The following is a 72,089-nucleotide window of genomic DNA, read 5'->3' as shown; positions in this document are numbered from 1 at the left end:
TGATTTGCTAGATTGAATTTTGCAAGATTATCCTTCAACTCAGTATCCACCAACTAGGAGCTGAAACAAACAACTCTAAACCTTGGCCTTTTAGAAACCTTCTACTGTAGTTTTGAGACTGAGCCACAGAGGAGTGAAGAACAAGTTCCGGGTACGAAGCTCCCCACTCCACTGTTCTAAGTCAAACATGATCAACTACTATATGATCAAGCAGCATGAGAAATATTCATGTTGCTTTCGTAGGGGGAAGGCATGAGAGAGTATGGCGTATCATATGTGAAAATTTGTCCAGAACCCCAGAAAATAGTAGTCCAGTTGAGCACTGCTAAGCATGTATTGTCATTTTTCTAAACTTCCTTGCTGGGGAAAACATACAAGATGGTAATAGAATCTGACCCAGGATCTATCCCAGTTCAGAGCGTGTCTAGAGAAGCCCAGGCTAACAACTCTGAGATATGTATGCATCTCTATTTTGTTACAAACTTGTAGTATGACCTGGGAAATCTTTCTCCAAGTTCCTGATTTTCAGCATAGGGTATTTTTGGTTTTTTACTTGGGTTTTTTTTTTCTCATGTTGTCATGAGCATAAGACAATCGTATACCAAACTCATAGTATACTAATAGCCAGAAAGTACTCAAGAAATGCTAGTTTCTTTCATCAGGAACTATTTGACTTTTACAAATTTTGTGAATGATTTATTTTGATATACAGACTGTCATTATCTATCTCAGGGTTCATCTTGGGCTGTCTGGGCTGGTGTCAAACAATCCTCAGACTTCAGTTTTCTGAGTGTTTGAATTATAGGTATGTGTTACCATATCCAGATAGTTAGGGGCAATCTTCCTAAATATTTATATATGTATGAATATATAATAATATAATAAATATAATATTTTGGGTATAATTTCATGGAGTTTATTGAATCTCTTTATGACTATGCAGACATGGGAGCCATGAGCTTTCATTAAATATGACATAATCTATTTTCTATGAACAATATTATTGATCCACTTTCAAGTGGGTTGGACTTTGCAGTATATATTGTTTCTATCCTCATATAGAAAGGTTAATGGACTTTTAAATGTACTCTTGTGAACAATTGAGTTTAAGACTTCATAAAACCTAGAAGTGCATTGATATCTGTCAGATGCATCTGAAATTCCAATTTTGGCTTGTGATATACAAACCCTTTTCCATGATGCTCAATAGACTCGTCATGTTTTCCATGCTTCCTTGACGCTCTGTGCTGATATCTCTGCTTCTCTCATACTTTGGGATGCTCTACACATACAACTCACCTCCTCTGTGAAGATGCGAAGGTAAGCCCTTGAACCCACTGTACTGCTGGGCACTCACTTCCTGTGATGTCCCTGTGCACAGGAATATGTTGGGATGCATTTTTCTTCAGGTAACCTGACCATGGTTGGTTGATCTCTGTGAATTTCCTAGGGTTAGAGGAGAGGCTTTCTCCTCTATATTTCTTTGCCACTATAACTAATTCATTTTTAGTCCTGAGCTATATACAAACCTCTCATTTTTGACCCCATCCAGTCCTCCAGATTTTGTATAAGTCATTTTTGAACTCTCGCTTTCTTAGGAGAAATTTGCTGTAAGTAACTTTCTCTGTGTCATTTCTTTTTAACTTCACTTTTGTTGAAAGAATTTCATTCCATTTTCTCTAGCATGGGACAGTAGCCATCACATAACAGTTTTAACCACTAAGTATGAGAGAAAGGAAAGATAGAAGGGAAGGAAGGGTGGGGGAAAGAAGTAAAGAGCAAGGGATAAAGAAATCCATGACTTACTGGGTCCAGCTGTGACTGCAGGAGCCATCTCAAAGGCTGTTAAAAATTTTAAGTAGTTTTCTTCTAGTTTTAGTAATGTCAATAACTGACCCTTTGGTTTTTCTTTCATTTCCAGTATCTCAGCAATTTCTCTCCAAAGTCAATTTCCAACTCCCAGAAATAAGATTCACACTGTGGTTCTTCCTTTCATGGAGAAGTTCACAACTTACTTCATAATCCCCTTGCAGGTAATTAATTAACCCAGGGGGGTTTCCTCATTAAGCCAGAAGCATGTTGGCTTCATTTCCCTGTCTGAAGTTCTCTCCCCTCTATTAGCATCAACTTTCCTTAGCCAGGGCAAAAATTAATTTGTGTTCCTCCCTTTTTTTGGACATCATCTGTTCCTCTACTACAACATTTTTGGAATAACAATTTCCTCATTTCCTTTCAACTGGAGTCTCTTGTGACTTCTTACTTTTTAGAAAGAATTTAGTAGGATTTGGAAATGGACCTTCCCTGGTACACATGCAACATTCTCCAACTTTTAGGTGACTTCTGGGATTATGGGAGATCAAGGTTTAAGATGACTCAGAGAGAGAAGGTTCTGATGAATGGAATTTAGAAAACTGAAGGGGAGGTCAGAAGAAGCAGCTTCTTCTTTTTCAGGACGAGAAAGCTTAATTTCAGGTTCCCACAGTTACACAGCCCTGTAGTGGCAACAGAGAGAGAAGCAACGGTGTATCCCTTGCAAAATTAAATGAGCATATTCATTCAGCCAAGACTTCCATGGCTGACTCAACCGCTAAACTTGTAACCCAATCTCAGATGCAAGACATTCATGTCAGGACAGTGGGGCTGTGGTATGAGTTTCACGGATGGCACCTTCAATTCTCCGTCTCAGTCCTTGACCCAAGACGTGTCACAGGACGAGAAGCCAAAGCTGTTCTTTGAGTTGATTGGAACTGATAGTTGAGGAGGAGCTCAGTTTACATAGAGGTGAGGGTATCACTCTGGCAGACTGTTTTAAAGGAATAAATAGAAAAGATTTCTCTGCAATGTGTATATAATTGAAGACGACCTTCAAAAACCCTTGAGAGATTTCGGTGCAAGGGTATCTACTTTAGTTTCTGTTTATTTCAAGTTTTATGTTAGATAATGATTAAGTGAAATGAAGAGATCTAGTATTGAACGCCAAGAATATCATATGTAGAAGATCAAAGGAGGAAATAAATGGTTCATTTATAGTCCATGGTAAAAATCTTACAAATTTCTAGTAGCTGAGGATTAAAGTAAATTTCCTTAGTGGGTTATTAGCACTAAACTTTTCTGTTAGTGAGAAAAGCATTTATGAGATAAATTTGTAGTCTTCAGGATGAAATGCTAAGCTTCTGCAGACTGGAGCACCCAGGGCCACCCTGTCTTGGGCTCAGCTACGTCACTAAAATTGTCGTCTCTTACCTGCCATCCTCCACCCCTTCCACGCCAGCATCCCCACCCATCTTCCAGAGGTCTCTGAAAGACCCCTCTGCTTCCTTATCAACATTATTTCCAGTGGAATAAGGAGTTAGAATTGCATTTTCTACGACAGTAATAATCAAATACTAAACTTTTTCACAACTCCCCTGAGCCCTGCCTTCCACATTTACACTACTCTGTATTTGAACCATTCCAAATTTGAAAAAGAAAGCAAGGCTAAGTGTTTTAAGGACAGTTTCATTTTTCTCTTTATCTTGGGAATTCTTTTGTGATGCTATTTCTCTCTATAGTCTAAACCTTTTAGAATTAGAAAAAGACATTTTTGATCCATGGCTGTCTTTGTAATGGAAGATATAGAGGCGAACCCTAAGCTGCCTGGGTGAAACTTGCAGCTTTTCAAACAGCACTCTGCCTTAAGATACTGAGATACAGGATTGCATTAAAACTCAGATTCCACATAAGTTCTCTAGACCTTTTCTTGGTTGTGAAATGAGTGCGTCACTAAGGAGCCCCACTGAGCAACCTGGAATAAAAGTGACACTTGTCATCAACTTTTTAAAAGTGAATGTGTAAAGGTTCATAATATTATTGTTGTTCAAGCAGGGAATTTTGTCAACGTGCAATCAATGTTCAGCACAACCCAGAAGGGTGAATTTGGAGCCTGAGCAATTTATCTTTATGTCTCCAGCATTGAGCAAACAACCACCAAGAAAGAGAGAAGCCAATAGTGGAAGTCAGCTACAGAAACCCTTTGTCAGAGGAAAACTCTATCAGGATTTGGGGATGAATATTTTATTTCAGAATATTGCACAATAGAGATGGGCAAAGTGGGTCTTAGTTGTAGTCTCAAAGTGTGTGGAAAGAAAACAGGGAGGAGCAACACAAATTGAAGTCAACCTGGTCTACATGGTGAGTTCTAGGCCAGACATGACCACACAGTGAGATTCTGTGTCAAAATTTAAAATAAATAAATAAATAAAAGTACCAAAATACACTTGAAATATGGAGTTCCTTATTTCATAGAGAGATCTTTTCATGAGTTTCTGGAAGAGCTCAGTGTTGGTGCAGCCTAGACTTCTGGGTGGTGCCAACCAAAAAGGTCACCAAATGTCAGGACACATTCAACAACATGAGTCACAGTCCACAGTACTTTGGTGAATGGATACGCTAATAACACATGCGGGGGTGACGGGGTGGGTAGGGGATGCTTGCAAGAGCACATTCAATCACACTGAGTAATCAAAGGGTCTTCTGAAAAGCCACGGCTCCTTTCTCTACAGGGTTCCACTTTTGCTTTAGCCAGGTGAAGTAGACAAGTTCACTAGTGGGCAGATTTAAATCACATGAAATCACTCTGTTAACACAGAGTTTAAGGGTTACCCCAAGGCCTCTTCCCCCTTCCATCTTCAAGCAGTTTCCTCTATGCCAGTGAATAAATGCAGGACAAATGGCTGAGAGTATTGTTATTTAAACGCACGCAAATTACCAGCATCTGTAGCATTCAAGTGTCCTAATCCCATCGTGAATATGGGACATGGTATAGAGCCTCTACTTGTGATGTGCCCACTTTAAGCAATGACATCCTATACACCAAGAGAAACTCTCATCAATTCATCCCAGTGAAAGGAAGCCAGCCGGTGAAAAGTTTGAGTTACAAGACCCTTGAAGATCTAGGTTTGGTTGTTTCACAGTCTCCCTAACAAGGACTGAGGTATTGGAGGGAGATCAGGGAGATGGAGAACTGTCACATGTCTTAGAGAACCACATGGATATCTTTATAGATACAAATTATTTCCACTTAGCATTTTTTTCAGCATTGAAAAGCAACTAGGGCGTCTGAAGAGGTGGTTCAGTGGTTAAGAACACCGGTTGTTCCTCCAGAGGACCCAGGTTCCATTCCCAGTGACGGGCCCCCCAAACTTGAAAGACCCCCATGTCCACATACTATGTTAAACTCTGCTGAAACTTAACTGAGCCATAGAAAGAAAGCCCCCAGGCTCAGCTAATGACTCTGCAATATTTAGCTGGACCATAGAAGGAAAGTCCCCCGGGCCCAGCTGATGCTAAAACAGGATATCTATGGGTTGCAGACTGGTTGACTAGGCTGAAGAGAGGGAGTACCCCACCCCCAAGGCATTCTATCAAGACTGTCAACTTGCTGCAGGGTTCTCTATCTAGCTTTGTGGCTTTTCAGAGAAATTCAGGAATAGACAAGGGGCCATTCCCGGGGTGAGCTAAGCCCGCCAATTTGAGAACCAATGAAATGCTTGTTGCTATGCAGCCTCTTATGTAACTCTTAAATCCCTATAAATACATAATGTACCTTCAGCCTGGCATACTCAGTCAGCTACGCTGCTGAAGCATCCACAGGTGCCTGTGTATTCAATAAATTGCCTCTTGCTCTTGTATCCAGTGAACTGGTTCTTGGACAGAGTACTCCAAGTGAGACCCCCTAACATTTGGGGTCTTTCACCAGCACCCATATGGCAGCTCACAATTGTCTGTAACCCCAGTTCCAGGGGATTTGGCACCCTCACATAGACATATTTGCAGGCAAGACACCAATTCACATAAAGTAAAAATAAATTGTTAAAAAAAAAAAAGGAAAGAAAAGTAACTAGGACTGAAGTGGGCCTTGAAAAGCCTTTGATATGGTAAGCCTTCAAGAGTTTATTCCAGAGACTTCGTAGGAGAGATGATGAGCTAATACAGTGTGATTTTCTCCAAAACTCCTCACTGTAACAAGTAGTAAGTATACATATGGGGTTGATGCATATTCCAACAGGACCAAATATCATGGAGTAGTAAATTAGTAATTAGCTATTGGAGTTCTATCGTTTCTGCCATTTTGTTTGTATTTGACTAGAACTGTAAGTGGGATATGTAAATATCAGAGCTTGGATAGAAAGTTATCCTGACAGTAGGGGGCCAAGGAATAACAGTTTACAACCCTGCTTCAGGGCAGTATTTACCCAAGGCATGTGTAACAGCTCTAGTTCAGCAGGGATGGGTTGAAAAATGTCACATTCAGAAAATTTCACTCCTCCAAAGCTACAGAGAAACCAGGTTTTGGAAGCAAACAAAACAAAACAAAGAAACCAACAAACGAAAACCTCATTTGCGATTTTTTGGGAAGGAAGAGGAGGACGGCTGTCTTAGGTGAGAAACAGAAGCAAATGAAACAGGCCATATATAGGATTTCAGTGGGGCAGGAGAAAGGTGGAGTTTTCCAGGGTCGCTTGGGATTGGTGGAATTTTGTGATCTGATTCTGGGGCAAGACCAGGGATTGGTGAGTTTTTGAGCTCAAAGACCTCAGAATTTGGTGGGATTCTGAAGCCTGACTCTGGGGCACGCTCAGGGATTGGTGGGATTTCAAGCCCTGGTCCTGGGGGTCAAGTCAGGGCCGGGGTGTTTCCCCTTGGCCTTGTTCTTGGGTCTAGTCTGGGTCAGGGCATTTTTTTCCCTTGGCACCTTTCACCCTACAGGGTTTAAATATTTTGGAATTTCTATACACCTAGGCATTAATTTCTAATTTCACACTCATAATATTTAAAGATCATTATATCATACGTAATGTAAATGAAGAAAGAATTTAAGAGATCAAGAAAATAAGGAAATAAATAAATTTATCTAAAAGTAACAAGAAAGCCCCTGAATGTGTCTCAAAGAAGACGGTGCAGTTTTGTGCACACTATTTGTATGAGTGTGTGTGTGTGTGTGTGTGTGTGTGTCTGAGAGAGAGAGAGAGAGAGAGAGAGAGAGAGAGAGAGAACAGATACCTGTGAGTGTGTAATCCATGCTCAATAAAGGTAGTCACTATGAACATCAAGAAGCTTGATTTTTCTCTTCTCTTAACATTAATCTGGTTTTTCTATTTTGCTCCAAGCTCATCATTTGTATTCATTCATTCAAGAATTCACCCTGAAACACTCAGCTTGGTTTATCAGGACATCAGCCAGTTGCTGCAGAATACCCTCAACTATACAGACAGAGCCTCAGGTAGAGTACTTCCATATTTTCAGAGAAAACTGGATAACACTCAGCCAGAGGACTGGCTTGGGGATAGCAAGAGATTAACAATAATCAGTAATATAATAATTACAAAATATGCTGATGGGGTGAGGTCGATCGGTAATTTAAAATCAACCAGACTAGCTTAATATAAAAGATACAGGTTTAATAAACAGAAGGAAAACTTACACCAGAGTCCCAACAGTTCATCCGGGAATGCAGGGGCCAAGAGAGGGTGGGGAAGCACACCGCCAGGTTTATAGCTAAATTTTTGCCTTAGGGCAACACACCCCATGGACAGAATGTGATTGGCTGAACTCCCCTATCATTTCCCCCTTTTGTCTAAAATAAGACAGAACAAAACCAAATACAACTATATCCAATAGAAACAAATAATAAATATAAAATTATAAACAACAAACAATATTAAGCAAGAAACATATAATAAAAGTTTTACTAAACATTTTATTTTAAGGAGTCTAAATAATGTAGAGGGTAACTACTGAAAGACTCCCGTGGGCGTCTTCCTTCGGGAGAGACCCCGTACCCAAAGATCAGTCGAAAACACGCAGCCGGATGCAAACAGCAGGAGGTTTATTGGATACGCAGGTACCTGGGGCGACAAGTCTCTCGGAGGACTTGCGCGCCTGCAGGTTGGGGGTGAGGGGTTCTTATAGGAGAGCAAAAAGCGAGGTTTACAGAAGCAAGATGCAGGGTGGTAAATTCTTATCCTAAATAACAATGAGGGGACTATTCAGCGGTTTACTGTTTCTCTTATCCTGCCCCCCTTTCCTGGCTGGCGACTAGATGTCTGATTGCACAGCCCCTGACTCGTGAGAGCCCCGCTTTATACGTGACTCAGGCCTCGCAATCCTCTCTTTCTTTGTTTCTATGGCCAGTCCATAAATCCCTGTCTTGCAGCCAGATAAGGCTGTCCTTGCTCTAATCTCGGGTGTCTTTGCTTAGCATTCCGGAGGCCCTGAGCTTGTTATTTGTTCAGCATTCCGGAGGCCCTGAATTAAGCTAAATGGTATAATTGTGGTTAAAACGAGTTGGGGTCCTTCACTACAACTATCTAATCTTTAACTCCATCAAAGATCTGAGAAAGGAAATAATTTCGCTCAAGCAGCCCGGAAGTACAAGCAAGAAACTTCCTAAATGTGCAACAAATGGAAGAGACAACTGATTACCTGGGCAATCACCCAAAGTCTTGTTTGTAATGTTGAGTCAACCAATTTTGGCTAAGGCCTAATCTAACTGACATGTCATTTTCAAAGGCAAGGAACCTTTTAGAACTCTCTTACCCGGTCTTGACAAGATAAGATAATCCTGTTTTTATCCATTTACGAATATTTTGTAATTTTGTCAGTGGTTGAGGCATGGGCTTTTTCTTGCCCAAAGGCCAGTTCTGCCAGGAAGAAGACAAGCTCTAAGTGGAGTGTCTTTGATGCTTAACATTTTCTTGGGAGTAGAGTGGTGTTGTCAGGAGTGATTGTGCCTCATTAGTACGGAACTCTAGATTAGATTAAAGGCCATTTTCTACAACTCTTCGAAGAGGTTGAAGATTATACTATCGATATTAAATATGATCTCTATGTACCTAAATAACCTGATTAGCCTAAATACAAGTATGACAAACATATATGACTATTGATTTATATCTATCTAACTTGAAGACTAAGAGAATAAACAACTGTGCAATGAATGAGGACAATGACTTCCAAATGTAAACAATGTATATCATTACATATATAAATATCTTAATCAGAAGTAGAAATGTAAATATATGTATATATATCAATACAAATAGAGGTAGAAGCATACTCTCATACAATAAATAGAGGTAGAAGCATACTCACATATATTTAATATATCAATGTATAAAAATCAACATCAATACAATTTTAACTCACAAATACCAATATATTGGGTGAGGTCGATCAGTAATTAAAAATAAACCAGACTAGCTTAATATAGAAGATACAGCTTTAATAAACAGAAAAAACAAAACTTACCCCAGAGTCCCAACGATCCATCCAAGAACGCAGGGGCCAAGAGAGGGCGGGGAAGCGCACCTGCCAGATTTATAGGTAAATTTTTGCCTTAGGACAACACGCCCCACGGACAAAATATGATTGGCTAAACAGACATGGCCTTTCAAAATATCTCACATTATCTGAATTTCCTGTCTTGCTGGGATGTTGTAAAAATACCACAGTGCTTACATGATGAGATGGCATGCAGTGGGTAACAATGATGCCATCAGTCCTTGGTGATGCCAACTGATTGTGGACAATGAAAATCTTAAACAACATATTGAATGAGACTATGCTCCAAGATGAACTGCTGCTACCTTCAGGAGTTTGGCTGGGCTGGCTTTCCAGTGGTCATCACAGCTGGGTTTGCTGACTTCCGTCATTTCCTTTTGGAATAAATGAAGGAGTGATGAAGGTTATGGGGTTCTCACCTGCATATCCAGCTGTCCCTCCCAACCAGTTGTGAGCAATTCTGTCCTAATAACAGGTAAATCTTTGGGAAGGCCTAAGACAGAGGTGGAAGTCATCATTTATGTTTGGTGCAGAGCTTTGAGTGTGACTGCTTTCAGGCGGGCCAAGCTCCTACCTGTGATCCCTCTCCCATTGCTCCGTAAGTAAGCCTAATACAAAGAAGTGATTCCCTGAAGTGAACTTAGGTGGAATCCCACCTTAGCTTGTTGTTGGGACCTTAGAGGAGAAGTGGGTCTTATTTACATTTCATGGAAGTCAACACAACATAAAAGTAGACTTCTGAAATTAGTACCTCAACATCAACTATTGCTACAGAAATCGGCAATGTTTAGTACCAAGGTTGCGGTATCTTTTTTCTTTTTTCCTTTTTCTTCTCTTAACAAAGACAAAAGTAGCCAGGAAAGAATGAAGAGAGAGACCAAAGGTTTAAAAAAAGGGAAAGGAAGGGGAAGGAAATAGGAGGAAGGGAAGGAGTGAGCAGAAGGAAGAGGAGGAGAGGTTAGGGGAAGGAAGGGGAGAGGAAGGGAGAGGAGAGGAGAAAGAGATACTAGGGTCTTGTATCCTATTGCCTTTCTTTATTGGTATCTAATTCATTTTGTAAAATTGATCAAATAAAATAATGCAATTTTGGCTCAGATTTATCTTCAAATTATCCCTCCACATCTTATGCCTTAGACTTTGGAAGACAGTCATTAGCAGTCTGGGCCAGTTTGTCATTGGCCTTTTGTTCTAAACCCTGTTGAAATGAAGAGTGGGGGATGGGAGACAAGAGCTCTTCGTGGATTCATCTGAGATGATAGCTTTGACTAACGCTCAAGGGTCCATTTCTGTATACCAGAACTCCATCTTTGCTTGTGCCTTGGCTATTAATAGATGGAGATTAAAATGTGTAAGTAATAGCAAATTAAAGTGGGTCAAGGACCAGTGCTGGGCTTTATAAACCCTTCCTTTTAAAGCAGATCTGGAACTGAAGTCCATTCTCTTTCCGTCATTTCATCTAAAATCTTCCGACTCATAGAAGAGGCTGAATATTTAATGGTATTTTATTTGGCCACTGGAACTTGTGATATAGTCTGTTCAGCTAGGAAATGACAAGTGATGGTGAAATGTATTCACTCTTGTGAATCCCATTTCTTGTTTGACACATTTATGACGTCCTTGATGAAGACAATCTTTCCACCTTTGTAACTGAAAGTTACATTTCTTCATAAAATGGTATCACTGGATCTCTACAGAGTATTATATTGTACTGGATAGTTTTTTTTAGCTGCTAGAAACGCAGTAAGGACTTGAAAAGACAATTTCCCTCGATTCTTATGTGTAGCTCTAATAATAAATTTAGTGCTTCTCATATGTACATTCAAAGTAGAGGTATGGAAATATATAGTGCACAGAGCCAAATCTAAAACACAAAACAGCCCTATCTTCAAAGAACAGGGCAAAATGTCATAGGCTTCCTGGAAAGCCAGGTAGGAAAAATCAGCAACAGGAAAGAAAGATGAGTCAGCAAAGTAAGGATACTAGTGAAGATGTTAGTTCAAAAACCTGCAGGTGTGGGTGAGCCTAGGTGACTCTTGATTGGGTGCTATGAGACTGCTGGTCTTCATGTATGGGTCTCCAGCTTTTAGTCATGTGTTTCCTGAGTTAGTAACTGATATGCGGAACTGGCTTCTGTGATGGAATTACACATGTGGCTCACCGATGCTACATTAGTAACGGGACTTCCCAGGATGGGTTTTAAAGAGAATTCCAACTGGAATAAATAAGTCGGTAAAAATATTCCAGTAGCAACATTTCACATTTAGGAGGTAATAAGGACTAAAAGCAAGGCTGACAGTATATACAAAGATTAAAGATGGCGTCTTCATATCTAAATGTCCTCGGCAAAAGAAAGATAAGACACCTGAGTCCTATGGTAATTAAGAAACAGCTTCTCTGCTTGACTTCATCTTTTGTATGGAGCCTTATAAGAATAAAATTCTCAACAAAAAAAGTCAATAGTTTGGATGAAATCACCAAAGCAAAATGATAAGTCACCTCTCCATATGATTTAACACTTCCCAAGGCAGAGCGTGACATTGGTCTCAGTGAACATTAAATTAAATGGTTCCTGGTCATTTCAGGAGGCAAAGCTGGAAACTGTAAAAGTCAACACTTGGATTAAGAAGGTGTGTGTGTGTGTGCATGTGTGTGCACACTCATGTGTGTGTACATGTTCATGTACATGTGTATGTGGAGACCAAAGATCAGCTTTTAGTGTTTCTCTTTAGGCGTTATCTACCTTGTTTTGACACAGTCTTTCACTGGGACCTAGTTGTCTTCAGCTAGGCTAGGCTGACTGGCCAGTGAGCCCTAGAGATCCTCCTCTCTCTGCTTCCCTACTAATGGTATCATATGGATGTGCTACCATGTCCAACTTTGTGTGATAGGATCAAACTCAAGTTCTCATGCTTGTCTGGAAGGCGCTTTATGGACTGAGCTGTTTCCAAGTTCTACAAGGATACACAGTTTTAGCTACAGATGTTATTGTTCTCTTGAGACTTCCTGCTGGTTGTGCGAATTAGGTTCTTAAAAACCTAGCTTTATCAAGTACAAGCATTTGTCTGCCTGTTTAGATAGGCAAACAAATTAGCTGGTTGTTAACTGAAGGAATTGTATACATGCTATCTTTACCTTCATATGTGAATTTTATATGTAATTTAGAGAAGAGAGATTTGTACTATTGCTGCAGCATTCAGGTGGTATTCCATTCTTCTCTTTTGCTTCCTGAAGGTCTGTTTTCCAGAACCTAGAAAGCAGAAAACCACAGCTAATCAAAATGTGGAGTTGTGGCGCCCAGTCCCAACAGATATATTTATAATACAAGCCCTTCAGCTAAGCCTCAGGGACCGTTGTGGAAGAGGGGTGACAAGATGTGCCAGAAGATCAGGAAGTCTGCTGACATTGTGTGACATTGTGTCTCCCAGGAATATCAGAATCTATCTACCCACAGTTTTATCGGCATGGTTGCCTAGATAACGAGCTGAACAAGACCAACAAGAAAATGCATGCTAACATGGAGCAGGGAAAGCCCTGGACACCTCAACTATTAATGAAGAACTATAGGTAACAAAGGAATACTGAGGTTCGAGACATGTCTTCCCCAGGAAAGAGTATACCAACTGGCTATCCAGTACCAGATGGTCAGCCCTGCAAACATACATATGAATAACATTATAGAGACTGAGAGGGCTGTACTTGTGTATTTAAGAATAGATATGTATGTAAAAAAGGAAGAGATATGTATATACATGTAGCAATAATCAATGTAAAAAGAAGACATGAACTTGAAAAAGACCAAGGAAGGACATATGGAGGGTATAGGGGAAGGAAAAGAAAAGCAGAAGTGATATCATTATATAATAACCTCAAAAATTAAGTAATTTTTAGAAAGCATCTAGAAAACATACAAGGTGTTTGGCATTGGGAGAAGTGACAACTCTGAACCTTCAGTGTGGCTTTGGTGTGGCCATGTACTCGTTGAAGTATATTAGATGCATTGCAGGGAGAGCACATCTATTTTACTGAAGACAATAATGAATAAATGGGACCTGGACCTGCCCTTGGACATTCATAACTTGTGAGTGAAACGAACAAGAAACCAGATAAAGGTTATAACAACAATTTCAGAGTCTAAAGGAGCAGACTTCGGCTAGGAATCAGATGCATTTTCTAGCAGTTGACAGCACTTCTGCAGGGAGCTGTAGGGGACAAATGGAAGTGGCCCTAGAGGGATGGGGTGAATTAATTCTCCACATGCCAGCCTAGTTCCTAGCTTACTATGAACGAATAAGAGAACCAACAGAAGGTTCAGGAATACATAAGAGAAAAGAAAAGAAAAAGAAAGCAAAACCCAACAGTAACCAAACTAAATCATGAAGCTAAAGCCAGCCAACAGTCGGAATCATGAAAAATAACCAAACAGTTGTTAGTTCAAGTCCCTGCCTTTAGTTCAGTGGATCATGAAGAAACAACTGGCCTGTGATGGTTGCCTTCCATTTTGCAAGGAAACGTGGTTGGGAACTGTGTTGATAGAAGGTTGAGGTGCTGCAGGGCCGCTAATCAGCCACAAGGTAAGAATGTCTTCATCTATTCCATGAGAAGAGTTTGGAAGGTTTATGTGTAGAGTCCTGGACCTTGGAAAGTAGAGTATTTTTGTGGTTTCTCCACAAGTAGAACCTAAAGGATGAATCCTGGTCTTTCTCAGGACTCTTTTTTTTTTTCTTCATGATACAAGGTTCAGGGCAAGAAAACATAGTGGAAAGAAATCTGGTGCCAATTTAGAAATTCTTTGACAATTCTATGGCTTTTGCCACTACCAAATGCTGCTTTGTGAGAAGGGAAGAATGCCAGAGACAGGGACTAGAGGCATTTCCTCAAGGCTGTCTGAGCATCAAACACTCTGGAGTGGGGGACTGTGGGTGCCTTCCAAGGGAGGACTTGGGGTACATCGGGACACCCTGAGGCAGCCATGGGAAAATGAGGGAATAGAGCACTGTGGTTACAAGGCAGAGAAGCTAGAATTCCATGTTTCTGGGTTTTCCTTCCTTCCTGGTGAGGCTTCTAGTCCTCTCATGGTGTGTTTTAACCTTTCCATTCTTGGTAACTCTTCCTTCTAGGACAGTTAATGTAACCTCTGTAAATTCTAATCTTAGGTGCTATAAACCAGGTGATACAATAATATCTAGTCTTGGAAGGAAGTCATAATTTGTAGAATCTCAATTGCCAGACCTGTAGTTAGAGTTCAATGCTTGTTATTCTACTTGAAAACACTTCTAGCTGATTTTAAAACAGCTGAATCCAGTTGACTTCCAAAAGATACACTCACCATTAATTAGCCATAAGATTAAAACTGTAGAGAACTCTGTGGGTAATACATATGAACATAGTCTGCCTGTGCACCTACTTGCTTAGATAACGTCTCTGCAAAAGTTACTGAGGGATATTGAGCATACAACACAGACAAAGCATGTTTCCTGATCACTTACTGAGAATACATTGATAGATGACCCCCCCCCAAAAAAAATCTTACTCATGGAATTTTTGAGAAAACAGGAAAGACAACTTTCAAAGAAACATGGTAAGTCAAAATACCCTCATTTACAGGTTGTACTGAACACTACAAAAATGCCCAGTGCTTTGATGCCTTGATGCACATTTGAGTACCATTTTTCATCATCCCAGATAACTATCCAGAGAACAACATTTAGTTTTATTTAACTTGGATCCAGATTTAGAGCACTTATTAACAATGTTTTAACATATAGTTCTCCAAGTCTGTCTCCTTGTTCATAAAATAGAGATGGTACAATGTCAGGGTCATGTGAAGGCATCATCTCGAATCCCTAGGTCTCAGAGGATCCCAGGGATGCTAAACAACTTTCCCCCTGCATTTTAAGTGGGCTACTGTGAGCATAACACTTGAAGACAGAGATGGATAAGTGCGTGTGTCACAGGGAACTGTGTGCCCCTAAATTCAGAGAATGGCCACATGAGCAGCCTTTGTTTTTGACCGCAAACTTTCTTTTTTTTTTCTAGATTGTTCTATGTTCATTGTATTCTTAACAAGCCATAAAGAAGCACCTAACTCAAAAACATTTACATTTAAGCAACAGTAGACCGGGAATTGTCTTGATACCAACATGCATACCCGAGGGCTGTGCCCCAGTGATGGAGGGGCACTGGGTCTGAGTGGCTGAGAGTGTATGGTAGGGTAGTAAGGACTTGGAGTCCAGGGAGAAATACATTCATGTGACAGTTTGACCCAACATGGAAGCTCAATGACCATCATATTGTGAAACTGGCAATTTGAGATCTTTTTATCATGATGTCGTTTAGGGAGCCAGCATCTTCTTAGGAAACAAGTTGTTTACCTAAACTGAAAGGTTCTAATTGACAATTCCAGGACAAAGGGGTAATTTGGTTAACAATGTCACAGTGTTGCCTAATCAGACAATTAGAGTGAGGAGGCTGATGGATATTTTCCCCAGTCCTTGCTAATATTGACCTTATTTACTCTGTGAAAACATGCACTGACACACTGTAACCTAAGGTATTTTATGAGACTTTAAGAAACAGTCATTTTCATAATGGGTCATTTTAGGGATCTAACTTCCAATATCATTTTTTGTGTTTTTTTCTTTTAACTTTTGATACCTTAAAATGCCCCATTGTTATTGTTGCAGGCAAGAACAACAGGGAAGAATCAGGTTTATTATGACCTTCTTATTTAATTAGTCAAAGTTGAGACAATCCCTCAACATGTATTTTTAAAACGTCAATAAGTGGCTGGGCGGTGGTGGCACACAGGGAAGGCAGAGGCAGTCAGATTTTTGAGTTTAAGACAACCTGGTCTACAGCAGAACAGCCAGGGCTAATCCTGTCTCAACAAAACAAAACAAAACAAAACAAACAAATAACCCAACCTAAAAACCTAAAACCAACAAAATCAGTAAGCTTGGTGGTTACTACAAAGTAGGAAGACATTTGTGGATACCTTTGAGGTGTCATCAGGATGAACATATTTTTTTTTTTGCAAGCAAATGTTTAAGATGACTGGCAGGATGAGGACCAACTGACTGATATTAAGAATTCTCTTCTTTTTTTCCCCTGTGGAAAATGGTTTAAGATGATATTAATAATTGGGCCTAATGATTTAGCTAGCTAAATAGTAAAATATAGTATGAACTGTACAGTTCATAGTCCCTGGATATGCATATCGTAGACACTGGAATCAAGAAGACTTCAAAGGAGAGTTTTAATAGCAAATGAATTCTCAGTGTTCACTAGGATGCTTGATATTTTTCTAACCCAATGCTTAACCAAGTTCTCATTTCCTTACTAAAATGGTACACCACAGCATAAACTTGTCTGTACCATCTGACTGCGCCCCAGATCTTTCTAAAACCTTGTACACAGTTTCAATTGTCAGTATGTAGATTCCTACTCTCCGTAGACTATTACTGTAGCACTTGGCATTTGGAGAGACGGTCACCAGAGCTGCAATTTGCTTTATTATTTCATGTGTCCTGTACTTTGTCCGTCGGGAAACAGAAGCCAAGAGCAGTGCGAAAGATGGGTTATGAAGGTCACTTTGCTTGAGTTTGGATACATTTTTGGATATCATACCTCAGCTTAAACTTTTACATTTATTTTTGCATTATGTATTTCCATAGGAAATACAAATGAAGAATTCATAAGAGAGAGATTTATAGCTTATTGGACAATGAAAACAATGATTCAAGCACTTGGGAGGCAGACACGAGCAGATGTCTGTGTGATGGAGGCCAGCCTTGTCTACATTGGGAGTACCAGGATAGCCAGGCTGCAGAGGGAGACACTGACTCAAAACAAACAGGCAGACAGACAAATTTTCTGGGACTGAAGTGCTCCCCAGGAAATCAACCCAAGATACAAGTCTTCTATGCCTAGAAGTTTGGTTTGGAAATCTGGAACACTTCAAGGTTCTGAGCAGACATAGGCCAAAACTGCGCGAACCTTCCGGTGAGCAGTGCCACATGGGTAAGTGGTGCGGGAGAATTGTCTGTATTCTGTCAATCATGTATTTTAATAAAACGCTATTTGGCCAGGCAGGCAGTATAGGCGGGAGAGCCAGATAGGAAGTGGAGGTGGAGCAAAGAGACTGGGAGTATTCTGGAAAGCAGGAAGCTCCCTCCACAGTTCTGCCCAGACCACCGGAGAGGAAAGATGTAAGCTGCCCTGCTGGAAAAGGTACTGAGCCACGTGCTAAAGTAGATAAGGATAATGGGGTAACATAAGTTATAAGAGCTAATAAGTAGCCTGACCTAATGGGCCAATCAGCTTTATAACTTATAGAGATCTCTGTGTGATTGATTTTCTCTAGTACTTGCCAGCTGTGGGGTACTGGGCAGGAACAGATACCCTAACAAGCCGGTCCCTCATGTTACATATGGCGCCCAGACATGGGTAACTGAATCCACAGAAAGTTTGCGAAAGCTTAGGAAAGAATAGAGTAAAGCATGTTTTCTTGGTGGCAGCAATTTCTCGGGTCTGCTCTGCTTGCTAGAGGCAAGCAAATGCTCTCATCTAAGAGAGGCTTCCTGACTCAGCTTTAGCTTCAAAACTTTGCAGCTCATTAAGAGGTCCTGCCATGAAACACTTAAACGGTGTTGATGAAAAGCTGAACGCATGCTTTTTGGCTTTCAGCCATAGCAGGAAAAAGCTGTGCTGTTTTAAAATGCGGGCTTTCTGAGCTGTCCTGCCAGGACAAACTCTGACTCCTTCAGGCAGGCAGTCTGACTGAGTGTGGTCTGTGAGCAGAATGCTGCAGCTTGCTTGCTGGCAAGGACCTTGAAACACCATAGAGTTGTGGCAGTGAACACAGCTCTGGCTGGTATCTCAGCCATGAGGCTGGAAAGCTAAGGAATGGTCTGGGTCTAAGTGTCAAAGCTACGGTTTTAGACCTACTCATTGAAGACTCATGTGGTCAGAAAAAGAGAGATATACAGTAAAGAGAGATTCAGAGAGGAAGAAAACCTCTAAATGGTTTACAGTGTGCTAAAAATATATGCAGGCTAAAAGTTAAAGTTCTTAAAGTAAAGAAAGAAAGAGAGTAGTTGGATGTGGTGGTACACACTTTTAATCCCAACACTTCAGAGGCAGAGGTAAATTGAACTCTGACACTTTAAGGGACAGAGGTAGTTGACCTCTGTGACTTCAAGGTATGGTAGAACACACCTTTAATACCAATGCCTGGGAGACAGAGACAGACAGATCTCTGTGAGTTCAAGGTGTGTTAGCATACACCTTTGATCCCAGCACTTGAGAAGCAGAGGCAAGTGGATCTCTGTGAGTTCAAGGACAGCCTGGTCTACAGAGTTATTCCAGGACAAAGATAAACAGAGAACCTGCCTCTAAAAGTAAAAGTAAAAATATAAGAAATAGAGGTTAAAGTAAAGCCACATAAAGATGGAAAATACACAGAGAATCTTGATACTGTATGCTATTATGCTCTCTTTGAATTGTTTGAATGCTGAAGAAGGAGCAACAGCTGCTAAAAGATTTTTGTTTATAAATGCTGCTGAACTAACCCAAGATAGGTATTTTGAAAATACCTTGGCTTCAAAACTGAAGTCAAAAGGTATGTTACTTTGGAGAAGAGATGTTGCTTTTGTTTCCACAGAAAATGAGAAGCTGTGGATTCATTCTGAGTTAAGAAAAATCAGGTTCAAAAAAGGACGACCACCTTAGAAATCTCCGATAGGAACAGATGGCCCAGATGACAGAATTCTACATCCAGAACAGATTCAAGACTGCTGCCTGAGATGATCGAGACTCCCAGGATACTCCAGTCAGGACTTGATTATAACTCTAAATTTTCTTTAGGTCCCCATAAGATCATCAGCGCCCCCAATCAGCAGGAAGTAGCCTGGAATGCTACGTCCACATTCCCAGCAAATGGATTATGGGTATTTTCCTATGTTAAAAAAAGAGAGGGATATGGTGCGGGAGAATTGTCTGTATTCTGTCAATCATGTATTTTAATAAAACGCTATTTGGCCAGGCAGGCAGTATAGATGGGAAAGCCAGACAGGAAGTGGAGGTGGAGCAAAGAGACTGGGAGTATTCTGGAAAGCAGGAAGCTCCCTCCGCAGTTCTGCTCAGACCACCGGAGAGAAAAGATGTAAGCTGCCCCACTGGAAAAGGTACTGAGCAATGTGCTAAAGTAGATAAGGATAATAAGGTAACATAAGTTATAAGACCTAATAAGTAGCCTGACCTAATGGGCCAATCAGCTTTATAACTTATAGAGATCTCTGTGTGATTGATTTTCTCTGGGACTTGCTGGTTGTGGGGTACTGGGCGGGAACAGATACCCCAACAAGCCGGCCCCTCATGTTACAGGTAAGTATGAGAGGAAGGGAAGGAAGTTACCAGACTGAGTGCTTCAGCAGAGATGCTTTGTCAGCGTTCTGAATGAATCCCCCCCTCCATTTCTAAATAAATATTTTGGTATACTTGTTATCATAGGAAATTTTCACTGAAAAAATAGACGACTCATTGATTGTCTACATCGCTTGTGTTTTGGATGTGGTGTTTAAACTCCCAGCATATAACATACTGGTATTGCACCAATAAGACCTGCCAGTGTAGAGTTCTTACTGTCCTCCAGACAAAATGTGCAACAAAAGTGGTCCAAGCCCCTGGTAATCCTCGAATGAAAGATTCCTGCCAATGTCACTACAGTTTCGGAAATGGCTAGTACTTTCCAGGAATTAGAGCTTATTTCCCAACAAATGGAGTGCAAAGAGTTCCTTGTATGACCCTATAAAAGCAGACCAATTACTGTATGAGGACATTTCAGGATAAAAATTATATTAGGCAAGTTGTGTGTCCTCAAGTTAATATGGGTACCAGCTTTCCAGACTTTTGTAGCTTCCGGCCAGGGCAGTCATTTTCCTCAATGAATTCAGCATCATCGTTCCTAGGCTGACACCATTTTCTTAGAACTCACTTAAGTGCTGCACACAGAGCATCTCATGAGGATTTTCCTCTTCCAGATCCTTCTGTTTAGATGGCAGACCTTTTGAAGCCATTTTAATTGGATACCCCCAAATAGCTTGAGGACTAGGCTTCTCTTCATGAGTTACTGTCTTTTCAAGTTCCCTGAATCTACTTTTTCAAGCTTCAAGCTTTCAACATTTTTAATAGTGAGTGACTACAATGTGCATTTAAAACCAGATAACACCCTCGTCTCTGCTCTCACAGTTTGAGGAAACTTCTGTGAGACAGATTCCCTCTTCCGTCATGCCTACCTGCCAGGCTAGCTGACTGAAAGAAACAAAGATGAGAGCTACAACTTGAGTCTTAGTCGCTATGAAATAGTTGTCTTCTGCCTTGTGGCAGCCATGACAGTTCCCTATACCTCAGTTACTGCCTCGGTAAAAGCCAGGGTGGCTGTATCGCAGCTCTCGGTGGACTATTATGACCAACGACTGAAATAACCAAAAGAAGCCTCTCCTCATGGTGCTTAGTGTGTAGGCCTTTGCCACATTGACTGCAATTAACCCAATGGTGTAGTATGTCTGATTTACCAAAGTGTTCTCAGAAATGCAGATCAGTAATGGACATGTATCCCTCAAGGTACCAATGAGACAGAAAACCAGTCTGTATTTGAATTAAAAATAACTTAGCAGAAAGAACTATTAACTACTCATGAAGGTGTCAAGTACATAGCCAAAAAGATGAAAGGAGAAAACTTCAAAGCTACGGCTTTCTGTGGGGAACAGCAATCTCCCTTAGGGTTGGAAGACCCAGGGCCAGAGCTGGACTTAGTAAATACATCTCGGAACTCTGCAGGAAGATCTTTAGGGCTGTGTCTCAGAATTCTGAGCTGAAAGTTGACTCATCTTCCCTGTGCTTTAGTTAGTTAGTCTTCTGGGAAGGCGTCAGTCAACGGGTGCTGGGGATGTTATGATGGGGGTGCAATGAAGTTGATTTTACATATGTTAGGAAAACTATACAATGTGCTTCAGCTGTTGCCACTGCTAAAACAAAGATTCTGTTGCTAAGGCAACTCTCCCAGGACCTGGAGGAAAGAGTTGGCTTCTTAGAACTGGGTCCGGTTCTTTTAGGGCCAGCTGCGTGTGACCTGAGGCTCAAATCAATGCTGTGATCTTTAATCCTTCATTCTTATTTCTGCCAACTTGAATTTCTACTTCTTTGGAGGGAACAGTCTTTTTAAAAATATTTACTTTTTTACTATTATTTATGTGTAAACCATGTGTGCGCAGGTGTCTGAGGAGGCCAGAAAAAAGTGTCAGATCCATTGAAACCAGCATTGCAGGAGGTTGCGCGCTTCAGAGACCAATGCTGGGAACTGAACTCAGGTCCTACCACCTTGTATTTTAACCACTCAGCTATCACTTCAGTGCTGTGGGATAATCGCTTTGTATACTGTAAAGTTTTGTCACTTGTATTGGATTAATAAAATGCTGATTAGCCAGTAGCCAGGCAGGAAGTCTAGGCAGGGCAACCAGACTAGGAGAATTCTTAGAAAAGGAAAGGCAGACACATAGTTACCAGCCATATTCAGAGGAAGCAAGATGAGAATGCCTTACTGAGATAAGACACCAAGCCACGTGGCTAAACATAGACAACAATTATGGGTTAAATTAAATTGTTAGAGCTAGTTAATAAAATGTTTGAACAAGAGGCTAAACAGTTTATAATTAATATAAGCCTCTGTGTGTTTTTCTGAGAACAAACAGCTACAGCATCAGGTGGGACAGAAATATCCATCTTCACTCCAGCCCGTAAGCAGCCTTGGCAGTGGACAGTCACTGAATCTCTTTGTCATTATTCCCAATGTGGCCAAATTGAACAAAGCTCTTTTTTTTTCTTGATTTTCTCCATTACTTGTTTGTTTAATTGTCCTAGAGAGGATAGTTGGCCAAGTCCAGCTTGTTGGGTCTCCCTAGCAACTCAGGTAATACTTCTATGTGGGAAAAATGGTCATGCACATCAAGTAATGTAGAGCATCTTGGGAAGAATGCTTCTTGACAACTTTTAGCTCCCTTTCTAGGGAACAACCTAGAAAAGGAGAATTAAACTTAACTAAAAATTATATTTTGTATTTTCACAAAGAAAACTTTAATTTCTTTTAAGAATATTGTTTTTATTTTATGTGTGTGGGTGTTTGGTAGCATGTGTGAAAGTGCACCACCTGTGTGCAGTTCCCAACAGAGGCCAGAAGGGGGAGTTAAAGCTCCCTTTGAATTGGAGCTGTAGACAGTAATGGGCCATGTAGGTCTTCTGTCAGAACAGCCAGTGCTCTTCAATGCTGAGCCTTTTTCAAGTCCTGAAATCTCTAATTTTTAAAAAATATTTTCAGCTCTCCTGAAGAAAACGAGCTAATAAATTATGTTCATTTTGCATGTCAAGTGTGGTGGTGTGGTTAATTTCAGCAAATGCCTCAATGCATCTGATGGCCTTAACATCATCTTTGTTGACTCTCTTTGCTGCCAAAAATGCCTAGGAAAGCCGGTCACACATGCTACATGTGTTCATCCGGGGTGTTCATCTGGAAATTGTTTTGAATAGAAAAACAGCGATATCTCCTTATTCCATCAATGACAATCATTTGGGATCACACACAAGGGAAGATCTGCCATGCAGCAGGGAATGGCTGCTACCATAGGAGGTGAGAGAAGAGAAGCTGGCAACCAATACAGATAGGGAAAAGTCAGCAACTCAGCAGCCTAAGATCATATCTGAGCTTCTGTTTCCCCGGGAGTATTAATGACTTGTCCTAATTCCAAGGGTAGCAAGGCTGAAGGCGAGAGCAAAACCAAGGAGAGGACAACTGACTCGACATGAGTCACACACACAAGATATGCAATGCCAAGACATGCTCGGGTGACTTTTCCACCCCCGCCGCTGTTGGTACATGTGTCTTCATCCTGCGGCTGCAGTCACATACACCAACTTTAGCATGTTTGACAGTTACTGTTCTGGCTGTTGGGGATGCTGTTTGCCCCATGTGACTTACATGATGCTGTTGCTGACTCGCTACACTTCTGGCTGGTTCAGAGCTGGTAGTTCCTCTCGAAATACATCTCAGTTCATTGGTGTAGATCGAAAGATTCGCAACTAGACTAGACCTTTTGTTTTGTTTTCTGTGCCCTACTACATTTTATTCTGTTTAGGGAAAATTACCATGATGGAAGAAAAAAAAATCTATCTGGAAACATCCCGGTCTGTCAGCAGTTTAAGTCTTTCAGACTTACTAACATACTGTCAGAGTTAGTTGAATGACTCCGAAGGCAAAGAATTTCTGACAATGGTGTGAGTGTCTTCCCAAGCTTGTGTCACAGAAAAACTTTTTTAAGGATGTACTCACTACTCTTCTGCATCTATCACGCTAACAACCCTCAATCCCAGATAGCAACTTGGTATATCATCTTAAAAATGTATTCTGGGACAGTAGTTTCTTTTTCATTTCTTCATTTTGTTTTTCCAGATGGGGTTTCTCTGTGTAGCTTTGGAGCTTGTCCCAGAACTTGCTCTGTAAGCCAGGGTGTTCTTGAACTCAGAGAAGTGTCTGCCTCTGCCTCTGCCTCCCAAGTGCTGGGACTAAAGGTATGTGCCACCACCGCCCGGGTGAGGGCAGTCTCTTAGGTCACTGGGTTAACAACACAGGAGACATAATTCATGCTTCTCATCGTAGTGAGCTATAGGTAGGGCTCAGAGTGATGGATTGACCTGATTGGTTTAGAATCCAAAGAGCTCCCGTCAGGCAGAAAAGCTCAAACATGGGATCCAGTTTCTGATGAGTACATATTGTGCGTCGGGCATTGTTTTAGCTCATTAATGATCCATTCATGGACTGTAACTGTGGAAGCGGAAGTTCAGAGAGGAAAGAACTACGTACCAAGAACTATGCTTAAAGGCATCTTTACTGCCCTCATCTCCTCATCTGCCACATAGTTGCCTCCTTTTCTACAAGCCGGTTCAGTTCTGCAAAAGCAGGTAAGTTAGTCCTCTCATGGCCTCGCAGTTTCTTATCATATACCATGTCCTAATGGCAATTAGGTAACTGGGTACATAATTACTTGTTTAATATTTTTTTCTTTGCCTGAGACTATAGTTAGCTTAAGAGCAGGTACCTTATTTATAAGTTCATCCCTGCATCCCCAGCCTCGGGTCCATATCCAACGTGCCAAATACATTCAAGAGATTCCTATTGAAGTAAAAAAACCATGAACAAGGATATTATTAATATACATACTAACATGGGGAGGGGAAGTAGGATCCTACTCTAAGAGTTGCAGGCAACAACTCAAAGGTACTCTTTTGGAACTAAGGAACACTGAGAGTGGGAGAAAATCCTTCCCTGGGAAGAGCACACCGACTGGGTATTCAACACCAAGTGGGCATCTCTGAAATCTAGACATGTAAGTAATATTGTACAGACAGAGCAAGTTGTATTTATATATTTGTGAAAAAACACAGAGTTATAAACAACTAAAGAAAAAGACACCATGTATTTGAGAGATATCAAGGGACGGTCACATGGAAATGGTTGAAGGAAAGAGGAAAATCATGAAATCTTAAAAAATTAAAAAATATTATAAAACAAAAGATTTATTATTACCTAACAACATGTGACCAGTTTACTCTCAAATCCCACAACTGCAAAGCAAAACATTCCTCATTTCACAGTTTCTCTGTATTAGGACTTGGAGAGTGGCTTAACCAGATGCTTCTGGAGAAGGCTCTCCTGTCATCCAAGCGCTTGTTGGAGATGGATGATGCCTTTTAGCATGGCTTACTCACATGGTAGAAGACCTCAGCTCCTAGACTCTCAGTGGATGTGGAGGAGGAGAAAAAGGAGAAGGGGAAGAGAGGAGAGGAGGGTAAGAGAAGAGAGGAGAGACAGACACTATATTACTTATTATGACCCAGTTTTCAGTATTCTTTCCACCATATTCTGACTATACATTCAAGCATTAGTCTGAATTTATAATGGAGATAAAAAGAAATGGATTCCACCTTCTGCCAAGATGCACATTTTAAAGGCAAGTATCTTCTAACCCTACTTTGCCTGGCAATATTTCCACTTGCAGGGACTAGGGAAATTATTCTTTTGGGAACAATGAAGCAAACATACAGAAATGCCAGCAAACTGCCTCACTAAGAGAAGCCATGTCAGACCAAGGAACAAAGACAAATAGGAAAAGAAGGAGGAGGTGAAAGGTTATTGTGAATATGTGTGTGTGTGTGTGTGTTTGTATACACACGTGTGTGTGGATAAAACAGCTTTATAAAGGAAGTCAGTGTGACAACATCATTGCAATTGTGCCCCTAGAAATGTGGCATCTTCATCAGAGACTGAAGCTCAGAGTTGTGAAAGGATCAGTAGTGTGAGGTAGGATTTTGGAACTTTAAGTTGGCTGGCCAAGGAAGTGAAAATGCCTAGAAATTTATGAAATATAAAGTGTTCTATTGCAAGGAGAGAGAGGCCACTTGTTTATGCCCAGCTGCTTAGCCCAGAAATAATCACACAGAAACTATATTAATTAAATCACTGCTTGGTCCATTAGCTCTAGCTTCTTATTGGCTAACTCTTCCATATTCATTCAATCCACTTCTATTAATCTGGGCATAACCATGAGGTCATGGCCTACCAGCAAAGTTTCAACACATCTTTCTCCAATGGCGGCTCCATGGCTTCTCTCTGACTCTGTCCTTCTTTCTCCCAGCATTCAGTTTAGTTTTCCCCACCTACCTAAGTTCTGCCCTATCAACAGGCCAAGGCAGTATCACCAATGGTTTTCACAGTATACTGAGGGGAATCTCACATCAGTGATACCAGAAAAAGCTACCAAAGGTGGCTTGGTCTTTTGTTTTGGTTGATGATATAGGGTCAGTCAAGAGGGAAATAATGAGGGTAAGGAGACAGAGGTGTAACCTTTGTGAGCAGTTCCTGTGGCTAATGGACCAGTGGTTATAAGACAGTGAGGGTATACTTCCACGGGAGATATTGGGACTGGACTTGGTCCGTGAAACCTGGGTAGTGGCAGAATTTCCAGGAACAAAGCCAGCCCTGTGGGCAATCAGAAACACGAGTCCGGAGTCAGACTGAAGCTCAGGTTTAAAGAGAAGGTGTTTCCTTCCAAACAAGTGGAGAAACAGTCACAGCCAGGCTGGAAGCTGCCATGTTACTGCAGTATCAGAAAAGAGGTTCCTGCTCCTGTTCTGTTTTATGAACTTAGCAACTACAAAATCCATGCTATGAATTGCTGTTTAAGCATCACTTTTCTTAAGAGGATTGTTCTGAAGAAAACATGCTGAAGTAGATATTTCAGTTCTGGCTATTGTCGTATTTTTATTGTTGTGACAACTTAACACAAGTTTAATGTCTTAGAGGCAGGCTGGTTTATTCTTTTGCAGTACTGGAAGTTAATAGTCCATATTTAACCCCAAACTCAGGGCTTAGGAAGTTTCAAGTCTTGCTTCTTCTTCCTTTCCTTCCTCTTCTCCCTTCTCATTCTCCTCCTCCTCTTCCTTAACTGTGGTCATTTTTTTACAAACAGAGCAACCACTAGGGTTGTAATAGAGTTTAAAGTCCTTCAAATCTACAGCTTCTTTGATCCTGCAAAAACAATCCTAAAGTGATATTGATGCTGACGTCGCTGTCATGAAAACTTACATCGCTTTTCCCTAGAGATTTCTGTTCAAAGAGTATGAATTATTGTGTTATTGCTCACTATTGAGCTGGGCTTGCTTAAACTTTTCAAACAAAGTTTGTGACTAGTTCTCCAGGGTCCTGTAGTTTTAGGCATAAGCATAGCGAAAGGGAATGCACAGTGCTGTGAATCAGGAATCAAATTTTAGAGAATTAGCCAAGCTACAGGCAATTTTGTTACTTTCGATGAACCTTTGCTGCCCTATTGGAAAACAAGAAAATTAGGAGCCATGGAGACCAATGATTAGATGGGAAAGATGACAGAAGTACCTGGCATGCTTGCCATCTAGAAGACACCCAAGAAAAGCTAATCCCAGTCATTTGGCTAGAGTTTTGCCTCACTTGTGTGGCAGGATCTGGGTTTGGCTCCCATCATCTACTTCCTCTCTTCACCCCCACTACCTTGTAGGTAAATAATAATAATAATAATAATAGAAAAAATGTTCCTCATTTGGCATTCGATTACCTTGTCAAACAGTGTTGATGTTCATAATATAAAATAATAACATATATAATGGTGATAAAAAATATCTCACAGTTATAATCTAAAGCTTGGATGGGCCACTTTCATAGCTATCATTGGACACATACATACCACAGGCAACAGGATGGTCACAGCCTCTAGCCCATTTTTACAGCACTTTATCTGGGATGCCCACATAGGTTATAAACTCAGTGATGAGGTGCCATTACCTTTTCATCTCTCTGATCTTTAGAGGTGTGTGTGTGTGTGTGTGTGTGTGTGTATGTGTGTGTGTGTGTGTGCATAATTGCTTCCCCCATACTACAGATCCATCTGCTTTAGAAAATGCACATGCATCAAATGCTTGTTAAAGATTTTACATTCTGAGTGATCAACTTCCATCATCTAAGTAGGAGGTAATCTGAGGTTTCTCTCATTGACAGAAAAGACTCACAAAACAAAGACAGAGAACCCCTTTACACAGTGAATACACTGAGTACCGTATCTGTGGACACAGATTTATGAATGTGGAAGTTGAGCCTTTAATTTATGGTGTATTATTTCAAATTAATTTAATGGGTGCCCATTTGATGCTGCTTCTTAAATTATTTTGACTAAAAACGTTAATCTAATTCCAGCCCATGACATTGGTGGGGTAATTTTACTTACTAAAGGCATCCTGGATAAATAACACTCAATGCCAAAAACTTGTCAGAAGGAATGTAAGTTCAGTGAATCATTAGTGGGGGCTAAGTATATTTGTAAGCTTTAAATTCAGAAAAACCATAGGAAGTTTTTGATACCTATTTGAGCTTATTTATAAAGATTAAAGGATTTCCTTAGATCCTAACCAGCTCTTGCTGGTGTTTCCTGTGAAAATATTCAATATAGCTTTTGGTATGTTATGTATGTTCTTATAGAGACATGGCTACCTATATGTTACTTTTATATGTGACCTAATATTCTTAATTATAGCAGACACTGGGTTAGTCTAGTGGGAGGTAGAGTGAAAGACTCTTCTCCTTCACATTTTCTTTCCAAATAATGGCATATATCTTGATTTGAATCATCCCATCCTTAAGTACTACAAAGTATAATTATCAACACTCCAGACAAAACCATCTGTGTTAGGATCCCTTATACCAATTCAGAAACCCTCTGATTTCTCTAATTACCCCCAAGATCCTTCTACAGTTCTTTGTGCTTCTGAGATCATAGACTCAATTTAATCTTGTGGGTTTTTAATTTTTTGTATGATATACTTTCTTTGTCAAAGGTTATTCAAATCCCATTCCTGATTTGTAGTGATAAATACAAAGTAATTATATAGGCAATTCTGTAGAAGAAGGTCATTAATTTGAACGTTTATTTACTTATGTATGAGACAAGCTCTGGTTGGCTTGGAACTCACAGAGTCCCCTCAGTCTTCCTCTGCCTCCTGCATGCGGGGGTAAAAAGCATGTGCCAAGCCTGGTCTAAACTTTAGTTTGAAGAAGTGAAATAATTTGTTTAGGCTCTTCAGATAATTTCTTCAAAATGGTTCTAAAGACTTCCACCTTTGAATGTCTGTGGTTTTTTGCTATTTTAATTAATTTTATCTTTAAGTATTTTGAGAATTGTATTTTACGTACTGTTCTTGACCCTTGATGTGCAGAAAAGACCGTCACAGCCCAGCTCTCTTTCCCCTTTGTTTGTAATGTGCTCAGCCTCACAGCTCAACCCCCTCTGCTTGATTCTTTATAAGAACTCCTCTTTACTTTGGAAACTCAAATATTTAACCAGGCTACAACTAAGTGCTGACTGCCCTTGAACAGTTTTGCTTGCTGCACGATAGGCACCTTTGATTTGCAAATTCAGATCTTCAGCTCAGGCAAGTAAGTACCTTTCTATTGTGTCCAATTTTTATTTTGATTTCTCATGCTTCTCTTTCCTGTCTGTGGTTCTGATCTGGGAGAGTGACTCTTTCTCTTCCCTGGAGCTGCCAATACAGTTTCTTTAGTAATCCTGATTTTCATTATTAATCACAGTGAAGTTTTAATTATAGTAATATTGGTTCCTTCATATTCCACTATCTGTCTAGTTCCCTTTATTTCCTGGCATAAGATGAAGATCTAATCCTTCTCCTCTGTCTCGGAGGCTGCCTTATTGAATTTTGTTATGAGAACAGAGCAGCTGCTATCAGAACTTTATTGCTGATTTAATATAGTAGTTTTTTCAAGTGGCTGCCCTTCCTCCAGTTCTTGATTACAGAGCTATCTACCTTTGATTTGCAGAATGCTGTAATAGATTCTGTGTGGTTTGTCTGTTTTTGATCATGAAGAGATTGATTGAAGCCTGTTATTAAGTTTGAAATGGGAGGGCAGGTTTTGTATGGTCTTAGATTCTAGCATCCTTCAAGTGGCCTAATGGTGTCACCTCAGTGTTTAGGCTGGACGGTTTAGCTGGCATAGGTTTTTAGGCTGTTTCAGTGAGGACGCTGCCTGTTTGGGGGATGGATAAGGATTCAGGGATGCAGAGAGAGCAGAGGAACCTCTTTCTCTGTGGTCTGTTTCTTCCCTTGTGCTTGGCGAAGCTGTAGAAGCAAGAGTGTCCTGACCGTTGAAACAGCTGTGTCCACATTTTGCTTCCCAGTTCCCAAGTCCCTGCCTGCTCTCACTGATATCGTGGAAGAGTACTCCTGTGTTCAGGAGGTGATAGTCACTCTGGAGTTTTCCTTTAATGGGTTGCACTGATATTTAACCTCCCTGAAGGAACTGCTCAGAAAATTGCCATCCCTTGGTGGAGAAATGGTCCCTAATGGGTAATTCTCCATTTCTTCTAGTAGGAAGGAAAAGAAATCCAATTCAACCCTTCCCTAATTTACAGGCTGTAGATGGATTCTGCCTGTTAATAAATACTTAACTAAAGTTAATTATTGTTGAATTGCCATCCTACAATTTAAAGTAGAATTACCCCACCCCCCACCACTGAGCAAAGCAATCATTGAAAGTTTGTGGAAATACAGCTTTTAAAATAAATGTTTTCCCAACCAACCTAACAATTTCAATCACGATATTACTTGAGAATCTGCTGTTCACTCTTCAGCAGCAGGTTCAGGTAGAACGCCCTCTTGGGACTCATTGTTCCAGGTCAGTGAGTCATAGTGACCTTCTCCTTCAAAGGCAAAGCTGCCTGGGAATATGTTGGGAAAGGGGGACCAGCACTCCCTTACACAGGCTGAGCAATTGTCAGTTCGTGACTTAAAATGCTCAGAGGAGTGAGTTTAGATTCTAGACACTTTCCGAGAAAATCTATTCTAGTTAGCTCATTACTTTGTACTGCTGAGATCACAACAGACTGCAGCCATGGGACTCTTCATCAAACCCCTAGATTCTGACCTTGTCCTTCAACTTATTTGGGTCCTTTTGAGAGTTATGCTTCCCAGATCAATGGAGTTCTTAACATCCCTGTTCTGTGTGTTCTGTGTTCCAGTGCTGGGGATTGAACTCAATATCTTGTGTATACTAGCTTCGACTGAGCATTCTACCACTGAGCTACAACCCCAAATCTGATTGTCTTAATTAATCTTTGAGTCACACTAGACTTGTATAAAAAAACAATGTATGCATGAGAATAGAAAAGAAAATAAAGACTCAACAGAGTATCTAAGGAACCAAGAAAGCACTGAAATTAAGGTAAACAACTATGCAGACTAATGGCAAAAAATAAAAGGTGAAATTGTCTGAAGAAGAAATCCAAGTGACCAATAAGCATCAAAGGGACACTTGGTCTCACTACTGTCCTAAGAAATGTAAATTAAAACAACCACATATGTTGCAACCATTAATTGGTAGAACACAGTTTGATCACATAAAGTACTGGCAGAGTCATCAGTAGCACAAACATGGTCTACAGCACTAATGTTGGTGTGTGACTACTATGTGTTGTGGGATAGCCTTTTTAGTACACTGCAGATGTGTTTCTGCCTAAGGCGCCTGCTGATTGGTTTAATAAAGAGTTGAATGACCAATAGACAAGCAGAAAAGAAGAAGTGGGACTTCTGGGCAGAGATAGGAATTGGGGAAGAATCTGAGGTGTGAGGGGAATTAAGCTAGCCGTCCATGGAGAAAGTTGGACACTCAGAATGGAGAAGAGGTAAAGAACGATGTGGAAGAATATAGATTAATATAAATTGGTTAATTTAAGATATACGAGCTAATTGGGAACAACCCTAAGCTGAGGTCAAGCCTTCATTATTAATAAGAACTTTCTGTGTCATTATTTGGGAGCAAGTGATATAAGAAAGTCTGAAAATAAAGACTGGCTACTGGTATGTGTTATGGAAAATTGGGAGTACACAAAGCTTGGGGTCCTTAATTGAATTTCTGGACTTCCATCCTAGTAAAAGCTTTTCAAACTTGTGCAACAGAATAACATGCCAAGGAGTTCTCTGTGCAATATTATCTTCAGTAAAAAGATCAGGCAATGGTTCAAAAGTTCACAAGTGAGAAAAAGGCACTAACTTGTGATGCATTGATGAAAATGGCATGCTGCAGGATACCAAAATTAAATGAATATTCTCACTTGGCAATGTGGACAGATCATTAATGAGATAAAAGATTAAAATTCAATGCTACTTATTGGATCTAGAAGTGGTACACACAGTAATACTGTACAAACATTATAAGTATATACAGCTTTGTAGATACATAGGCTGTCAAGAGTAGATCCGATATAGTTTCCATTTGGAGTAAGTGTTTGTGTTCTGAAATTAGAGAGAGATAAATGTTTCTAAGGGTATAATGAAAGGTATCAACTTCCTTATAGTGCTGGTGTCTATTTATTTAAATAAGGGATACTGAAGTATCCAGAAATACAGTTCATTGTGACTGACAGGCTCATCACTAACTGTTGTCCTTCCTTTGCAGATGTTAGAGTATTTTGTATTTCCTTTGTAATCATTAGGATATTATTTTCATCAAAAGTATATCAGACCTTTACGCATTGGGTCACTGGTCTCCTGTGACTAAACTCTGTGGATCCTGAGCTGAAAAGTGTGGAGAGTCTTCTGCTGTTCCTGTACCTGGGAGGCTATTTCACTAGCTCTTGGTTTGGTGAGACACACTGCTTCTGACCATGTTCTGCTTAGATGCACATGAATGCCAGAACTCTGAAAAAATGATATTGTGTGTGTGTGTGTGTGTGTGTGTGTGTGTGTGTAAGAGACAAAGAGAGACAGAAATAGAGACAGAGACAGACACAGAGAGACAGACAGACACAAGCAGGCCGGAAGAAACAGAGACAGATAGAGGCAATGGGTTTGGAGGGTAAAACTGTCACTGGTCTTCAGATTTATCATTTTTTAATATTTGAACATAAATGCTAGCATACTCCATAAGTACAAGCAACTCAAATGAAGTCTTTCTGAACTAGGCCACCACTCATGCTTCTTCTGCAGGGTTATCTGGTACGATCAGGGAAATATCATCCTCAAACAGCAGCTGCTGAGCTCCATGGTTCCAAAGAGAACTTGAGTGATAGATACGCATTGCCTGACTTCCCATCCAATAACCCTCCTTTCTCAATAGCTAATGAAGGAGCCTTAATGTTGGGAAAGGTAAAATCCAGGCAGGAAAAACTATGCTTCTTTGGACCTGGCCAGGGTTATGTGAAGGGTTTTGAAGTGTTCTGAAAGAAATTTCTCTCTTGCCTGAGGCTGGAGTGAGGGCTCAGAGTGAAGAAAATAGATGAGCAGGAAGGAGGAGAGACTATTTCTGAAGTGGGGCGGGGGTTAAAGGAAATGGCATATCAGCTTCTTTTACAAATTGGGAAAGAAACCATTTGTGAAATCAATGGATGCTTAGCAGAGCCCACCAGCCATAGCTCAAAAACATCATTTTTATTTCTTTCAGACACCATTATTGCCAAGGTGGCTAAGCCAGAGCCTAACTTTCTAGGCCAGTACACGATCCTGGGTAAAGACATCATGGTGGCTCCGATGCAAGGGGAGGAATGGCATTCATATTTCATAGGAAAACAAGCACTACTTTCAGCATCTAGACAGCCTAATATGCTCCTTATCTGGAACTTCAAACCCATCTCCAATCTGCTTGCAGAGACTAACAGGAAGAGTGGAAAGACATGAGCTATAATAACCTGCAGGGGTGGGTGCAGTCACGCCGGCTGTGGAGTAGGTAGGATGCTCAAAGTGCCAGTGCCGAGCTGGGAAGGCTGGTGGAGTTTCCCAATGAGTGGTAAAGCATAGCTCACAGAATATGTTTGTAGCCATGCGAAACAGTCCGGGGGAGCTGAAATAAGACCCCCTTTCATCCTCCAAGTTATTTAGTGTCAAGAATGTTTAAATAAGAACAAGATGGAGAGCTCCTCAGGGTGTCGGAGCCAGAACAGAGAAGCTTTTACCTGAGGCATGGTGGAACTGTTCAGGCAGCCGCATTCTTGTGGAAACGTCCCCAGCCAGAGAGGTTTGGCTCAGCAAGCGGTGGCTGCAGAGCTGGACTCCGAAGTCTCCTACCTTTTAACCAGGAATATCTCTTTATAGGTTCTTGGAAAATTTGGATCTGTGTGGTCTGGCCTGGATACAGTATTGCATCTTCCTGTCAATAGACATACTGGGCTCTCGTATTTTGCTTCTAAGCAATTCAAATAGACCCTAAAATATTTATGGAGACTTTCAGGGATCACATAAATAATAGCACACTTCCCCATCTAGTTTTCGACCTCACTGAGAAAGGTACTGATGGAAATGAGATGGCTAAAGATCAAAATCCGAGTTCTACCGATAAAGTTGCATTTAAAACAGCCTGGATTTGTAGCTGCCAATAGTTTTCTATCGGAATTAAGCCCACCAACCAAGTAGCAAAGGCAGAGGGAGGCAGCCATGACCCTCTTACAAGGAAAAACACTTAATATACAGCCTGGGCCAGTGATGTTCCTCCTGGGAGAAGGTCAAACCCATCACCCCGTTCCCCCTTCCATCTCAGCTGCTTGGGGAGGCAAAGTGAGAGGAAGATGAGAAAGGAACAGGAAGGCTGAGGTGCAAGTGCTTCTCCCACACTTTTCCTGTTTAGGGTAAGTTTCTATAGAAATATCAAGTGTTATATTATCTGTAGCTAATTTTCTCACTGCCCAGGACTTCATTTTAACCCACATCCTTGCACTGAGGTTAGTTAACCTAGATAGAAACACAGAGCTCAGAATTGTCAGGAGCGCTCAAAGCCTATTCTGGGTTATAGAGAAGAGTAGTTGAACCTCATCAATGCCAGCACAAGCCTCTTATTTACATAGGTAAATCAAGCGTCCCAGCAGGAATCACAGAAGCAGAACCAGCAGACACAGCTTTTGCTCAGTAAACCAGGCTTCCTTCAATAAACTCTGTCTATTTCAGTGTTGGGGTTTTACCAGTCAACGTTTTGGAGGGATGGTGGTGTGTCCCATGTGACAAGCGCTGGGTGAAGGATGAGGGCTATCTCATTTCATTCTTAGTCACAATGAGATTAATAGCACAGCTAGTTCCATTTAATAGATGAGAAAAATGATGTTTGAAGAAGGCTTGTTCAAGACCATTGAACTCTGACACAGACCTTAGGTGCAAAGTCAAGGCCATACAAGATCATTAGGAAAATCCTGCTGGATCCTTCAATGCTCCTTCAAGGGAATCAGGATTGCAGTTCCACATTAGGGAGTGAGACTGTACTCACAGACAGTAAATGATCTTACTCAAAGATTCCCTCTGATAGTAGCTTTGTTGAATACTTTTTAGAAAAAAAAGAAGACATCAATTAGTGATTTATTTTCATTAGCACACAGAGTTACACATATTAGGTGCTCAATAAATGGCATAATAGAGCTTATGGCTTCGACATTATTGGTAATGAACACCACACATTTGGCTGGTTCGTTAAGCACACTGGAGTTACATTCAGCAAGAGAGTTTCCTATTAAGAAGTTATTAACTGCATAGAGAGATAAAAGGACAGGCTGAATGCCAGAATGTGGGATATTTTTAATTACATGAAATCTATGAAATCAAAGACTGTATGAAGTATTTTGAGGTCCCTGTAATGAGCAATTAGTCCTCTTTAATTCTAATTCTACACAGGAAGTTTGAACCTTCAGATTTTACAGGTGGCAACTGTATAGAACATTTCTCTAAAAAAGATCACTGCAGTTTTAATAGTGAAAGGACATTTCCCGGAATGGTTGTTGTGTGGGTAGATGTCTACTGTGTAAACAAATGAGCTATATTGCTGTCTATGGAGTAGACATGAGATTCACACTGACTGTCTGACAGGTTAATCCTCACTTTCTGCCCACTTTCAGTAGATTTTAGAAGAATACCAAGATTTCCTGCAGATAATTTTGCAAAAGGAGGTGGAGACTTTGAACCGATGATTCTTGATGTATCACTCTTCTAGAGTGTCTTGGGAAAAATTCAGCAGAAACAGAAAATGATGTTGATACTCTGGACCCAGGCTGGGCCACTGGAAGGACTTTTGCTGGGACGGACAGAGTTAAATGCTTTAAAGTAAAGGCAAAAGTAAGCTTTGCCCTTTCTCCAAATCTCACAGCTCTATTTTCAAATGTTACCTTTTCCATCAGGGATTGACTGACCAGGAGCCTTCCTGCCAGTGAGAAAGGCCTCAGGGAGTCTCTGAGCCACCCAACGGGAGCCTGGCCTGAGGAAATTGCTCTTTGGTTTAAACCATCAAAAAAATTCAATTAATTTAGAATCAGGAATTTTTTTTGCATGAAATAATTTGTAGCTCTGATTAAGTGTTAGAAATGGATTTGTGTTCCTCAAGGAGACTGGGGCTATACAATGGTTGCCTCTTGGGTGAACTGACTCAAGAAAATGCCTGCTACTCACCCCCACCCCCATCTTCTTCGTCGCATCTCTTTTCTGCCTAAGCCCACAGTTTTACAAGCTCTGTATGTCTTGAGTTTCTGGAGTCTCATAGAAATCAGAAAAAAGCATCCCAGCCCTGGTAGTCTGACCTTTTCATCATTGGTTTCACATAGTACTTTCATTTCTTTGACAGGAGAGTAAACCAAATATGGTTAGTGGTCTACTGCTGTGAAGATACAGCATGACCTAAGCAACTCTTACAAAAGAAGCATTTAATTGGGGACATGCTTACAGTTTCCCAGGGTTAGTACATGATCACCAGGGCGGGAAGTATGGGAGTAGGGTGGTAGACAGGCAAGTGTGTTGCTGTAGCAGTAGCTGAGAGTTCACATCTTCTGATCTGCAAGTTGCAGGAGAGAGAGGGGGGGGATTGGGTCTGGTGTGGGCTTTAGAAACCTCAAAGCAGTGGCATGCCTTCTTCAACAAGACTACACCTCTTAATTATTTCCAAACAGTTCCACTAACTAAGGAATTGAGTATTCAAACATATGAGCCTATAGGAGACACTCTCATTTAAGATACCACATACAGCAATGTCTTTTTTTCAATTTGTAGCTTTGAGCTAGTCCCTGACACTATTGAATTCAGTGAACATCGAATGTCCAAATAAGCCACTAAAATAAGTGTAAAGTGGGCTACATTTGAAGGCAAGGATGTTTAGAGCTATTGTTGTATGAAAACACTAAAGTACAGTCTCAGTAGAGAAGAGGAGAGTAAGGAAGGAGAGTAAGGAAGGAGAGTAGGGAAGGAAAGTAAGGAAGGAGAGTAAGGAGAGAGGTGGAAAGGAAGATGTTGAGCCTGCTGTATGCCTCCAATATCACATCATTCTTATTAATTTTAAGACTTTTAGTATGTGTATGTGTGTGTGCTGGAGAGTTTTTACGTCAATTTGACACATCTGTAGTCTTCTGAGAAGAAGGAATCTCAATTGAGAAAAGTGCCTTTATAAGACTGGGTTTCAGGCAAGTCTAGAGGGCATTTTCTTAATTAGTGATTGATGGGAGAGGGCTCAGCCCATTGTAGGTGGAGTCACACCTAGGCTGTGGTGCTGGGTTCTATAGGAAAACAGGCTGAGCAAGCCAGTCAGCAGCTCCCCTCGATGACCTCTGCATCAGCTCTTGCTTCCAGGTTCCTACTCTGTTTGAGTTCCTATCCTGATTTCCTCTAGTAATGAACAGTGGAGGTGCAGGCCAAATTAAACCTTTTCTCCCCAAGTTGCTTTGATCACGTTATTTCATTGCAGCAATAGAAACCCTAACTAAAACGGTGTGCCTTTGCTGGTGGATATGTCATGAGTGGCAATGGGTTCCATGAGTACCCATGGAAGCCTGAGGTGTTGCACTCCCTGGCGTTAGAGTTACAGACAGTCATGAGAAGACTAATGTAGATGCTAGGAACTGAACTTGGATCCTCTTGAAGAGCATCAAGTGCTCTTAACTACCAAGCCATCTCTCCAACCCAATGACCATTCTTAAAATAGATGAATAATAAAGTTCTAGCCTTTGAATACTCAACAGCAAACCACCATTAAGGTTTTCTGGTTCTGCTGAGATCAGAAGCCATTCTATGAAGGGCAAAATCATCAGTCTGTATAAAGTAGATTAAGCTAATCATGATTTCTTGACCTCTTGACCATAATGTCAATTCATTCCAACTTATGCTTTGGTGAAAATGATATCTCTCTTTTGGGGTTAATTCTGGGAAAGATCTTGCTGGTGTGGTCACTGATTAAAGTATAGTCCCTTCACTTAGAAAGCTGAATCTGTTACAGTGGGTTGGAGAGGTGAGAATCTGGGTAACAAATGGGAAGGCTAGGGGAAAACCTATCACTAGTGTTCAGATAGCTGATATGCTGCTAGTGGACCAACTGTTATTTACCCAGCATTTTGCGAGCAATCCATTCCCAGTCTCTTCGATGATAAATAATGAGCCTCATATCCTATTAACTACACACTATTCCAAAAATCGTCTTTAAATTTATTTCATATTGTGTTATTACAATAATCCCTCTTTGGTAGTAAAACTATGCCTAAAAAGAAATAAATTAATGAAACAAATCTTTTGAACCAAATTCTGGTGCTACAGAATGAGTTCATGCATCATTATGGAGACCTGGGACACAGCCTCAGCTCTGCCATAAACCACTACACGACTCAACCTTTTCCAGTAATAGAGAACTAATAATGCACGTGACATGACGAATGTATTTGAAAAGGGAGGAGGCAACCCAGCAAGAAGAGGAGAAAGTTACCAGAGTAGTGTTGGGGAGGCTCCATCTGCCTGTTCATCAAAGCACACATTTTCCATCGTGACACGTAGCTGGGCAGAACCTCCAGCTTCTCTCGGCGAGTGAGGCATGGCACTGAGTCTAAACCAGGAGAATGCAGACAGAACTGAGCTCACCAGATGCTTTCTCCTCTTTCAGCCTCCTCAAGCCCCACTTCCTTCTTTATTAGAGAGATGCTGAGACCATGGTAACATGGAAAGCATCTAATGATGGCAGGACCCATTGAGATTAGGTCAATGAATAATGGTATGGAATACTTGCAAAAACTTACATCTCTGAAGATACAACCACAAAAATGTTTCTATTTGTATAAAGATACCAAAATTCCCAAGCTAATGTCATCTTCTCTATTTTATGTATCTTCTATTTCTGTATTTTATGTGTCTTTGGCGAGAGCGGGGTTCAGTCTTTATATGCCGATGGCCTTGTTGTGTATACTCAACTTTCCCACATTCCACTCTCCCATGAAAGGAAACTTAGAAAAGTACAGAGAAAGTAGATGCTAAGGAGGATCTCACTAGCTAAGGATGGACATTCCTAACACTCTGGTAGATTGCCTTTCACACTTTGTTTTTAGATAGCAAACAAACAAACGAGCAAACAAAAAGACTATACTTCAGCATTTTTATACAGTCCTTACTCCAAACCTCCCTGACTTCAAATGGAGCCAATTTAATAGGTTTTATTTGGTGACTTACTGAATGCTTGCATGTCAGAGACTAGCCCAGAGCTAGGGATAAAGATAAGTGTGACAAAATTCCTGTTCTCAAGGGATCTATATCTTCATAGAAGAGACAGGTACCTAAGCAGGTAATGAAAAAAATTCAATGAAGTGATAGAGAAAGGAGCTAAGAAAACAGAAACACATTTAAAATTAACACCAACATGTTTACTATAGATACTAGAATTTTTTCTACTTACCTCACAGATATAATCTCATTTAATATCCATATCATTCCTACTTGATGTATACCACAGTCACTCAGGGCTAAAGATGAGGAAAGCAAAGCACAAAGACCTTAAACAGCCTGTTCCCCCCTTTTCTGGGGGACACAAGTTACTCAATAAATGAGACTGTGTGTGTGTGTGTTGTATTGTGTGTTGTGGTATACATGTGTGTGCTATAGTATGTGAGTATGTGTGGTGTATGTGTGTATGCATGCGTGTAGTATGGTTTGTGTATGTGTGTGTGGTTTAAGTGTATATGTTATATGTATGCATATGAGTGTTGAAGTGTGTGGTTCAGAGTTGGAAATGTTAAAGACCTAGTGAAGGGAAGAGGAAGAGTGAGACTGAGAAAGTAGAGGGACACATGGGAAGTGACACACAGCCCAGACCTTTGGATTCTGATCCTGAGTGCTAGAACATGAATGGAGCATGTGTTCAGACTCTCGGGAAATCAGAAGTGAGACCCATGCTCTAAAATAGGCCCTCTCAGCTTTCAGGTTATGCATAGAGATGGATGGAAATGACAGAGACAAGAGAAGACAATCTACTTCTTTCACAATAATGACAGCTCAAGGTATTGTCACATCCAGAGGGGACACAAAGTCCACTGGGTGTAAAATTAAGCAAAAAACACAGTGCCTTTGGCATTTTCACGAGAGAATTTGGGGAAGTGTTGGCATTTGGATTGGGGTGAGTTTTCAACACAGAGACATGAACAAGGCCTCAAATTCTCACTTTAGACAGCTCTAAGGTGGCCTCTTGACCCTTTGATCTTCATCTAGATGGCAGCACATGTTCATCAAGATGCAGAAACCAAACTTCTGCAAGTGTTACACCACAGGCTCATGTGTTGGCCAAAGCAAGTTTGCAGTGTGGTGAAAAGTCTCTAGGAAGTGTGAGCCTCGAGGCAACATGTTTCTTCTCATCCCCAAACTGCCCCCATTTCCATCATGCCTTTCTTGCTCAGCTCCAAGCCCTCCCCGACAGGAGGGTTCTCCCACTTGCTCAATGTTCTGGTCACTTCTGAGGTCACTATGTCAGGATTTGTTTCATTTCCACCCCAGAAATCCTGCTGTAGCATCCCGAGATCATTATTCTTATCCCCTACCCCTGGCTTCAGGGCTGTGTGAGATCACATGACAAAACATTACCTTCTACCTGCAATTTCAGTTTAGGCTCTTGACCTGGGATCTCTTTGATCTGTGTAAGCCCAGTGTTGCAACAGTGATCTGTGAGAGTGGAGGAGGGACACATGAGGAGTGTGGTGACAGAAGAGATGGTCAAAGTGCCGCATCTTGAAGAGGACTGAGCCTGTCATTACTGTCATTGATAATGGAGGAAAGTGCCTTAAGCCCAAGAAGTGCAGACCATCTTTATAAGTGGGGAAAGAGAAGTAAGTCGATTCCTACCTACACCCTTTAAGAATGGGATGCAGCTCTGCCCACATCTTAGATCTAGCTGAATGGAATTGTGTCAGCCTTTGATCTCTAGAGCTGGGAGATAATAATTTGATGTGTTTCTTTTTAGACCCCTGTAGTCCACATTATAGCATAAATAGAAATGGGATACAACACCACAGACAACCTTTTGTCTTATAGGACAAGCACTTCAGAGTACCTAGCTCATCTAGGTACATTAGGTATAGTCCTCTTCCTGTCTTGCTTTGGACACATAACCACAATGACTCCTACTTTCAACTCAGATTTTCAAGACTGTGGGGTACCTGTTGTTGGGGATACCATGTTCCCATAGACCAGCAGTTCTCAACCTGAGGATCTTGACCCCTTTGGGGGGTCAAATGACCCATTCACAGGAGTTCCATATCTTGCATATCAGATATTTATGTTATGATTCATAAAAGTAACAATATTATTGCTATGAAATAGTACTGAAAAATTTCAATGTTGGGGGGTTACCACAACCTGAGGAAGTATATTAAAGGGTTGCAGCATTAGGAAGGTTGAGAATCATTGCTATAGACGATGGAATGAGGCCCATTGATTTAGGATGTCATTCCATCCAGTGCAGCAGCAACCAAAGGGTAATGTGTCACCTTTCTGCTTTTTGTCAGAGCACTGCCCACGCCCACCACCTTCTCGTGACTATCCCAGTCTTCCTCCACTACTTTTGAAGATGCCTGTTTCCATGTTTTGCCATTTGTGACAGATCTTGACTTGAAATCAAGTCTTGCATCTGCAGAACATTCAACAGTCAGTAAGTATCTACTGAATGTCAGGGTGTAGGCAAACTCTGAGAAGCCATAGTCACTCAATTAAGAGGGCTCAATAGGAACCTGGGAAGTCAGCTCGGGATCCGCACTTAAGCAGTGATGGCCCATATCCCCTGTCGCATCCCAGTTGAGGAAGACATGAGACTCCAGGTTCAGTTCAAGATTTGTTAAACAGAGCCACCTGGTAACACGTCGTATGCTGTGCCATGTCCGTCCTGGTGTAACGTGTCCCACCGTGTGGGATGCTTGAGATGCTGGTAGACGAAGCGGTTTAAAGTGGTCCACAGAGAGTGTCCGATAAAATTGATTCCAATTGTCGAGTGTGAGGTGATTTCCTTTAGAATTCTCTCACGGTTCCCTTGTGCATCAAGGTTAAAGTCTCTGTCCCATTATGCCAATGGCACTTTCTAATCTGAGATAGTCTGTTTTATCATAGGAAAGGCAGGTCTCAATTAGGCAACAGGATACTTTTGAAAGATTTGTGGATGGATAATTAACATGATACAATATTAAAAGTGCATCATTCGAAGTTTTGACATGTCTCTATATCCATAGAACCATCGCCATAGTCACCCTTTAAATTTGTTCGTGATTTCTTTCCACTCCTGGTTCCACCTCATCCCCAGGCAATGGCTGACCTTTCTGCTGTTACAGATGAAGTTGTATCTTTGAGAGGTTTATGACAATGGGATAACATAATGTCTCCCCTGTCGGGGGCAGAGACCTGGCTACAGGATAATAAGTTCTTTGTTTTAAGAACACCAATATTGATTTAGTAGCCCCTTGTAGGATGTACTATAATTTATGTATCCATTAACTTGTAGATATACATTTGGTTCCCCACACACAAGTATTTGATTGCCAAAAGTAAAGAATGTAGGCACACTCCCATTCAAATCTCTGTGAATGTCCGGGAGTGGAATGACTTAACCAGACATCGAATGCATATTCAACTTAGGAAATCATAAACAGGGGTAGGTTTCACATAAAGTTTCTAGCTGATTTTCAAAGTGAAGGTACCACTTTATGATAATTCCCAGGGCATATATGGGTGCTGCCTTCTGTAGTCAATCTGTTTAAATTAATCCACCCTGGTGCATCATGCAGAAATCTTATCTTGTTAAATTCTAAGTTTATAATGAGGACCGACTTCGTGTTAATTTTTGCATATTGTGTGATATGTGGATTAAAGTGTGGATCGTTTTGCATTTACCTACAATTGCCTCAGCATGATTCAGTGACTAAGTGTGGCTTCCTTACTGAATCAGCTCTATTCCTTTGTTAGGAATCCACTGCCCACGTGAATATGGGTCTGGTCTGCATTCTGTTCTGTTCCTGGGATCTGTGTCTGCTATGCCTGCCGCACACTCTCTCGGTTTCCACAGCCCAGCACTATGGCTTCAGAACATCTTCATCTCCAACTTTGTTGCTGCTGCTCTGGCGTTTCTAGACACCATTTCATTTTCCTATAAACTATAGAGCCAGGTTGTCAGTCCATGGTAAGACAGGATAGGGTTTGTTTAAACTGCTTTGAATCTATAAATCAATTTGGAGAAGTGATTTCCTAATAACATTGAGCCTATTGAACCAGATAGATCTCCCTCCTCTTGTCCAGCTAGTTTTTCACTGCTCCCAAGGAACTCTATTTGCATACCATTAACAAATGTGATTGTGATTATTTATCCCTATATTTTAAAGATTTTTGATTCTAATATTCATGGAAGTTTTTAGAATTTAGAGTACAACTTTGACTAATGGGTATATAAAGGAAATTTGCTTTACAAATTGGCCTTTAAACTTTGTTATCTTTTGTATTAGTTACTTGCTTGTTGCTGTATTAAAGACGATGACCAAAAGCAACGTGGGGAAGAAAGTGTTTATTTCATCTTATACTTCAGGATCACAGTCTGTCACTGGAGGCAGAAACTGAAACAAGTTTCAGAGAGAAATGCTACTTACTAGCTTGTTCCTCATGGCTTGCTACGCCTTATTTCTTATAGAAACCAGAACAACCTACCCAGAGGTGGTATTGCCTGGTTTGGACCCTCCCAATCAATCCTTAGTCAAGAAAATTCCTAATGGACTTGCCTATAGGTTAGTCTTACAGGGGCATTTTCTCAGTTGAGAGTTCTACAGGGAATCTGTACATGCGTGAGCACGTATATGTGTGTTCATCTTATTTGGGGGGACAGGGGTTCTCAGTAAACTTGAGGCTCACTGTTTTGGCAAGGCTAGCTGGTGAGTGAACTTCCATGATCCTCCTGTCTCTACCTCCCAGCATCAGAGTTATAGGTGTACATCACTGCTCCCAGCCTTTATGTGGATGCTGAAGACTGAACTCTGGTTCATACTTGTGCAGTTCTGACTTTACCCACTAAGCAGTGTTCCCAGACCCCAGCATAGCATTGCTTGCTATTAAAGACAGTTCTATTTCTTTTTATTCTAGATGTTTCCCTTCTTGTCAGTTATAACCAGCAGGGCTCTGCTGCATAAAGGTGGGAAGAGCAGACATCCTTTCTTGTCCTTGATATCAGTGGGAAGTATTATATGCTCATCGTTAAGCTGAATGTCATATTTAATTTTGGGGTATACGTTATTGCATGGGGAAGCTTTTTATACTCATTATTTGAACAATTATCAGATATATAAACATCTAGGATTTTCAATATGCTTCTGATAAATTGAACCTTTTAAATTCCAAATGATAATATCTATTTTATCTCTAATAATTTATTTTTCTCTAATATCTATTGTCTATCTTAGTATATCTGCATGGTGGTTTGAATAGGTATGGCCCCCCATAGAATTGTATGTTTGAATGCTTGACCTATAGAGAGCATCACTATTAAGAGGTGTGGCCTTATGGGAGGAGGTTTGGCCTTGTTGAAGGAAGTATGTTACTTCCTATGCTCAACTTACTCCTTACTGTTAGCCTACTATTGACTAAGGTTAATAAAACCTGTCTTTTTTACTTTTATCTTATTTGGTTCCTTGAGGAAATGTGGATTATATTTAGATCACTTAATGTTGCCTTTTGACCAATATTGAGCCAGCACCATGTCTGCCTGCATGTTGGTATGATGATAACAGACTAAACCACTGAACTATAAACTGCCTCTTCAATTAAATGTTTTACTTTATAAGGGTTGCCATGGTCATGAGATTTTTTCACAGCAACAGAAAGGCTAACTAAGATAGTAGGTGGTACCAGGGCCTGGGGTATTGCTGTGATAGGCCTGACCATGTTTTGGGGACTTTGGCTTAGGAAAGCAGTGGAATGCTTTAAGTACTGCTTAATGGGCCTTACTACGAAGAACATGGAAGACAGTGGTGCTGAGGATGATTTGAACTGTGGATGCTGGGCTCAGGAGGTTTCTGAGAAAAATTTTAGTATGTTGTCTAGAGATTGTTCTTGTGGTATTTTGGTAAAGAATGTGGCTACGTTTTGGCCCTTTTCCAAAGAGTCTGCCTGAAACTAAAGTAAAGAGATTTGGATCAATTTCATTGGCAGAGGAAATCCCAAAACAGCCTAGCATAGACTCTGTTGTATGGTGTTTAGTGTTAACTCTAATGAAGAGTCACAATGAAAAGAGCAGGATGTGAAAGGAAAACTACAAAATGTACAATTTGAGGAGAAAAGGAGCACCAGGAAGTGAAATGGAGCTAAGTCCTATGTTCAAGGAGATGAACAGATTATAGAATGGAATGTTTGATTTCATAGGATATAGTGACATGGAAAGACTTTGTGTCTGGCTTTAAGTGAAATGTATAGTAAAGCCTTTGGATTAAATGTTTCAGAAAAGACTTTGCTATGTTTGGGTTAATCAATAGAGGATGAGAAATTGTTTTCAGACTGTTTAGGTCTTAAAGAAATGTCTCCCTGGAGCATCTGCACCTGGTGCTGTGTGAGAGCTTGCAGCTACTGTGACCTTGGTCCTAAGACACGCCTGGCAAACCTGCAGCTCCTGAGATTTGTGTGGGTTGTCTGCTCTCATAGGCAGCAAGAGTTAGACTTTGGTAGTTGAAACCTTTCCCACCCCTATTAATCTTGTACATATTTCAGTAAAGTAACTGGAGTGAGTTACCTGGGTGTCAGTCTTTTCCAAGAAGTCTGAACCCCTCCTCTCCTTCAGAAAATGAAGGCTTAGCATCATGGTGAGTTTCTCTGTCTACTATGGCACCTATAACTGACAACAAACAATAACAGGGATTTCAGTTAAGAGATTTCATGAATCTCAGAAGAGACTGAACTTTTAAACATTGCTGAGATTGTGATAGATTATGGGACCTTTTGAAGTTGCTAAACTAAATGCATTTTGCATTATGTTATGATTCTACACCTATGGTGGCCAGGGAGTGTTGTTTGAATAAGTATGCCACCCGCCCCTCCCAGAATCATGTGTTTTTATGCTTGACCTATAGGGAGGGGCACTATTAGGAGATGTGTCCTTGTGGGAGTAGGTGTGGCTTTATTGAAAGAAGCATGCCATTGTGGGAGCAGGCTTTGAGGTCTCATATTCTCAACCTATTTTCAGTGTGGAACACAGTTTACTTCCTGTTGCCTGAGTATCAAGATGTAAAACCCTTAGCTCCTTCTCCAGCACCAAGTCTGCCTATGTACTGCCTTGCTTCCTGCCATGATAATAGTGGACTAAACCTCTGAAACTGTAAGCCAGCCCCAATTAAATGTTTTCCTTTATAAGAGTTGCCATGATCATGGTATCTCTTCACAGCAACGGAAACCCTAACTTCCCTTAAGTTAAGACAAACTGTTGGCCTACTATTGATTAAGGTTAACAAAACCAATCTTTTTGCTTTCAACTTATTTGTTTGAGGAAATGTAGGTTATGTTTAGACCATTTACGTTTATTAAAATGATTGGTACAGTTATGTTTAAATCCATTATCTTGTTTATTTTGCATTCATCTTATCTCTTCCTTTTCCCACTTATTTTCTCTGTTCTCTCCCAATAATTTTCTTACCATTCTATTTATTTCCTTTTTGAATTATTAGTAATATATTTTTGATGTTGCTGTTTTATTATTCGATTTGTGATTTATAACATACCCTGTTAACTTTTCATGCTCTTCTGTGAGTACCATTATTCTACATGGCAGATAATACAATAACATTGCAATATTACAATTTTGCTCTTCTTTTCTTACTCTATTACGGTTGCCTTCACTTTTACATATTTAGTGAACCTAACCTGATATTATTTTATGATTTATATTTAAATAGTCAGTTATGTGTCAGACAAAGCTACATAATAAGAAAACTTCTACTTCTTTTTCCTTTGTATCTAGCACTCAAATAGTTTTCGTTCTTTGAGGGTAAGAACATTTCTACTTAGTGCTCTTCTTTTCCCTGAAGGGTCCTCAGAATATTTCTCCTAGAGAATTCTGTTGCTGATGAATCGCTCAGGTGGAAGCATCTGTACACTCCTTTATGTCTGGGAGTCATTTTTGTGTGGTTCTGGTTTCCAGGCTACAACACTTCAGCGTTTTAAAGATGCTATGCTTCTGTCCTCCTGTTTGTGGATTCCTCCAAGAAAGTGTCCTGTTTCTCCCTAAAACTTTAAAGATTTTCTTTTTGTCAATTTGATTATGATATGCCCTGATCTAGTTTCAACTTCATTTCTTAGATTTGGGATTTTATAAAGTAAAATTTGTGATGTGCACTTTCAATTGCTTTTTAAGTTAGCATGTTCAATGATGGATTTTATGACATTTTCAGAAATATATGTTGCTGAATTTTATTCTTATTTATTAAAATTTATTTAATATTTTTATGTTATCTCTCTTTTCCATTTTCTCTCAGAGACTTCAAATGAATATATTATTAGGCTTTGTGAAGCTGTCCCAGCGTTTCATGCCTTTCTGGTTTCAAAACCCTTTCCTACACTAGCTCCTTGTTGCTTCTATTTCTGTATTCAGGGTCATAAAATGTTTCATATGCAACTTCAAAACTGTTATTCATCCATCAGCATGTTCTCCTCAATCACTGTGGTCATCTGATCTATGATTTCAGTCATATACATATCTTCTTGGCCTCTAATATTTGGAAAATAAGGACATATGGTAGATATAACTTTTAGTGTTCTACCTGCTATTTATAGAATATAGGTCAGTTCTGAATTGATTACTTACTGCTTTTGTCTGAATATAAGGTAAGTATTTTATTTTTCTTTTTATGTTTAGTAATTTTTGTATTCGAGACATTTTAAATCTTACTTTGTTGGGTTGATACTTTTGTGCTTGTGTAAACATTTCTGGACTTTGTTCAGGGTCACAGTGACCTGAAAACAGCCTGACAGCTTGGGGTTTGTTGTTGTGTGTCCCTAAGTTTTATGAGGCAGCAACCTACGCTGGGGTTGTTATTCACAACTTCCAAAGCAAGGTCTGGTTAAGACAAATTGACAAAATAACTCATGAATCTTGCAATTTTTTTATCTAGTTGCTAGAAACAGGCACTCTATCCGGCCTGTGTGCAGCCTGAATATAAGTTTCTCTAACCCTTTTGTGTGATCTAATTCTCCATTCTTAGAGATTTTTTCACATACATGTGGTGAATAGTCATTACCTTTCTGAATACTTGGTGGGGGAACATCAGCATATATTTTGGGTACTCATCCTTTTCCATACTCATCACTGGTTGTCTATTCTATGAATTATAGCCCCCTTGCTGTCTCTGGACTCAAGATCATTTCCTATGGTCTGGAAATCCTATGGGCCTGATCTAAATTCTTTGTCCTATGTCACTAATACGACAGTTAAGCTCAAATCCATTAGGTTTTTTGCTTGTTTGTTTGGGGGATGCTTTTAAGGATCACAATTTTTTTTTTTTTGATTTCTCAAGATGATCAGATTTCATGACTCTTACCAGTATAAAAGAGGAGGGAAGTCATGCAGATTAGTGCAAGAGTACTTGCCCAACATGTTTGTAGGGGCCCTGTTCTTGTTTCGGGGAGATGGAGGGAGAGACAAGACAAGAAATTTTGCATGAATAACTTTTGAAACAATGCCCAGTGTTTTCTGATGGCATTTGCTCTACTACCGTCTCACAATGTGGGTGGTTTTGTGTTTTGCCACCAGGAGAGAGCACAAAACATACCAAATGAAAAGTTGATTTTCTTGATTTTCTTTGGAAAAGTCTTGGTAAAGGTGGAAAAGAATATAGATCATCACCCCACTGCTTCTTCCATGACTCCGTGTCTATATTAAATTAATAAACCATTTCTAGTTGTTAACAGTTTGGTGACTCCAGTCTCTTCAAGGAATAGAACCAAATCTGAATTATATTTATGAGGTTGATAAGTAAGTCCTTGTAAAGTTTGATTTTGAGCTTTAACCATAGGTATATGACACCAGCTAACAATTTTGACTTCTTTCTCTCCCCTTTCAGACATTATTATAAAGCAAACTAGTCCATAGATTGTCTTGGTCATCATTGCATTGCAGAAGTGAATTAAAGGCCTGGCGCATATCAGGTGTTTCATGAGTATTTCTAGAAGAAAAAAAGGAAGGAAAGGATGAGAAAGAATAATGGAAGAATACAGTCCAGGGGTAGTTGAGCCTTTCAAACAGGATATGCGCTTCAGAGCATAGATCGGATCTATTACTGATTACTGTACTTCTTGCCTGACCCGTGGTATTTGCTTAATGCGTCTTTGTTTGTTGAGTGCATGCATCAGAGACAATGCACACAGCCCTGGCATCTTCTGTCTAGTGAGAATGGCAGTGACATATTTACATATGATTATAACTACTGCAATGAGAGACAAAGGAAAAGACCAGAACATGGGGTGAAATCAAACAAATCCTCAGTAGTAAGTTGGGATTTCTCTGGCAAGTGAAAAGGCCTGAATGGTGAGGAGCAGTTGCCTAGGAGATCAGTGGGGAAACTGAGAGGCAGCGCTTACCTCTTCCACAAGGTCCTCTGGATTTGTAATTCTTAGTTATAGAGAGTGCATAAAAGTCAAATCGACTAATCCAATATTAGGTGTTTATAAATCTTCTCCCGTTGGAGGGACCACCATCACTGTATGACTTAGTCAAACTCTCCCTACATTGCAGGGAGTCACAAGATGCAGAAGAAAAAGTCAGGTCATGATCGAACTAGTTAAAGAAAAATATTTCTGGAGCATTTTGGGAGACAAAACTAAGTCAGGTTTCCACTCAGCAACTAGGAGCTGTCCTATGACCTCCCGAACTAGAACTGTCCATGTTTATCTCACAGAACATGGGTCTTTCTTAAGAAGAAGATTCAAAGAAGTATGGAGAACCCAGCCCCACCTCAGAGGAACAGGACAAAGCTACGCCTGTCCAAGGAAGGCTAGCAAGGTGGGGAGATACAGATACTGCAAGACGGCGCCATCTTCAGCACTCTGAGTTTTAACGACAACACAAGTAGGTTCCCATCTGTGTCCACGCTCACTGCTTCCCTTCTTCCACTTTTATCCTGCCCCACGCACTCTTGCTAAACATCCCACGGCGATTTCAATTTCCTTTCTGCTTCTCAAGCAGTCCAGCTCCTGCCTGCTTGAGCTTTGGTGTGCTCTTTCAAGAACACCATAGAAAAGATTTCTTTCTAGTCTTACGTGCAGAGCCAGTGGCTGCCCAATCAGAAAGGCTTTCCGAAAACTCACGGACATTGTTATTTTTAATTATTTATTTTTGGTATTATTTATTTATTTATTATTATTAAAAATTTCCACCTCCTCCCCTCCTTACATTTTCTCTCCCCCCCCCCCAGTTCAAAGAGCAGTCAGGGTTCCCTGCCCTGTGGGAAGTCCAAGGTCCTTCCCCCTCCATCCAAGTCTAGGAAGGTGAGCATCCAAACAGACCAGGCTCCCACAAAGCCAGACCATGCAGTAGAATCAGAACCCAGTGCCATTGTCCTTGGCTTCTCAGTCAGCCCTCATTGTTAGTCACATTCAGAGAGTCCGGTTTGATCACATGCTCCATCAGTCCCAGTCCAGCTGGCCTTGGTGAGCTCCCATTAGATCAGCCCCACTGTCTCGCGGTCCTGACTTCCTTGCTCATGTTCTTCCTCCTTCTGCTCCTCATTTGGACCTTGAGAGCTCAGTCCAGTGCTCCACTGTGGGTCTCTGTCTCTATCTCCATCCATCGCCAGATGAAGGTTCTATGGTGATATGCAAGATATTCATCAGTGTGGCTATAGAGACATTGTTATTTTTACTACATTTTTTCTCAGCTCCTTATCCAGAATGCAAGCCTAACAAGGGCCAGGGTGTTGTTTATGCTATTCTCAACTGTAGCCTTAGCACTACCAATAAATAATACTTTACATATAGCAAGTATTTGGCAAATACTTTTAAATACATGAGCTAGAATCAGACACTATGTTAGGGTGCAGTCAGTGGGTTAATATGCCCATTAGTTCTAAGCGGCTCCTTAATTTTAGAACAAAATAGAGGAGCTTCATGGTTTTCTATCAAACTTAGGAAAAAAATGGTTATGGGCAATGTACATTGGCTTTTGCTGGCATGATCACTGTCACAGACAGAGAGACACAGCAAGGAAATCTTCTGTGACCCCTGGGGATCTGTCTCTTCTATTTGTTGGAAACAAAAATTCTTCTGGTTTGATCTGGAAACCAAGTGTGTTCAGCTTAAATTACTTTCTGGCCTTGATATTAGCTTATCCATTGCCATTTGCCCAGGACAGTGGGCAGCACCATCCCCCGCCAGACCGCCTGGTAATGATGTCTCATACTCACTGTTCCCAACGCAGTCAGAACTATGTCCCTACCATAACATGCAAACTCGACTTCTACCGAAGTCAGTAATTATGCAGGGTCCTCAGCCTAGGAGGTCAGCAGACATTACAGAGGAGATGAGAAATTTCACCCACTGACAGCAACTTGAACATCTATTATTGCTTAAAACAAAATAAAAGCAGCTCTCTCTCCTCTCTCCTGTGATTTATTCTCTGAGAATGCTGTCGGGACGATGATTGTGGCAGAATAACAGGCTTGTCCATCAGGCTCCTGGCCACCCGTGCTTGTACCCTTCGTCAGGAAGCAGGAAGGAACAGTGTCTAAGTGACCAGACAAGAAAGGGAGTGAGAAATAAAGGAGCTGTTACTACTCTGAGATCTGAGAATGGGTGGCAAGCCTGAGCCAGGGAGGATCGTGCAGGCGAGGAGCTGGGTTGGAACCTGAGTCTTATCCATTTCTGTCTAGAGGACCGAAGGCAGGTCCTTCAGGTCCTCCTAACTTCCGTTATCTGCTTATAACATGAAGATAATAGTTTTGGTTGTGAGCATAGAGGGGAGGGGGACTGACAGGATTGGAGGGAGGAGAAACTGCGGTCTGGTTGGAGAGTAATGTATGAGAGAAGAATTAAAAAACAAAAGCATATCATTGAAATCATTGGTTGTTTGAGCCCAATAAATACACAGCCTTTTAAAACTAAAACTTGCCTTGGTAAATCAACTACTGGTTATATTTCTAAGTGCTTTCCTTTTATTTCTCATAGATTTTTGGGAAACGGTAGAAAGTTCTGGGCGTTCAAAGACCTGTGAGATTTTTGAAGTGCAGTGCCCAAATTGTTAGGGAGACAGTTATCACTATGATGGAGAAAATTAGGTGCCAAAAAACCTGGGAGGCAATCATCCTTCTACCACCCATCAAGCACGCATCCCTGGGCCAAGCTCTGCACAGCTCTGGCATTCTCTTTGGTCGTAAAACAGGAATCCTGAGCGGTTTCTCTATGACGCCTTGCTAGATAACCCAGAAGCAATTCGTTAGTTATGTAATCGAATTGGTGGGGTTATCTGTACAAGGAACTCACCAGTTGGCCTTTGAAGTGGGAGTTCTTCAAAGTGGCTTGTCATCTGAGACACTTTGTACATGTGGCTTTCTGGTGCATCAACAGTCTTCCAATCCTGCAGGTCAGAAGCAGGGCACAGCCGGTTTCGTTTTCATTTTCAGGGGCTCTGAATGCTGCTGCCAATGCAGCTGCCTCCTTCTCCTTCTCTTCCTCCTCCTCCTCTAGGACCTCTATGCCCTCCCTGGTTGATAACTTGGTGTGTAGATCAGTCCGGCTCCTGTTCTTACTGCAGTCCTCGGTCTCTGCTTCTCAAGTGCTGTCCCTGCAGGTGCACAGCCCCATACCCAGCTTCTGGGTGCTTTCTCACATGCAGCCATGGCCGAGAGTATGGCCACAGGGTGAAACACACTGTGCTATCTTGTCCTTAGAAGAGAACCTTACAGATCCTGTCTAGCACCAAGACGAGTTCCTTGTTTATTTGGGGATTTTTTTTATTTACTTGTTCCTAACTGTGCACAGGACTAAGCCCACAGCACAGAGCCCAGAGTACACAGGGCCAGGCTCTACAGTAAGGCCACACGATGGGAAAAGGCGCTCTCAGTGTGGTAGTGAAGTTTAGTGACCCTTTTGCTCTCCATATGTATTCATGGTGTCTAACCTATAGGCCGCCATCACAATAAACTCTCACCCCAGCTTCATCTGTTCCTTTCCTTTCCTATCATGTGGGCAATGATTCTCAGGAAGAAAAAGAGAAAAGATTTCTATTCTTTATGGGAAAAAAATGAATCTTAAAAGAAGCCAGTATGGCATACCAAATAAAGGAAAAGAACAGAAAGCCAGAAAAGGTGTTCTCCAGACAGTAGTTTAGAGGCGATCCTTGGTCTTTCCTGCTCAGCATCACCAGGGATAACTTCCAGTGGATTTTGGGTCTCTTCCTACTATGAAAGGCTGTATCAGGCCCTTCACTATGTAGAGCATCAAGGTGCAAACAGATGGAGCCCACCAGTCGTGGTCACACAGTCTGTACTACACAAAGGAGAAACCAACTCTTTGCTTGCCTGGGAGCCGCAGGGTGTTGGTGGTTCCCGGATGTTGCCACTCGGCATTCTTTTCCAGCAGGGCTAACACAATCATTCCTCTGCTAAAGGCATGATTGCACGAATGGCGCAGATCGCCTTTGCTTCAGAAGGTCAGGCAGCTATTAAATTTCCACTCTTCAATCAGCCTCATGTCTCTTCCCCGAGGACTAGTGTGGGAGATTTTCTCCCCTCGGTGTGAATTGTATTGGGCCTATTATTAAATTTTCCCCCGGTGAATGAGGAAATAAAGGAGACACGAGACACTTAGGAAGTACACATTCCGCATTCTTTTCAGTGTGGCCTAGGAGACGCTGTACAACCAGATTATTTTAGGGCTTGATTTTTTTTTTTTTTTGCATGAGAAAAAATGAGTAGCTTCTATAGACTTATTCACATTTGAAAACATTCAGATGATAATAATTGAAGTAATTAGGAAGCTAGTTTCATCTATGATAATGTCTTCTGAGACACTAGGTACATAATCAGGGGCAGAAGGATGGGTAAGATGGGAAAACCCAGATATATGGAGAACACATCTCTCTGAGTTCTGCTGTTTGCTCTGATGGTTTGCAGAAACAGATTTTCTTGGGGACTCACAGCTCCCCTGTTTCTGACAACATAGCAGCACAACCTGTGTTCCTCCTTAGAATATTCTGAGATTGGGGGCAGCATGCCATTTATTTATTATTATTATTTCTCTGCTGTAGGCATTGAACAGATGGATCACTTCACTATCAAATTTGACTTAAGTTTCCTAACACCCCATCTGAAGGCCATTGCTGTTTCCCTGTTACAAAGAGACAAACTGGAGTTTGAGGAAGTAGCTAAGTTGCTTTTGACAGCTGGGGGTTGGCAGAGACCGGGCTTAGCTCAGGTGGTAGACGTTAGGGCCTGTGTGTTTCGGGCCTGTGCTGTGAGGCATTGCTCCAATCCCACTCTCTTCCTGCCACCCCACTCTAGCCCTGGAAGGCCTCACCAGAACCCCCCCACACACACACCAGAAGTAAGTATTTGTAAAAAAAAAAAATCTTAGAAATTTTAGATACTGCGCCTTCGTTAAGTGATCAGTCATGTGTTCTCATTGACAACTGTCCCCTTTTCACAGCACCCAGATCGTACTTAGAGCTCTACAATCTTTTTGATATTTATCTTAACAAATTTTGACAGTTGACAAGACACGTTCATTCATTTATCTATTCATCCTTCCATCCATCCTTCCACCACCTCTTCATTTCGTCGGCTCTTGCGCCAATAGCTATTGACTACCCAGTAGACGTCAGGCACGGCATCAGAGGCTTGGAACAAACGGTGAGCTTACTGGCTACCCTCATCCCATTGTGAAAACAGCTTAGCCCGGAGACTGAGATTACTCCCAACGCTGCCCCCAATACCGAGCTCTAAAATAATCAAGTATCACAAACAAGCGCAGCGATCTGAGTGCGTCGACTGGGTGCACCTGAATTTGTCCTGGAGAATTTCAGAGGCCTTCCCGCAGAAGATCCGTCGGTCGGGGCTGACAGAAGAAAGGTGCGCAATCCCCAGTAACAGTTATCACTCACGGAGTGTGGCTGCGTACTGGGTTTTGGACTGTTTTTCTTCTACTAACTTAAGAACACTTTAATGTAAACGTAGACACTGTTTTTTTCAGAAATGGTACTTACATGCATGTGCCAGTCTCTGCCCTTCGTGTCGCTGAAGAGGGAGGCACTACAGCAGGCACGGACTTCTGAGGCTGAAGCATAGGAAACATGGCAAGTATGGGAGGCTGGATGCGATGAATACGCAGAGGGGAATGGCTGGGGGCTGCTGAGGTTTTTGATGAGGTTTTAAGAAGCCACTGTCTGTCCTTTTGCTAGGAAAATGACATACTTAGAGCCATCTTTTCAAAATCCTGTTGGCTGTGCCTGAAGAGATGGCTCATCGGTTAAAAGCACTCCCTTTGTATAGAACTCAAGTTTGATTCCCAGCACCCTCATCAAGCGGCTCAAATGCCTGTAACTCTAGATCCAGGGGCACCTTCTTCCGACTCCTGCGGGTACTGCGTTCATGACCACATACCCACACACAGAACCCCATACTTACGCACAATTGAAAATAGTAAATCGTATCTCTTTGGCTGTTGAGATAGAGGAAGGTAGGAATGGTGTTGGGGTTACCAACTAGGGGACTATTGTTCTCTTACAGGAATTTCAAAGATATTTGTGGTCAAGTCCTGTATTCAATTCCAGTTACATAATGTAAAACACGAAGACTTACCGGATAAAATATGTCTTTAATTTATCTCCCTTCTTCACTTACAAGATCTCTACTGGAAAAGTTCAGGCCTTGTTTCTCGCAGTCATTGATTGCACAGGGGCCTGAGGTTGTTCGGATGTGTCGTGTTCACCCGCAGGCACTAGAGCTAAACATCCCAGCAAACTCAGAGGCCCCTGACACAGACAATAGACATTAGGAAGCCCAAACTCAGCAGACTCGGCATTTCTTCAGTTCTGAGTCAGGAAAGAAAAATCAGTAAATTCTGTAAGTCTAAATGAAGAGTTAAAGGGCAACTTTAATAAACGTTGTAACTACAAAGCTGAGGTCTTATTGTGCTAGTATGCCCTTAAATACACAAGAGCCACATAGGCCTTGTATGTACTCAGCCACTCGAGAGGCTTTTCAACTAAATGGAAAAGAGTTAAGGGTTAAACATCTTGTTTGCAAAGATTATACTATTTCAGTGGGTGCTGTGTTAAAAACATTCAGACAGAAAGGAAGATGATCACACACACACACACACACACACACTCACACACACTGAATCAGAAAATGGAGATGCTTGCCCCACCATTTTGGGGGGCTTGGGGTTCACCCCTCTAATTAATTATTGATCTCCAGATTGCTACATTGAATGTTTGAGGTAAAGCTTTTTCATTTTGGGGGAACACATCTTATTCTATTTGGTTCAGTGTCAATATTTGGATTTAAATAAAAAAACAAAATGATCTCATATCCAGTCAGAGTGGCTGGCTGGCTGTTCTAGGAGATAATGGAGTTGAAAGTGATGTTTCTGCATCCCCACACGCTCAAACATGAGGCATGGAAACTAAAAAGCATCAAGCCGAATGAGATTGTAACTCTGTGGGATCCCAGACAGCTGGGTCTTCCGACAAGGTCAGGGCCTCCTACTAGATCTCCAAGAATAAGCAACACCTCATTTGAAGTAATGTATTTATGGGTACAGCGCTTCTGGGAACATGTTCTCCTCAGACTGTCACACAGTCCTCTTAGAAGGGCGGGGATAATACTGTAAGTTCCACTTCAGGGTTAGAGGGAAATAGAAACTCAGCAAACTACAGGGCAGAAAGGGCCAGAACGAGGTAAGGCTCAGTAGCAATCCTTTGGCACAGATCAACTCTGAGGTGTTTGCTCAGTGAGCAGCATTCTCCTCCCTCTCCTGACTCTCTCTCTCTCTTTCTCTGTCTGTCTTTCATCCTCACTCAACTCTCTCCCTTTCTTTTTTTCCCCTTCTCGGTCTGTGCTTATGAAACACTTCTCTGAATAACCCTACTGTGGTAGTCGCCGATGAGAGAACCCAGGCAATAAGCCAGATAACCCGAGCCAAAACAAAACACAACTGTTCCTAGAAACGAGAAGACTAGAATTTCTGAGCCAAATGTTAATAGTGGTGAGCCAGAATTCAGATAATTGAGGTAAATATGGTTTGTTTTGTCTGTTTGACTTAATTAGCTGAAAAATATCCTTATTTCTATTTATATCTGGGTGCTGGAACTCCAACCCACAAGATAGTCAGTACTTCTCTGGAGAATTCATTTCAGTGATCAATTGCGTTCTTGATCACTAATTATAAAAAGTGCTTGGAAGGTTGAATGACATCATATGTTGAATTGCACCACATATGGGGAACCATCAGTGAGAATTATCAGAGTTTATTTTATGGTGGAAATTGAAGTGTTAGGTGCAAGGGTAAGAACTGGAGTGTAGGAGGGGCTAGCAGGGAACCAATAACTGTGACATATTTGCCATTGCAGTGTATTCAGCAAAAGGAGTCATGGCACTTGGCAATAGCATCAACATTCTCTGCTTGAGCCACATAGAGTTTACAGGTCCATGTTACCAGAAAAATGGGGCTAATCTTGCACCCCAGCCTTAGCACACATATGCAAGCTTTTGAGTGTCCATAGATACAGCAGGAAGCCTTCACCACTTGATAAGGAGGGGATTCCCTTTCCATCTCATTGTTGCTGACTTCATCAAGCAGGAAGTCTGAGTTTGGAGTTAAGTTTTTAACATTTGATAATAATGCCAGCCTCTACCTAAAATAAGCAGTGGATAAACTTAGGATCTTAGGGGGACACCCAATAAATCAAATTTATTCTTTTATATTTGGTTTATAGAACTGTTTACTAAATAAAATAATAATATAAGATTTCCTTTTAAATAAGCTTTAGTCAAAAGAGGAGGTTTCAAATGAATATAAACATTATACAAGTATTTTAAAAAATAAAGATAATATGGTTTGTTGTTTAAAATTTAAAAAAATCCTAGCCGTAATATTAAAATAATCAAAGCTTAGAAACCATATAATCAAAGAAGCTGTAGCTGTCCTACATGGTCACATGGCATCTTGGCCTTAAATTTAATGTTATCCAAGGCTCCCTGTCCAAAGAGAATGGAGAGATGACAGAGGTAGCTGTCTCAAACCATCATCAGAGAGTCTATATCAGCAATGCAAGTGTGTGTGTGTATTGACCACACACACAAAACCAGAGACAAGCTTCTTAGTGTGAGAGATTTGGGCCTGTAACTTTCTTTAGTGATAACGTGGTAGCTAAGTGTAGAGAAGAAATACTCTATTTTAAATGCCTCTAATGTTTTTAAGTTGCCAGTTCTAAAAGATTCTAATAACTGTGAAGCCTCAGATTTGGTTGGTTTGGTCTTAGTTTTTCACCTATAGACCATTCCATGTCTTTTGTACATGTCACTTCCTTGGTAGTAAAACAGGACAAACCAATGAAGCAGTCATTTCTTATTGCAAGAGTTCTCTAGCCACTGATCAGTTTGATTTAGCTGGTATTAAAAATGCAAAACCCTCATGGGAGAGCTATTCCTCCCCACACACTATGGGAGAGATGACCCCACTCCTCACCACTGGCCTAGGAGAGTTGGCTCCACCCCACAACTGAGGGGGCAGGCCCAGTAGCCCAGACTGACCAATTCAACTACTATGCAGAAACACATCCTGGGCCTTAGGTTGTCCCAACTGGTATCTACCCCATCAATGACCTGTTTGAAGATATTGGTCCTGAGGAATGATAGTGGTGGGATCCCCATGACTCGAGATAACAGCAGACTATCTAAGAGGAGTTTAGGCGAGGGTCAAGTGATTGTGTGTCAGAGGCCTTGAACCAGACCAATGACTCATTGCAATGAGCATTTGTATGGGGGACTGACTGCACGAAAGGGTAGACTGTGTGTCACACCTCAACAGCCAGTGCCACTAGGAAGAATGAAGAGGTGTCGGAGAGATGGGAAACACAGGAGAGCAATGTGGTTTTTGTGTTTGTTTTGTTTTAACAAATTTTAGGGGAGTTTCCTTGGGGATGCTACAGGGGTGAGGGACAAATAGGGAAGGATTGAGAGGTGAGCAGAATTGAGGTGAATGATGTAGCATTCCCAAAGAATCAACAAAGAATTAGGTGTTTTATGGTGTAGGAGGGTCTTCTTTCTATGTGTTGCTTTCATTGGTTAAATAAAGAGGCTGCCTTGGCCTTTTGATAGGACAGCAGCTTATATAGGTGGAGTAGACAGAACAGAATGCTGGGAGAAAGAAAGCAGAGTCAGGCTGACGCCATGGTTCTCCTCTCTGAGACAGACACTGGTTACACTCATGCCAGTAAGCCACAGTCAAGTGGCAATACAGATTATTAGAAATGGGTTAATCTAATATGTGAGAGTTAGCAAATAAGATATAATGGACCAGGCAGTGTTTAAATGAATAATTTCCGTTAATTATTTCAAGTAAAGCTAGCCGGGAGCCAGGTGGTGGGTAGCAGCCCACCACTCTTCTTTACTACAGAGTGGCACCCAATTATTTAACCAATGAAAGCAACACATAGAAAGAAGACCCTCCTACACCAGTTGTATATGCATATGTATAAATATATGCATAATTCATATGCATATATAATAAAAATTCAAAGCTTTGTAAATATACTTGGTTTTTGCCTCTGGATTCTCTTGATCTATGCCTTAAAAACATCAGTCCTAAGTCTTCTTATTGTTGATATTTCATTATTATCTGTGTCCCATCTACAGAGCCACCAAAATGCCTAATTCATATCATTGTAACTGAACAGTCAAGAGACTTTTCTCCCTAGCTCTGTTCTTTATTGATTCATTCTGGGAAGAATTGTTAAATATTATTTCATTGCATACCAGAGCTAACTCTATCAATAAGCTACATGCTCATGCTTAATGGGAGAAATTGATACTAGTTGGTTATGTATATACCCAAAGGTATATCCTATTTGGTGTTAATGGCAACTTATATTTGAATGTACAATCATTCTTGCTCCAAAACAGACTCTGTGCTTTCTCTTATCACTTTGCCACCAAACGTTATCATACTTTCATGCATACAATGGACACTTGATAAATATGTTGCATTAATACATTCATCAGTACAACACTATTAGTCAATATAATTGCTAATCACTGATACAATAATATATTATTACTCCAGAAAAGTAATAATAAATATTATTTAAATAAATTTTAAATAATAATTAAAATATTATTTAAATAAATTTTAAATAATAATTGAAAGAATACACACAATTTCTATCCTTTCCCACATTCATGTTTTGAGTCTTGTATTTCTGCTGATCCAGAAATCCATTTAGTACTTCCGTGGAGGGAGCAGGGAATGGAGACAGAAAGAAGGTATCAGAAAAATATCTTAAAAATCAACTTTTGAAAGAGAAAAAGAGTTAAGACTGAAATGTTCATCAAAGAACGTTGAAGAGAGAGGCTAACAAGAACTCTGAAATGCAAACTAAATGAGTACAGGTAAAAGTCTCAAGCAGGTCCCCAAGAAGGGTGTGAAGAGTTAAGAAACAGGTGTTTGAAGAGCCCAATTAGAGGAAGTCAGACAGTAATTTGAACTGATTTTCTCAGTAAAAACTGCAGGGGGAAGCTACTTGGAGGAGGCTTCTGCCCAACAACACTTAGTTCTTTTCCTTCTATGCTTTAGGACAAGACACATTGCTTCCACAGTAAGCTGTGCAGAAAAAGCTTCCATCTAAACCATTGAACAGACAGAGAGAAAGGGTTTTAAAGGCCATCCGGTGCCGAAACAGCCACTCTTTCCTCCTCTGTCCTAGTTTCCTTCCATAGAGAGAAAAAAGGAGGAAGTAGTTTCTAGGGGCATTTCTCTCGTGGAGAAGCTTGCTTTCCACAGCGTCCTCAACCTGCCCAGCTCCCCTCAGAGAGCATTTGCCTGCCTGGTGCATGCCGTGAGCAAGCATATTTGGAGAGCATTTCACAGGAAGGCGGGGTGAATAGCACATCTGATACTGTGGTTTAGTGGGTGGAACAGCACGGGTAAATTATCAGGATGGCTCCAAATAAATTCATGGGTAGGTTGTAGAAGGTTAAGTCTGATGTCAAAAAGCGACCAACTATTTGATAAATACAATTGAATGAGCCAATGAATTTGCAAATGAACTTCAGAATTAAGGCCAAGACACCATGTGACCATGTAGGACAGCCACGGTTCCTTTGATTATAACTGTAATCTTCAAATTTTGGTCATTTTAGTATTATGGCTATGATATTTTTTGTCAAATTTTCAATATTAAGTGCTTTTATCCTCATTTTTAATATTTCTATTCACTTGACACCTCCTCTTTTGACTAAAGCTTATTTAAAAGGAAATCTTACATTATTATTTAAAATGTGAAACAGTCCTATAAAGACAAATGTAAAAGAATGAATTTGATTTATTGGGTGTTCCCCTAAGATCCCAAGCTTATCTACTACTTATTTTAGGTAGAGGCTGGCATTATTATCAAATGTTAAAAACTTAACTCCAAACTCAGACTTCCTGCTTGATGAAGTCAGCAACAATGAGATGGAAAGGGAATCCCCTCCTTATCAAGTGGTGAAGATTTCCTGCTGTATCTAAGGACACTCAAAAGCTTGCATATGTGTGCTAAGGATGGGGTGCAAGAGTAGCCCCATTCTTCTGGTAACATGGACCTGTAAACTGCATTTGACTCAAGAGGAGAATGTTGATGCCATTGCCGAGCGCCATGACTCCTTTTGCTGAATACACTGCAATGGCAAATATGTCACAGTTATTGGTTCCCTGCTAGCCCCTCCTACACTCCAGTTCTTACCCTTGCACCTAACACTTCAAGTCCCACTATAAAATAAACTCTGATGGTTCTCACTGATGGTTCCCCATATGTGGAGCAATTCAACATATGATGTCATTCAACCTCCCGAGCACTTTTTATAATTAATGATCAAGAAAGCAATTGATCACTGAAATGAATTCTCCTGAGAAGGACTATATTGAGGGTGGGAGTTCCAGAACCCAGATATAATAGAAATAATGACAACCAATGATCCAATCTATCACTGGAGTTTGTTTTCTGAATTTTGTATAAATAGTGTATGATTCTGTTTCATTTCTTTGACCTAGTGCAATGTCTTTGGCTGTGTTTACAGGTAATTCATCTTCTTCGATTATCTAGTGATACTTTTTGTGTGGATATGACAGTTACTTCATTCTCCAGTTTCTCTTGTGATTTTCCCAATTTCAGGGCCACTATAAATGAGACTGCTGTAAACCTTTGCCTACAATTTTCCTATGGGCATAAGTATTCACTTCACTTTTAAGAGTGTGAATGTTGGGTCACCTTGTAAGTTTACATAGAAGAATTTATCAAATTATTTTCCAAAGTGCCTGTTCCAGTTTGAATTCCTCCCAGGAATGTAGGAAAGTACTAGGTGTTCTGTATCTTTATCAACACTTGAGGCACACAACACTTTGTGTATGTGTGCACATGTGTGTGTACGTGCATGTCTGTGTGCCTGTGCACATGTGTGCACACATGTGCATGTGTGTTTGTGTGTATGTGTGACAGTCTATGTGTGCATCTCCGTGGAGGCCAGAGGACAATCACAAGTGTTCTTCACTTTTGCTCTATAAGACAAGTCTACAGGATGTCTTACTGACCTGGAGTTTGCCAAGAATACTAGGCTGGTTGGCCAGGAAACTCCAGGTATCCAGCTCCAGAGACCCAGGTCTCCATCTCCCCAGTCCTGGGTTTACTAGCACTTGTAGACACTCTGGGCATTTTTATGTGGGGTTCTGGGAGTTAAATTCAGATCGTCATTCTTGCATGGCAAGCACTTTACCAACAAACCATCTCCCCAGACAGTGTTGTGTTCTTATTTTTTACTATCTCAGTTTATGAGTGAGGAAGCCAAGGTTTACAAAGAACAAGTAAATCACCATAACCCTTGTATATGCAAAACTAAGAATGAGGACTTAACCCCAGGATGGTTCCTAAGGTTTAACCCAAGGGCCCTGAGGTTGTGCGCCATTGTGGGACATGGTGTTTTATTTGAGAAGCTGTGTTTCTGTGTGCAACTGTTTTTGCAAACATAGGCCCCAATACAGCCCTCTTCATATTTCAAAGCTAGAGGTGCAGTACATCACTGAGTGTGTGGAGAAGCTGGACGATGGCGTCCGTGGGAAGAGCTCCAGTTCTGAAGGGACCCACAGGAGAAGGCTGGTAGGAGGATTAAAGATGGTGAATTGAATTTCTCCTGCATAAAAAAAGTACTGAAGGCAGAACCAAGGCCCACATTCTGTCCCTATGACCTTTTATTTCCTTCCTGCCTTTTCCTCCCACATGGTCATCAATGCTTTTGCTCAAGAAAATGCCAGATCTTTTGTACCATTTCTACAGATTTGAATAGAGAAATAATTTTTGCTTTCCTTTTCCCTCAAATTTATTATTTTTATTTTTTATTTTTCTTACCCTTGACCTATGGTCTTAGAGAAATTTAATCTGTGATGCATATTCCCAACCACAGTAAAGCCACAGAGGAACTTGAGAGGCTGACAGACAAGCTCATTCATGAAGCACATGATTAGAGATACAGACAAGCATACCCATGCACACGAGCCTGTACACACACACACACACACACACACACACACACACACACACACACGTTGACTATATTTATTAAACCACATATGGATCATTGACGTGGAATTCCAGCATCTGCTGATAATTTGTTTCAATTATGTTTCTTGGACTTTTGACCGAGTTTATTCACAGGCCCACTTGGATAAACTGTACTCAGTTGATAATAAACTGGAAATAGGAGATGTTGAGACTCAGATACTGAGAGGCAGTTGCTCCTCCTAAATGGGTTAATTTCCATGTTTAAAGGTCAGAATTGGAAACTGTCCCCCTGTGGTCCCACCAAGTCTCAGCTGCCTGCCTGTGAATGTGCTGGCCTCATTTCTCTGCCATCTCCCTCCTTTTCCCTAGACAAACTCTTTTCCACTTGGGAAGGTACTTTGATTGAATATGCAGTATCTTTTAAAGTCAAATAGGAGAACTCAAGTTTTGCTGGGGTATTCCTTCTTCAAAAGTACACTTCACAACAGGATTTTCCATATTTCCTTAAAGGCTTCAGGTCGGCAAGTACATTGTAGGTGGTGAGAGAAGTTGATAAAAGATGGGACCTGTGGAATCTGCCCTTCCTGTGCATCTCAGGGAGTCTGCTTTTTGCTTCTTTGCCATCTCTTCCAGGAGGCATATTCTGCTTCTCTTATATGTATGTGCCTAAATCTTCTATCACGTCTAGAGAAAAATGGAACGGAATTTCTTCCTAATGCTGTTCTTAGAGATAGAGTCTAGACAGATTTACATCCATGCGGGAGGAAATGATAAACGTATGTGCTAGCTAGGGTTTCATCAACTTTCACAAGATAGGGTCCTTTAGGAAGAGGGGACCTCTGCTGTGAAGGAGCCCCCACCAGGTTGGCCTGTGGGCAGTATTTTGGAGATTTTCTTGATTAACGATGGATGCACTAGACCCAGTCCATTCTGGTGCTATCAGAACCCACCCTGGGTGCTAGAAGAAAGCAAGATGAGCAAGTCATGAGGAACAAGCCAGTCAGCAGCATTTTCTATGGCCTCTGATTCCATTTCTGCCTTCAGATTCTTGTCCTGTTTGCGTTTCTGTCTTGGCTGTGACATGGAAGTTCCAGCTGAAAGAAACCCTTCCCTCTACAAGTTGTTTTTAGTCATGCAATGGAAACCCTAAGGCAGAAACTGGTACCAGGATCATGGGTGTGCTATATATAAAACCTTAGGTTCTCTGGAGAAGTACAGTAGCATTTGAACTTTGTGCTGGAAAAACCATTGAGTGCTCAGAGCTCAATGGGCTGATATAGGGAAGCTTAGGAGGTAAGAATGTTGAGAGCAATGTGGATAATGGAGGCCTGGCTTGTGACATTTCAGAGGGAGGCAAAGACTCTACTAGGGCCTTTGTGTGATATTCTGAACTAAGAGACACTAAAGTGAAACCTTTTCTTTGCTGGGACCATACATACTGGTCAGCTAGGACTAAGAGGTAGTGATGATTAAGAAGAGACTACCAGCACTGGAGAGATGACTCAACAGTTAAAAGCATTGACTGCTCTTCTAGAGGACCTGGGTTCAATTCCCAGCACCTACATGACAGCTCACAACTGTCTATAACTCTAGTTCTAAGGAATCCAACACTCTACATAGATAAACATGCAGGCAGGTCACTAATGAAATAAAAATTTAAAAAAAAACTCATTGACAGGCAGTGGTGACCCATGCCTTTAATCCCAGCACTAGGGAGACAGAGGTAGGAGGATTTCTGTGATTTCAAGGCCAGACTAGTTTATAGAGCTAAATCTAGGACACTCAGGGATACACAGAGAAACTCAAAAAAATAAAAAATAAAAAATAAACAAAACCAAAACATAACAACAAAGTACCAGCTTTATTGAGGTAAAAATTTTGGGAAATGTTTTGTCAGGGTCAGTGCCTGGAAGCTATGGTCCAGATGGGGCCACATCTGTGCACTGTGTGGATAGCTGATCTTTATAATGTGTAAGAGTCTCCCAGGTTGTACTGGTCCTGAAGATATGAGGGGGAAATATAGCCCAGCTAGGATTGAAGGAATCATGGAGAGAAGTTGAGGCTTGATACTTTGTGACTGAGTCTCTGAAGAGATTGCAGGAGAAAGTAGCCCAGTTGCAGGAGAGACCCCAGAATTATGGAGCTGTCAGTACCATGGGGTGACCATCAAGAACAGCGGCAGCTGTGAACAAGCAAAACTGCCCATGCTATGGATGGCAGAACTGGAGAAATAGGACTCTTTGGAGCTCAGAGGACCTGAGTGGTTCCCAGGCAATAAGTACTGAATGTTTAACACTGTTAGACAGTGATTTTTCTTTGACTTGATTTTGACTGTGCTCTTGAAATGAGGAAATATTTAACCTATTGTTTGATTTTACAGGCGCAAACCAGAAGTAGCACCCTTCCATGGCCTCAACTTAAGTTCCTGCCTCCAGGGTTCCGCTCCTTTTGGATTCCTGCCCTGACTGATGGACAGAGATGTGGAACTATAGCTGGAATAAAGGCTTTCCTACTCAAGTTGCTTTCGGTCATAGCTTTTATTCCAGCAGTAGAAACCCTAGCTCTGACAATGCAATGGAAGAAAATGTAAAAAAAATATTTTTGTTGCCTAGGGTAAGAAAGTGCTTATTGAACAAAATGTCAAAGGCATAATGAGAAATTTCTAAAAAAGATTACTGCATTTATCTTAAAAATGATAATTTCTGTTTAGTGAAGAGCAACATGAATACTTAGATGATAAGTAGGAAAGTATTTGTCAAACTGAAATTGGCAAGATATTTCTGACTTATGTTATCAAAAAAAATCTTACATATCATCAAGATAACAATCGCAGACCCCCCAAAGAACATAAATATGAATAGACCACCTCAGAAAGGTACTGAAAAGACCATAGCATGGAAAACATGCTCAATCTTGCTTTGGTTATGATGTATTAGTTAACTGGAAAAAATTTAACTCAGAGGAGTTTCAAAGCTGGTGGTGTGGGAAATCCTGACTTCTGATATTGCTGACTGACAAGACAGTCAGGGAAGTCACATAGCACAATTTGGTCAAACCAAGTCTATATAATTCTATTATTAAGTAAGTCTATTAAAAATGCTCATGGAAAAACATATTCTCAAAAAGATCTATAAAGGTTTGTATATAAAGATGGGAAGATAGTCTTATTTGTGGTGGCAATGATCCGAAGGAACCCTGGTTGTCCATCATTGAAAAAGATGAGGGACACAATGACAGAAATGTGATCACACAGCAATTACAGGAAACAGATTGGATGTTTATTTGGAGCAATAAAATAATAAATGAACAAGTTATAATCCAAGACAATCTACGTAAGTCTAATACCACCACACATACAAATGTTATTATATTATTTTACATGTGAAGAAAATATGCAAATTAAATACATTCAGTTAGAATAATTGGAAAAGACCAGCAATTAGAAACAGGATTAAGTAGAAATACATACATCACAAAAAAGCATTTTTTCAAGGACCAGTGGTAATATTGTACCATGAATCAGAGTGTTACTAATTCAAATATCTGTCCCAAATCTATCACAAACAAATGAATAAATAAGTTGCTTAATTCTCAGATTTCCTCAAAACGGGTTCTTAAACAGGGCATGACTGTCTTCCTTACTTCCAATTATTCCTTCTTGGAGTCCTAAAACACACTCAACATATGCTAGAACACTGGGAAAAAAATGATGGTGTCTTGTTCTCCCTCTCAATCTCATGGAGAAGTGTTTATTATCTTATGATTGATGACATATTAACCTTTGTACAGCACAAATCTCATGATGTACGTATTTGTTTGGATTGTATGATTTCAGGCTCAGGCTATATGAATGTCTGTGATGTCCATCACAAACCAACATGTTTTTGTTTCTCATTTGTTTTCCAACTAACAAATCATCTAGAAGAAACTTAAGATCCATCAACAAAGGAATGGTCAAATATCTGGAATTCATACTTACAATAGACTGTGCAGCCACAGAAAGAAATACAGTTCTTAATCACTAGTATCTAGACATACCATTAAATAAAAAAAAAATCAGACAAGAAAATAGGAAGTAATATGCTGTAATTTGTGTTAAAAGACACCATTTCTTCATATTTTTAAAGATTAAGGTGTTTTGAACGTACTGACTGCTTTAATCTTGGGCATCAACATATTAAAAACTAGTCATGTGCTAAAGAGTTAGGCCTTGTTCAGAATTCTCACTTTTTTGTAAAAAACATCAATATGAAAAGAACAACCAGGCTCATTAATAATAGCTAAAATGTGCCTGAGACTATGGAAACTAGGAGCCTTGACTTCAAAACAAGCATCAGAACTTGTGCAGCAGATAAACATGACCCCCGCAGCAGCCCCCTCAGGGAGCAGGTGCTACTGATGATCCTGCTTGGGGTTTTCCAAAAGAGGATTTACTACTGGGGTCCAGTGAGATTGTGGGTAAAATTCAGAGGACCCACAGTGATGTGGGATTCCCCCTGTGAATACCATTGGTTAATAAAGAAACTGTCTTAGGCCTGTGATAGGGTAAAGTAGAGCTAGGTGGGGAGAACTAAACTGAATGCTGGGAGAAAGAAGGAGGAGTCAAAGAGAAACCATGGAGCCACAGTCAGAGATAGACAGGCTGAAATCTTGTCAGTAGGTCACAAGCCTCAGGGTAAAATATATAAAAAAAATGAAGATGGGTTAATTCTAGATGTAAGAGCTAGCTAGCAATATGCTTAAGTAATTGGCCAAGCAGTGATTTAGTTAATACAGTTTCTCTGTGGTTATTTCTGGTCTGAGCTGCCAGGCTGCCGGGAAACAAACAAGTGACCTCCTACAGCATGACAGACTTGGAGGAAAAACAAATTACTAGCAATGTCTACATGAACTTTCATTTTCTCTCCAGTTATGAAAGTGTCAGTAACGCTTATAATTTCATACCCAACAGAAATTCCAAGCCTCTTCTTATGTGGTCATTTCCTTATCACGTTTCTGAGTTGGGATTTTGGAGAGTAGACACCTTAGCGCTTTCTGCTTAGTGTGTTAAAGAAGCAAGCAATTTCCTGGATGACAAGTTTGATATTCTGACAAATATATCCGGTGTAATTGACTCCTTTACAGCCCTGTACATTTTCTTAGATGGTCTTAAAATTTAATTTGAGGTGGCATTCAGGTGCTTTTCTGAATGTGAATGCTTCACAAACATGGGAGTTTAGCTCATCAGCAAACAGGCCCAACTCTAGCAGAAGAAAGACAATGATAGTGCTTTACAGCCACATTTTTAGATTTGTTTATATTATTGTATGTGTGTGCTTTGCTCATGTATATCTGTGCACTATATGCTTGCCTGGTATCCAGAAGGTAAGAAGGGAGCATCACAATCCTTGACCCTGGAGTTATAGACACTTGTGAACTTCCACGCAGATGCTGGGAATCAAACCGAGATCCTCTGCCAGAACTAATGTTCTTAACTGCTGAGCCATCTCTCCCCATCCATATTTCTTTTTTTGACAAAGATGCCATCTTGAACAGGTTTGGCTAATTGCAAAGATCAAAAATTCTCTCAAAAGATGAATTTATGCCAAAGTCAGATGCACTTTTGGTGCCTCTGTCACAAAACTAGAGTTCTGCACCCAGAATGATCAGGTTTTCGAGTACAGCGCAGAACCTACCAGCAAACCGTCCATGCATTTAGCCAACACTGCTGAGTGTCAGCTCTGTCTGAGGCAGACCTGTCCTGGCGGGTCTGATGTGCCATGGAAGGTGATGTTGGTGTTTTAATGGAAGGAAGCAGACACAGAACGTTGGGGAAATTGATGCTAGACAACACGAGACTTACAAATCTCACGTGATGAAGCTTAGTTGGGGCGATATTCTCAGCTAGACAATGAAAGGACAGCATGGTGATGAGTTGTTTGCTATTAACATCGCATTGCTTCCATTCAGGCCCTGCTATCTCTGTGACCTCACCCCAAGCATAGCATCATTGATTGAGAAGATTTGCTTTTTAAGAAAGCAAGCATTCCTAACGCAGTCCTCAGAAACAAGCACAGACTGTTGAAGATTTTAATAGCATTCTCGAAGAAGTTTATTCCTTGACATTGCCCATCAGCTCTTTAGACTACAGTGCAAAAGTTGTTACTCATTATCCATATCTGTAAGGGCTGAAGTTAAAGGGCCAGCAAAGCTGGTGTCCTAGATGTCGTTGTTCTACCTTACATCCCGTGAGAAGGTAGGGCATTGGGGGTGGAAAAATGGAAAGGAAGTATCTCAGAATTGATGGATGAGGCGCTTTTCAGTCAGAAGAGAATGGTTTCCTAAAGGGCAAAGATGGGTCCTAGGCTGAAGTCTATGGAAAGACTACTGCATGCGAAACCTGGCCCATTTGACTAGAACACTGTGTGAATCAGAGGGCGAAGTCCCTCCCTCATGGAGCCCCAACTAGTAGGGAAGGGACACCATAAAGGGTAAATAAAGATAAGTTTGTGCAAGCAGTGGTTGCTCTGAAGAAAATAAGCAGGGTGATATGACTGTGCGGGCATGTGGGGAAATTTAACGGGAGACTGAGCAGTCTCATCTGTATTTTCAAAAGCTGCTTTGCCTGCTGTGTAGGCAGCGTGTGGGGTGAGGGGGTGTGGATAAGAACAGAAGGGGGAAATGAGCAGCAGGGAAACTAATACATGGATGTTGGAAGAGATGCTGGCGTTATGGACTGAACAGTGGAGATCGGGGTGCCGGTGAGAGATGCAGGCGGACAGTGAGTCAGACGGAACAGGAAAAGTAGGCACAAAAGACAAATATGAGCAAAGGATGGGACTCTCAGGCAGAAAGGACACTGCAGGCACATTCTGGTTCAACCCCTTTAATTCTGCAGATGAGGAGACCAGGTCCCGGGGGAGAAAGCGGCTTGCCTAGAAACTGGGTAGTGTCTAAACTTTCTGGTCTGCTAGCATCTATTACAGTGACCGGAGGAGGAGGAGGAAGACTGTAAGGCAGGAAAGACAGATGAGGGAGGAGTGAGGACAGAGGCAGAAACAGTCAAGAGAAACCAAAGTGCGGAGAGAGGAAAATGATGAGAGATGAAGATGAATGGGATCAGGCTGCGAGATGAAGGAGAGGATGGAGGGAGCCTTGTTGCTGGGTTAGCTGGGCTGATGTTTTCTAGTTGAGGTTTGGTGTAGTAGACCATTGCCTGGTTCACCGCAGCACACTGGGCACCCAGGGCAGCAGTTGGAGCAGCTGCCAGCACCACCTGAGTCAAAGGAACAACGGCAGGGGAAGTGCAGATGTGCAGGAAGTCCCCGGGGTCGGAACCAGGTTAGTTGAGATCACATTGTTCTCGTCCACCTCTTGGGAGACTCTGTCATCCTAGGGCAGTCCTGGGACGGGCACACCGTGTATATCTGCTATCACCAGCGCCACCACCAGCGTGCTGCCACTTCTCTGGATCATGAGCTGGGGTCTTCCTGTATTCCTCTCTTTTATCCTCACAAAACACTGGAGGGCCCTGTGACTTTCCCCACTTTATATTCTCCCTGGGATTAACTCGCTAACATCTTCCAGAGCCAGGAAGTGGCCAAAAGTCTCTGTTGTCATCTCTTTACTCCTAAAAAGGCAACTCAGAGTCTTGGCAGACTCTTTAAGAGTTGTTGATGGCACATTCCTGGGAGACGTGATGTCTTCACACTCCCTGAGGATGCTAGGTGCCAGGTGAGGCTCAGGACAACCTTTACTCTGTCTAGCTGACATTTTGCCCCAGCCAAGCCAGAGTCTCCCAACTGCAGTGGTAGCTCACAGATTTCTTTTAGTTTTGTGCTGTTGCATTGTTAAAAGTATAGAATTAGCAGCCCCTCTCCTTTTCCTCCAAGGTCCTTTTTAAATAACATCTCTTCTAGAAGAGATTTTCTTTCTTTCCATGCAATATAAATTACTCCTTCTTTGGTGCCTTGTGGTCTTGAATTTGGGTCTGCAGCACTCCTCCACTGCAGAAGCCCCCAGTCACTGCTCACTGAGCTGAGGAAAGCTCCAGAGTCAGGATAAATGGGCTTCTTGTGACTTTATTACCCCAACTCTAAAACTCCAGCAAAGAAAGATATGGTCAATCTCTCAAGCACATATA

At 41.0% G+C, this 72,089-nt stretch overlaps 1 long non-coding RNA gene across 9 annotated transcripts; it reads left to right on the top strand.

The window, feature by feature from the left end:
* The first annotated feature begins 29,258 nt into the window (after positions 1–29,258).
* On the top strand, positions 29,259–67,574 carry LOC125390391 (uncharacterized). 9 transcript variants are annotated; one of them, XR_007228711.3, is made up of 10 exons: positions 29,261–29,386; positions 30,984–31,186; positions 32,420–32,605; positions 40,143–40,226; positions 40,823–41,045; positions 41,724–41,866; positions 50,121–50,290; positions 55,012–55,283; positions 55,405–55,507; positions 66,348–67,574. It is a non-coding gene; the product is annotated as an uncharacterized LOC125390391 (long non-coding RNA). The 9 variants fall into 9 exon arrangements; XR_007228714.3 differs by lacking the exon at positions 30,984–31,186 and having other exon boundaries at positions 29,259–29,386; positions 40,150–40,226; XR_007228717.3 differs by lacking the exon at positions 30,984–31,186 and having other exon boundaries at positions 29,259–29,386; positions 40,867–41,045.
* Positions 67,575–72,089: the final 4,515 nt, after the last annotated feature.

The sequence above is a fragment of the Myodes glareolus genome, chromosome 13 (assembly GCF_982192425.1).
Source record: "Myodes glareolus chromosome 13, mMyoGla1.1, whole genome shotgun sequence".
Taxonomy (NCBI): domain Eukaryota; kingdom Metazoa; phylum Chordata; class Mammalia; order Rodentia; family Cricetidae; genus Myodes; species Myodes glareolus.
Note: the sequence above shows the minus strand (reverse complement) of the source record. Positions and strands in the feature narration are given on the sequence as shown.